The 63,099-nt window shown below is 46.6% G+C and overlaps 1 protein-coding gene and 1 long non-coding RNA gene across 2 annotated transcripts; one reads left to right on the forward strand and one right to left on the reverse strand.

Moving 5' to 3' along the window:
- Nucleotides 1–14,553: 14,553 nt before the first annotated feature.
- ASRGL1 (asparaginase and isoaspartyl peptidase 1) lies at nt 14,554–36,993 on the forward strand. The gene is made up of 7 exons (XM_006043191.4): nt 14,554–14,820; nt 15,407–15,607; nt 23,861–24,003; nt 24,677–24,834; nt 34,165–34,283; nt 35,227–35,337; nt 35,684–36,993. The coding sequence occupies exons 2-7, from the start codon at nt 15,418–15,420 to the stop codon at nt 35,887–35,889; spliced, it is 927 nt and encodes a 308-aa protein (XP_006043253.3). The 5' UTR covers nt 14,554–14,820; nt 15,407–15,417; the 3' UTR covers nt 35,890–36,993.
- Nucleotides 36,994–40,273: 3,280 nt separating this feature from the next.
- LOC123333812 lies at nt 40,274–45,954 on the reverse strand. Its single transcript, XR_006551397.2, has 2 exons — nt 41,412–45,954; nt 40,274–40,952 (listed from the first exon to the last, which is right to left on the reverse strand). It is a non-coding gene; the product is annotated as an uncharacterized LOC123333812 (long non-coding RNA).
- Between the last annotated feature and the right edge of the window lie 17,145 nt (nt 45,955–63,099).

The following is a 63,099-nucleotide window of genomic DNA, read 5'->3' on the forward strand; positions in this document are numbered from 1 at the left end:
TTTTTCACCTTTCCAATTTTCTTCAAATGCTGAACAACAGTAGAATGGTTGACACTGAGTTTTTTAGCAAGTTCTCGAGCAGTTGTGAGAAAATCAGCTTCGATGATCCTCTCGAATGGTCATTGTCAACTTCTGATGGCCAGCCACTGTGCTCCTCATCTTCAAGGCTCTTGTCTCCTTTACAAAACTTCTTGAACCACCACCGTACTGTCCATTTGTTACCAGTTCCTGGGCCAAATGCGTTGTTGATGTTGCAAGTTATCTCTGCTGCTTTATAACCCATTTTGAATTCGAATAAGAAAATTGCCCAAATTTGCTTTTTGTCTAACATCATTTCCCTAGTCTAAAATAAATATGATATAAACACCAAGTGATGTCATTAGCAAAAAAATAAAGTGAGAAATGCGCATTAAAATGGTGTATAATATAACCATATTTATTTCAGAATGTAGTCCAATATCAAACAACAAAGTTCAACAATGCAATAGTGCGATGACTTTTGCACCAACCTAATCAATAAATATGTAGTTTTTAAAAAAGAAAGAAATTATTACATGTAGGACTGGGTCTTGCTGACCCACACGCTTTGATTCACACTGCATTTTCGGCCAAAATGTACTCACCATTTGAACCATCTACCCTCCATGGAAGGGGAAGAAAAGCAACTATAGAGCTAGGTTGTTCTATCATACTGAAGCCTTAACTTCTTTTCTCAAGAAGTGAATTTAGGCAAATTACAATTGTAGCAGGAAGAACTGAAGGTTTCCTAGTCGAGGTTATGGCATAGCACACTTATGGCTGAAGCAGGCTTCCTTTCCACATCCTTGGCCTTTATCTGATATTGAATTCATCCCCTGGCTTGTGCTGGCAAACTGGAGGTACCCCAGTGATAGAGCGATGTAGGCTGGGATTCAACGTAGCTGCAGATCAGCCACAGTTGAGTATGACACATATTCTACTACCCAGAGAAGAGACAGGAAAATGCTTCTGGAGTGCCTTGTGTGTAAAACAGCAGGGTAGTGAGAAAACTCTCACAGCTTAATAGCTGCCTAGGGGGAATTGCATAAATAACAGTTGCCAGATGTGGGGTTGTGTTAGCCACAGAGGTCAGAAAGTCAACAATATAACTTTGGTTGTTGACACCTTCTGGCCTGGTCTGAGAAAAACCAGCACTTAGAAAAGAACTGAGTTCTCTCTGCACAATGCCGCCACCCCCTCTTCCCCACTCCCCCATATTTCTTTCTCTAATTCAAAGCTTCAGGCCCTGTGAGCTTTTGCCACTATTTTACACAATAATATACTGGTTCATGGCACTAATCTATCAGTATCTTGCAGTTGTTTTGCTGCATAGAAACGTAAACATTTTTTTGAAGGTCACTAATGTTCTGAAAGATATGGGAATACCAGACCACCTGACCTGCCTCTTGAGAAATTTGTACACAGGTCAGGAAGCAACAGTTAGAACTGGACATGGAACAACAGACTGGTTCCAAATAGGAAAAGGAGTACATCAAGGCTGTATATTGTCACCCTGCTAATTTAACTTCTATGCAGAGTACATCATGAGAAATGCTGGACTGGAAGAAACGCAAGCTGGAATCAAGATTGCCAGGAGAAATATCAATCACCTCAGATATGCAGATGACACCACCCTTATGGCAGAAAGTGAAGAGGAACTCAAAAGTCTCTTGATGAAGGTGAAAGAGGAGAGTGAAAAAGTTGGCTTAAAGCTCAACATTCAGAAAACTAAGATCATGGCATCCCGTCCCATCACTTCATGGGAAATAGATGGGGAAACAGTGGAAACAGTGTCAGACTTTATTTTTCTGGGCTCCAAAATCACTGCAGATGGTGACTGCAGCTATGAAATTAAAAGACACTTACTCCTTGGAAGGAAAGTTATGACCAACCTAGATAGCATATTCAAGCGCAGAGACATGACTTTGCCACCAAAGGTCCGGCTAGTCAAGGCTATGGTTTTTCCTGTGGTCATGTATGGATGTGAGAGTTGGACTGTGAAGAAGGCTGAGCCCCGAAGAATTGATGCTTTTGAACTGTGGTGTTGGAGAAGACTCTTGAGAGTCCCTTAGACTGCAAGGAGATCCAACCAGTCCATTCTGAAGGAGATCAGCCCTGGGATTTCTTTGGAAGGAATGATGCTAAAGCTGAAACTCCAGTACTTTGGCCCCCTCATGCAAAGAGTTGACTCATTGGAAAAGACTCTGATGCTGGGAGGGATTGGGGGCAGGAGGAGAAGGGGATGACAGAGGATGAGATGGCTGGATGGCATCACCGACTCGATGGACGTGAGTCTGGGTGAACTCCGGGAGTTGGTGATGGACAGAGAGGCCTGGCGTGCTGCGATTCATGGGGTTGCAAAGAGTTGGACACGACTGAGCGACTGAAGTGAACTGAACTGAACTGAACTGAATATCTAATTCATGACTAAACTTAGAAAATGAAGCTAGATCTTGCACTGTGTCTGTCTAAATATGTCTTGGTATGTCTTTATCTCTGGGTAATATTTTTGAGGTTATTTGTAAATGAGCTCTATTTAACTGGCTTAAAAAAGGTAAGTGCTATGTTATTTGTATTTCACCTGTTTTACAAAATTGCTGTTTCTTACACTGTCAAATGTGTGTCTGAGGCCTCTGATAGAATAATATACAGTCCCATATAAGATCGATGATGATAACAGTGTAACTCTGGATATGGGAAGAAGCAACAAGAGGGAATATTTTCCTGGACCAAGAGGCTAGCAAGACAGGTGGTCCAGAGAATTTTGGATACTGTTTTATGGCCTAGTCCAGTAACAGCACATTAAGCGGCCTGTCAACAAAATCTTTGCCAAACCTGAGAATGGACATTCTCAGCACCATGGGATAAAATGGTCATGAAATGCCCCCCTCAAAATCATGGTCAAGTTTATGAGCAAAAAGGGGCTGTGCCAACTGAAGACTGACACTTGCCATCTACATCTACAAAGATTAAACCATGGCTGCTGCAACTGCTGACTTTCAACGCCCCTGAAAGGAGTTCAGGGTGAAAATCAGGAATGAGGCACTCTGTGCTCTGGGAAAAACTGGCAGAACAGGCCTTCAGATAGTTAGATCTTTTCAGGAGAAGATTTTATGAGTCCCAATTCTTGCACCTTCTCATACCTAGAGAAACACTGACGTCATTAATGGTGAAATCTGCTTTGGCTATTAGAGTAGCTATGGTTCAGGTATCCCGGGAAATAACTAGGTGATGCTATGGGTGTACTTTCAGATTAGACCTTGTATTGCTAAACACTTGAGTTTTCTGAGTCGTGTCAGGCTTGGATGCCACCATTCTCAAAACAGTGTCTGCTGGAAGCTAGTAACTGCAACCTTCCTTTTTATAAAACTAGGCAACTGGCTACCTGTCTCCCTGAAGTGCCAGGTCCAGACTGGGTTTTAGGCCTATTCTTCTAAAAAGAAATGAGATTTATTTTGTCTTCCAAATTCCAGTCATCAGTCCTCCAACTACTTCTAATGGGGTCTGTTACACCAAAATGGCAGACCAAGGGATTGAGATTTTAATCATACAAGCCTCAGATCTAGAACTTGGAACTCAGAAATACTTCCAATTCAGTGTCTATACTCCAAGCTGAGGCAGTCCTATGCTCCATTTTGACAGGGAGTTATCAGAGTCATAGCTGCCTAGTTCCCTAAATTAAAACTGAGTAGAACTCTGTGGGGCTCTGGAGTAGAGATCAGTTCTGTGTTCTCCATTTCTTGTCTGTAGGATATAGGCTTCATTCAGCCTCCTTGACCTTCCCTGAGTTGCAAAGGGTGGATTCAAACAATTGCTAATCAGGGAAGGGAGGGGATACAGAAACAGGAGAAACAATCAAAGGTTGGTACAGCCTCCAGAGTCCTGGTTCCTACTCAAACAAATATGCACAGCAATGTCTTTGCGCCCCCACCCAGGTGGAGGATGGTGACTTCAGACTGAACACAAGATTCCTGGAGCACAGCTCTGTTGCCTCACCACCAACCAATCAAAAAGGGTCACAAACCCTGCAACCCTCACCTCAAATGTTGCCTTCTGTTTCCGGGGACCAGAGATGACCATCCTGTTAGGTCTCCTGTTTGGCCCTTGTCTATTTCATCTCTGAGAGGGGCCAACAGTTTCCAATTAAATTGCTGTTACTAAAAGGGTGGAAGCTGTTTTCAGATGTGGAACACCCCAACTCAGCAGGGAGAGAGAGAGCCTTCTGCTCTGCTAGGCAGGCCTACGCCCATGCACAGCAGGAAGAAGTTACAGAAGGAAAAGACTTCCTCCCTAATTCCCAAGAAGTCTCTCAGGGGCGAGTTGTTAGGGGAAGCACACTGATTGAAACCGCCCACCCTGGCCAGGCACCATAGTAACCATTTGCATGAGTTGCTTTATGGCAGGAGATCCTGATAAGGAATAGGGAACTAATAAGCCACCACCAACCAGAAGAGTTCAGGAAAGGTCTAAAGGAGACACCGTGTGTCCGTCCACTTCCCAGAATCCCTCTCGCCAGCATCCATCTTGGCTGAGCGATGCGTGCACCACCAGGAAAAACTCTGAATTAGAATGACTGGCCAAAGACCACCCGGAAACTAATCCCATCACCATAAAACCCGAGACTGTGAGCCACGTAGCAGAGCAGTTCTCCTGGGTTCCCTTACCCTACTGCTCTCCACCCAGGTGCCCTTTCCCAGTAAAATCTCTTGCTTTGTCAGCACATGTGTCTCCTCAGACAATTCATTTCCTAGTGTTGGACAAGAGCCCAGTTTCGGGTCCTGGAAGGAGTCCGCCTTCCTGCAACAAATAGCGACTCTGGTGGGACTCTTCTTCACTGAGACTGACAACCTGACCACTCGGGGTACTCAGGGGCTAGCTTGCCTGCCAATGGACCAGACCCAGCAGCCGCAACTGGGACCCTTTTGTCCCTGGTCTCCTCCTGACACGGACAACTGGCCAGAGTGCCCCGACCGGTAAGGAACAAGAGACTTTATTGACCTCTCTCCCCTTCCCTCTCTCTTTCCTCTCCTTAACCCTTCCTATCCTTCCCCGTTTTTCTAGTCCCCCGGTCCTGGACACAGGAATCTGGTCAAAGAGCCCTCAGCCTGAGCTGAGGATTGGAGACTGATCACCTCCTCTTGGCAGAGAACTCAAATTCTGGTTCTGGTCTGGTCTGATTTCTGGTAGGGCCGAGTTCCAGTCCTCCCTTCTCTGGAGGCCCAGGGGAAAGTCCCATAACGCCTGGGTATCTGTGAGTGGCAGGAGACGTCTGTAAGGCCACCCCTTTTGCCCCCCTCTCCCACCTCCTCCCCTTCTTCTTTCAACCTGGCTTCCTTTCCTCCCTTGAAATCTTTGATGTTAGTACTTGGATCTGAAGTTCTGTGTCTCTATAGGAGGTTTTCTGAGAGACTGTATTCTTGTATTTAAGGGCTTCCCTGGTGGCACACAGGTTAAAGCGTCTGCCTGTAATGTGGGAGACCTGGGTTCGATCCCTGGGTCAGGAAGATCCCCTGCAGAGGAAAATGGCAACCCACTCCAGTATTCTTGCCTGCAGAATCCCATGGACAGAGGAGCTTGGTGGGCTACAGTCCACGGGTCGCAAAGAGTCGGATGCGACTGAGCGACTTCACTTTCACTTTCACTTAGATGAGGACTGCCAGGTTTATATGTGTGTGTTTTAACTCTGTGTTCTGTGTTGTGATTTTTGATGGCCATTTTGCTTTGTCTGGCCCCGATTTGGTTTAGACCTGCCGCCATTTTGTTAGAACTTGATTTTCTTTCCCTGTGCCTTGAGACCAGGGCTCTCAGGAACACTTATCTAGACCATCTCTAACTCCTGAGACTGAGGGAAAAGGGGAAAAAGACTTTAAATTTTTTATTTATTTCAACTGTTTTTTTATAAACTAGTAAATTTTATATTGTAATATCTAATTCATGACTAAACTTAGAAAATGAAGCTAGATCTTGCACTGTGTCTGCCTAAATATGTCTTGGTATGTCTTTGTCTCTGGGTAATATTTTTGAGGTTATTTGTAAATGAGCTCTATTTAACTGGCTTAAAAAAGGTAAGCGCTTACAAATCAAATAATTCTAAATTAAACAATAAATTCCAGGTTCATGTGAACTGGGAAATATTCAGTATTAAATACCTAATATTAATGTTTGTTTGTTGACCTATCTAATATAGACATGTCTTAGAGTAGTTAACATTAAGTAGAATATTTTCATTGTACCTAGGTTTAATATAAGTTAAATATTAGATCTGTTACAAGTCTCTCAACAAGGAAATTACCTCTAGTGAAGAAACTTCTAAAAAATGTAAATGAGATATGAGCTTTTATATACACACTAATAAGAATAATTATTCTTTAGGAATATCTGTCTAAAATAGTCTCTCCAGATTGGCGTAACTTGAATTTCTAAGGGTTGTGCTAAGTGTGCTAAGTGTTGGAAGTCTATTGAATAGTTAGGTCATTTCCAAGTAAAATAAGATTTTGAAACATTTACTGCTAAACACTAATTTCCTTTTACAGAGAAACTAAAGAGATTTGGGACTATAAATGAAAAATGTTTGGTGCCATCCTAAAATGTTCTAAGAAAGCAAGGGTTTTAGAAATTATCACTGGTATTTATGCTCGCCAATCTATAAAATGCTAATATAAAAGTTAGTTCTTGGTTGCTAAATGAAAGTAGGAAGTGTGTTTTCAGTATAAAAAACAAAAAAAAAAAAAAGAAAGAAAAAGGTGTGAAAAATACAAGAGTTATGCATGATCAGGATTTTCTAAAATTGGATTACAATTAGTTAGATAAATGGATTTTGTTAGAAATGACACAGCCATAAGAAAACTGGTTAGAGTCAACTAGGTCCAAGATGGCAGAGCTGTCTTTCACTAGACCTTCAGATCAGATCAGATCAGTTGCTCAGTCCTGTCCAACTCTTTGCGACCCCATGAATCGCAACAGTGGAGGCCTCCCTGTCCATCACCAACTCCCGGAGTTCACTCAGACTCACGTCCATCGAGTCAGTGATGCCATCCAGCCATCTCATCCTCTGTCATCCCCTTCTCCTCCTGCCCCCCATCCCTCCCAGCATCAGAGTCTTTTCCAATGAGTCAACTCTTTGCATGAGGTGGCCAAAGTACTGGAGTTTCAGCTTTAGCATCATTCCTTCCAAAGAAATCCCAGGACTGATCTCCTTCAGAATGGACTGGTTGGATCTCCTTGCAGTCCAAGGGACTCTCAAGAGTCTTCTCCAACACCACAGTTCAAAAGCATCAATTCTTCGGGGCTCAGCCTTCTTCACAGTCCAATTCTCACATCCATACATGACCACAGGAAAAACCATAGCCTTGACTAGCCAGACCTTTGTTGGCAAAGTCATGTCTCTGCGCTTGAATATGCTATCTAGGTTGGTCATAACTTTCCTTCCAAGGAGTAAGCGTCTTTTAATTTCATGGCTGCAGTCACAATCTGTAGTGATTTTGGAGCCCAGAAAAATAAAGTCTGACACTGTTTCCACTGTTTCCCCATCTATTTCCCATGAAGTGGTGGGACGGGATGCCATGATGTTCGTTTTCTGAATGTTGAGCTTTAAGCCAACTTTTTCACTCTCCACTTTCACTTTCATCAAGAGGCTTTTGAGTTCCTCTTCACTTTCTGCCATAAGGGTGGTGTTATCTGCATATCTGAGGTGATTGATATTTCTCCCAGCAATCTTGATTCCAGCTTGCGTTTCTTCCAGTCCAGCGTTTCTCATGATGTACTCTGCATATAAGTTAAATAAACAGGGTGACAATATACAGCCTTGATGAACTCTTTTTCCTATTTGGAACCAGTCTGTTGTTCCATGTCCAGTTCTAACTGTTGCTTCCTGACCTGCATACAAATTTCTCAAGAGGCAGATCAGGTGGTCTGGTATTCCTATCTCTTTCAGAATTTTCCACAGTTTATTGTGATCCACACAGTCAAAGGCTTTGGCATAGTCAATAAAGCAGAAATAGATGTTTTTCTGGAACTCTCTTGCTTTTTCCATGATCCAGCGAATGTTGGCAATTTGATCTCTGGTTCCTCTGCCTTTTCTAAAACCAGCTTGAACATCAGGAAGTTCATGGTTCACATATTGCTGAAGCCTGGCTTGGAGAATTTTGAGCATTACTTTACTAGCGTGTGAGATGAGTGCAATTGTGCGGTAGTTTGAGCATTCTTTGGGATTGCCTTTCTTTGGGATTGGAATGAAAACTGACCGTTTCCAGTCCTTCGGCCACTGCTGAGTTTTCCAAATTTGCTGGCATATTGAGTGCAGCACTTTCACAGCATCATCTTTCAGGATTTGGAATAGCTCAACTGGAATTCCATCACCTCCACTAGCTTTGTTTGTAGTGATGCTTTCTAAGGCCCACTTGACTTCACATTCCAGGATGTCTGGCTCTAGGTCAGTGACCACACCATCGTGATTATCTGGGTCATGATGATCTTTTTTGTACAGTTCTTCTGTGTATTCTTGCCATCTCTTCTTAATATCTTCTGCTTCTATTAGGACCATACCATTTCTGTCCTTTATCGAGCCTATCTTTGCATGAAATGTTCCTTTGGTATCTCTGATTTTCTTGAAGAGATCCCTAGTCTTTCCCATTCTGTTGTTTTCCTCTATTTCTTTGCATTGATCGCTGAAGAAGGCTTTCTTATCTCTTCTTGCTATTCTTTGGAACTCTGCATTCAGATGTTTATATCTTTCTTTTTCTCTATTGTGACATATCAACAAGCTAAATGATACACCCATCAACATTGACTAAATCTGACCAAATGCTCTAAACCCTTTTAATTGATCTTTTCGATAAAACTTCCTAAATAGAATTCTTCTGAAGTTCTTTTGGCCTCTAGCTAACTTTGGGGTGCTTCAGAGGGCCCCTGAAACATCCTAAAGAGAGATATTAAACTGTGTTTATTTGGTTGGTTAAATGACATGAAAAAGATTATCAAATGAGTAATAGATCGACTCATGTTATAATGTATGGTAAAATTCCTAATAAGATATCCTAGAAATTATATGGAGTTCTGAACATTCTGATATGTCCTGGTATTCTAATAGAAAACCTGATGACTTCACAAAAGTTAACAAAAGGACTGAATGAAGCAGCGAATATGCTTATAACTTCTATGGTTTCTATCTGAAAAATTACGGGTTTTCAGGGAGTAGGGAAAACCTTCCTCTCAAACGAATTATGACAATACTTTGGTAAAATTAAACATTATAAACATAACAATTATATTTTCTCTCTATCTGACTCCTCCAAAAATTGGAAATTCTTAGGTTTCCAGTAAGTTTATCAAATGAGTTAGGAAAGTTACCTCATGGGACAAAAATCTCAAGAAATTTTTGAGACCTTAGAAAGGGAAGAATTCACCTAGATTTGTTAGGCAAAATCTGTGATAAGCCTTTGGTGTGAGTTTCCCAGCCCTGTTTTATTTTAAAAGTTCAGTCTGAGGCTCTATAAATGTTTCAGCAAAATAAAAAGTCTATGATCAATTGTGGTTATATAAACCATCAGACCAAAATTAGTGAAAACAGACCTATTTTGCAAACAAGCTAGGCTTAATTTGTTTATATTTGATAAAAATGAGGGTAACTTTAGGGAGAAAAAGATATTTCAAAAAATATTAAATCCCAGTTTGTTAATGGAGGTCTGCATCTAGTAAGACTTATCTCTCAGATAGTTTTTTGCTGTTATGTGATATTAATGTAAAACTTAATTGAATTCTTAAAGAATGCCCCAAGTTTGTTTCTGAAGCTTATCTCAGTAATCTATCTTTGGATGAAGAGCAAATGCCTCATGACCTGCAACCAGGACTGGAAAAAGACATAACTTAAGGGACTGGCTCCAACCTGGATGGAAGGACTTTTGTACCAGGTACTCTTAACTAGCTCATGCACAATGAAACTGAAGGGAAATTAACTCTTAGATTAATTCCCACTTCCAAAGGCCCCTACAGTGGATTGGTCTATAGAGAAGACAGCTGACCTGATCTTACCTTAAAATGATGCTCAAGCAGGAGAAACTACACTACACCAGGATGAGAAGATGATGACATCGGAGGTAGACAGCTTGCCCAAGATGCTTGACCTGATTCGTATGGTCATTTATGTTTTCTTGACCTCTTAGACTTTTGTATATAAATCAAATGCTTTTCTATCATAGGCCTGATTCTATGCTAGTTTTAGAAATCAATTCAATTGTTGGGTTTGTGGCCAATTACCTGTGTCTAGTTCTGGGTTACCTTGTTAAATTTCTCTACTACAAGACTCTAACTGGTTGGCCCTGAGAAAATTTACTTTAAAAAAAAAATTATAGTCATATTCAGGTTACTGTGATATTACTAGATGGGATCCCCTCACCAGGCCAATTAATAATGCCTGCTCTGACTCTGGCCATAAATTTGAGCTATTTTCTATTACTCAAGCTCAATCAGAGCAACAAGAAAAGTTTCAGCAAAGGAGGAAAAAATCTCCCACAATTATGGGATGCATTTATATAGATAACACCAGGCTCTGGTAATTTAGGTTTAAAGTCTCCTCTGTGTTGAAAACAATTAAATCATACTAAGGACAGTCAGTCTAGTAACACTAGAAAACGGGGCTATGTGCCTTATAGATGGTTGCTGCTGCTTCTAAGTCACTTCAGTCTTGTCCGACTCTGTGCGACCCCATAGACGGCAGCCCATCAGGCTCCCCCGTCCCTGGGATTCTCCAGGCAAGAACACTGGAGTGGGTTGCCATTTCCTTCTCCAATGCATGAAAGTGAAACGTGAAAGTGAAATCGCTCAGTCGTGTCCGACTCTTAGCGACCCCATGGACTGCAGCCTACTAGGCCCCTTGTCCATGGGATTTTCCAGGCAAGAGTACTGGAGTGGGGTGCCATTGCCGTGCCAATATATAATTTGCCTGGAAGATAAAGATTCTACAGAACAGACTAAGTCGGATGACCTGAGATATACTGGGCTACATCTAATGGAAGCTCTTAAGTCTCACTTGTTTACTAATACTGCTGGCTATGTTATTTGTATTTCACCTGTTTTATAAAATTGCTGTTTCTTACACTGTCAAATGTGTGTCTGAGGCCTCTAATAGAATAATATATAGTCCCATATGAGATCGATGATGGTAGCAGTGTAACTCTGGATATGGGAAGAAGCAACAAGAGGGAATATTTTCCTGGACCAAGAGGCTAGCAAGACAGGTGGTCCAGAGAATTTTGGATACTGTTTTATGGCCTAGTCCAGTAACAGCACATTAAGTGGCCTGTCAACAAAATCTTTGCCAAACCTGAGAATGGACATTCTCAGCACCATGGGATAAAATGGTCATGAAATGCCCCCCTCAAAATCATGGTCAAGTTTATGAGCAAAAAGGGGCTGTGCCAACTGAAGACTGACACTTGCCATCTACATCTACAAAGATTAAACCATGGCCGCTGCAACTGCTGACTTTCAACGCCCCTGAAAGGAGTTCAGGGTGAAAATCAGGAATGAGGCACTCTGTGCTCTGGGAAAAACTGGCAGAACAGGCCTTCAGATAGTTAGATCTTTTCAGGAGAAGATTTTATGAGTCCCAATTCTTGCACCTTCTCATACCTAGAGAAACACTGACGTCATTAATGGTGAAATCTGCTTTGGCTATTAGAGTAGCTATGGTTCAGGTATCCCGGGAAATAACTAGGTGATGCTATGGGTGTACTTTCAGATTAGACCTTGTATTGCTAAACACTTGAGTTTTCTGAGTCGTGTCAGGCTTGGATGCCACCATTCTCAAAACAGTGTCTGCTAGAAGCTAGTAACTGCAACCTTCCTTTTTATAAAACTAGGCAACTGGCTACCTGTCTCCCTGAAGTGCCAGGTCCAGACTGGGTTTTAGGCCTATTCTTCTAAAAAGAAATGAGATTTATTTTGTCTTCCAAATTCCAGTCATCAGTCCTCCAACTACTTCTAATTGGGTCTGTTACACCAAAATGGCAGACCAAGGGATTGAGATTTTAATCATACAAGCCTCAGATCTAGAACTTGGAACTCAGAAATACTTCCAATTCAGTGTCTATACTCCAAGCTGAGGCAGTCCTATGCTCCATTTTGACAGGGAGTTATCACAGTCATAGCTGCCTAGTTCCCTAAATTAAAACTGAGTAGAACTCTGTGGGGCTCTGGAGTAGAGATCAGTTCTGTGTTCTCCATTTCTTGTCTGTAGGATATAGGCTTCATTCAGCCTCCTTGACCTTCCCTGAGTTGCAAAGGGTGGATTCAAACAATTGCTAATCAGGGAAGCGAGGGGATACAGAAACAGGAGAAACAATCAAAGGTTGGTACAGCCTCCAGAGTCCTGGTTCCTACTCAAACAAATATGCACAGCAATGTCTTTGCGGCCCCACCCAGGTGGAGGATGGTGACTTCAGACTGAACACAAGATTCCTGGAGCACAGCTCTGTTGCCTCACCACCAACCAATCAAAAAGGGTCACAAACCCTGCAACCCTCACCTCAAATGTTGCCTTCTGTTTCCGGGGACCAGAGATGACCATCCTGTTAGGTCTCCTGTTTGGCCCTTGTCTATTTCATCTCTGAGAGGGGCCAACAGTTTCCAATTAAATTGCTGTTACTAAAAGGGTGGAAGCTGTTTTCAGATGTGGAACACCCCAACTTATCAGGGACAGAGAGAGCCTTCTGCTCTGCTAGGCAGGCCTACGCCCATGCCAGGAAGAAGTTACAGGAGGAAGAGACCTCCTCCCTAATTCCCAAGAAGTCTCTCAGGGGGGAGTTGTTAGGGGAAGCACACTGATTGAAACCACCCACCCTGGCCAGGCACCATAGTAACCACTTGCATGAGTTGCTTTATGGCAGGAGATCCTGATAAGGAATAGGGAACTAATAAGCCACCACCAACCGGAAGAGTTCAGGAAAGGTAAAGGAGACACCGTGTGTCCATCCACTTCCCAGAATCCCTCTCGCCAGCATCCATCTTGGCTGAGGGATGGTGTGGGCCACCAGGAAAAAGTCTGAATTAGAATGATTGGCCAAAGACCACCCAGAAACTAATCCCATCACCATAAAACCCGAGACTGCGAGCCACGCGGCAGAGCAGTTCTCCTGGGTTCCCTTACCCTACTGCTCTCCAGCCGGGTGCCCTTTCCCAGTAAAATCTCTTGCTTTGTCAGCACATGTGTCTCCTCAGACAATTCATTTCCGAGTGTTAGACAAGAGCCCAGTTTCGGGCCCTGGAAGGGGTCCGCCTTTCTGCAACATTTGCAACAAATGGCCAAAGTATTGGAGCTTCAGCATCAGTCCTTCCAATGAATATTCGGGGTTTATTTCCTTTATGATTGACTGGTTTGATCTTGCTTTCCAAGGAACTCTCAAGAGTCTTCTCCAGCACCACAGCTCAAAAGCATCAAATTTTTGGAGCTCAGCCTTCTTTATTGCCCAACTTTCACATTCATACTTCACAATTGGGAAAACCATAGCTTTGACTATACAGATCTTTGTAGGCAAAGTAGGTGTGTCATAGCTTTTCTTCCCAGGAGCAAGCATCTCTTAATTTCATGGCTGCAGTCACCTTCCGCAGTGATTTTGGCGCCCAAGAAAATAAAATCTGTCACTGTTTCCACTTTTTCCCCTTCCGTAAAGTGATGGGACAGGATGCCATGATCTTAGTTTCTATTTGGATAAAATGTAAACTTCTATTTGAAGGTGGCTATGGTAACAGTATGGAGAAGGCAATGGCAACCCACTCCAGTACTCTTGCCTGGAAAATCCCATGGACGAAGGAACCTGGTGGGCTGCAGTCCATGTGGTCGCTAAGAGTCGGACAGGACTCAGCGACTTCACTCTCACTTTTCACTTTCCTGAATTGGAGAAGGAAATGGCAACCCACTCCAGTGTTCTTGCTTGGAGAATCCCAGGGACGGGGGAGCCTCGTGGGCTGACGTCTCTGGGGTCACACAAAGTCAGACACGACGGAAGTGACTTAGCAGCAGCAGCAGCATGGTAACAGTAATCTAGGGAGGCTGGGTAGTGGGGAACATTGGTGAATGGTTCAATCATCTGGATGGCGGTGGGGGTGTCAGAGCCTTTATGGGACAAAGAGGAGTGTCAGTGTCACACACACACACACACACACAAAATTGTACTTATGGTTGAAGGAATTTAATAGCTGGGATCCTGAGGCTCAGAGGAAGGGTTTCAGACTCTTCAGTGAACTGCAGGCAGAGAACCAGACCAATTACAGAGGTTATCTTTCTGATCTCTATCAAATGTTAAGGGGTGAGACAATTAAAGGGAAGAAAATAACTAGCAAGTCTGCGAAACATCCCAGGCAGAGGAAGGACTTCAGTGCGTGGACTGGGGCTTTTTAATTTTCAATTACAAAACCTTGACGCATCACTTCTCGCCACCCACCCCACCAGCGGGCCTCACACCGAGGAGGAGGAGGAGTTTCCCGCATCCCAATAGGAAGCTCGCGTGGGCGGGGAGGCCAGCATAACTCCAGCCCCAGGAGCCGGGAGGCGGGAGTCGAGCCCGCGGTGGCTACGAGGGCAGGAGTGCTTGCTCCCCCGCCGCGCGTTGAGGCCTTACGGTAATTCTGCGGGGCTCGGTGCCCCGCCCTCGTGCGCAGGCGCAGAGCCGTTGCCCGCCGAGCGGTTGCCGGCGGAGCAGTTTCCAGAGCGGCTTTGCGGCGAAACCCGCTTGTGCAGGATCCGAGACCGCCAGGGCGGCTCGCCCGAGCCTGAATCCTCGGCGTCCGCCTCCTGCGGCGTCCTCGGTAAGTCGACGGGCCCTGCGGGAAGCCGCCTCCCCAGACCTGGGAAGGCACCTCGTGGGTGCCGGGGCCGATAGTGGGAGGGCGCTGGCGAGTTCTAGCCCCCAGGCCTCCCCCTGGCCCCGCGGCGCGGCTGGGAGCGCGGACAGGCCCCCGGGAAACCGAGGCTCGACAGGGGGCCCGGGAGGAAGGCTGGAGCTGCGGCCCCGGGGCGGGGTAGGTGTGGGTGGCTGGAGAGGCGCCATCTCCGCCCCTTCCCGGCCCGGGCCTTGAGCCGGGGTTCCCCGGGGAAACTGAGGCCGGATGTCAGCGGGCAAGGAGGGGGCGCGGAGCATCGCACTGCTGCTGCGAGGCGGGCAGGTGCCCCGGGCCGGGCAAGGAAGGGCACCCTGGGCTTTTCGTGCAAAGTTCACACCCAGCCGCCTCTTCTGCTCGCCGGACTCCCTGGGTCTCGGGAATTCGCCTGAGGTTGTAAAATCTGCCCCCGACCAGCAGTGGAAACCAGACCTTGTCCCCAGCGGGAGACGTAAGCCCCATGCGGTTCTCTTGGACCTGTCTGAAAGAACGCTTTCGTCTTCCTAACCCCTAGGGTCCACCGCCATGAACCCCGTCGTCGTGGTCCACGGTGGCGGAGCCAGCAATATCTCCAAAGACCGGAAAGAGCGGGTGCGCCAGGGCATCCTCAGAGCCGCCACCGTGGGTTACAACATCCTCAAGCAGGGAGGGAGCGCCGTTGACGCGGTGGAAGGAGCCGTGACAGTGCTGGAAGACGATCCCGACTTCAACGCAGGTAAATGTGCACGGCGGCTAGTGACCAGCGCCACACCGGGTTCAGCTTCCCACGCCAGACAAACAGAACCTTTCTAAAGTGTCGCTGGATCTCTTACCTAATATGCTGAAAAGGCTTAGTTTTTCTACCTGTTGACCAAGTTGCTTTGGGGCTTGCCTGGTGACTCAGGGGTAAGAAATCCACCTGCCAATGCAGAAGACTCCGGTTCCATCCCTGGGTGGGGAAGATCCCCCGGAGAAGAAAATGACAACCCTCTCCAGTACTCTCGCCTGGGAAGTCCCACGGACAGAGGAGCCTGCTGGGCTCCTCTGGGGAGTCCATGGGGTCGCAAGAGAGTCAGACAAGACTTAGTGACTGAACAAGTTGCTTTAAAGAATTTTAAAATTCATTATTCACCCTTTCTTCTTTAATCTGCTTTCTGGATTTCACATACCAAGAGGCTGTTTTATTACATCTTTTTATGGGGTAAGGGAATAGACTGCTTACCCCACAAAACATGGCAACCTTGGAGCTTCAGGGTGTCATTTGAATGGAGGGAGTGAGGCCATGGAGAGACTGCAGGAAAAGACAAATCACTCCACATTGGTAGGTGGCAGATCTAATAAGCATGGGAACATACACTAGAGGCTTGTCTTGCTGGATAAGTAGCCCTCTGTTTGTGCCCACCAGAATCTGAAAAGTTTATTTAGAGGCCTTATCTAGGTTCAGCCATGCATACCATCCAGATGATCTCAATACCACATCTCAAGTCTTTGGACAGTTTCTGGTGCAGGAAGGCAAATGGAAGGCGCCTTCCAAGGAAAGAGGAAGGGGTAAGGGCCTCTGATTGCCCCATCACTCCACCCGTCGTGACCGGCTCTTACAGTCCCACACACTTTCTCTTCTGCAATGTCCCTTGAGCAATTGTTTGGGTGGCTAATTTTGGCGGCTGTCTACCTGCGTTGGAGGCAGATGCCACAGCAAGAGTATAGGCACATACAAAAGAAAACACAGGTTAAGACAGTTTATCAGATCCCAGATACCTTTTTCCACCAAGAGTCTCATGATTCAAACCATTGTTCCTAAGTCTTATAGGCTGAGAGCCAAACCACTCAGAGCATTCACCTGTGTCCTGTTATTTAATAAAAGTGACACGTTTTATTATCAGGTATGAGCACACAGCATTCTGTTTGGATAACGGCAGAGCTGCCTCCTTGCAAGGCAGTAATAATGGCCAAGGCTATTCTGTTTTGGAGGAGAGCTTGTCTCACTGGAGACTTTTCAATGTGCAGGAAGGACAGGCTTTGTTGGCCATCATTCCCGGCTTGATGAGGGAAGCCCTGCGTGTGCCGTCATGTCCTCCAGCCCAGGGCACAGAGATGGCAGCGGAATGATCGTTCCAGTGGGAAACAGAACATGCCCACCTGGCCTTGAGGAGAGGGAGGTCGGCAGCCTTAGGAACTTAATCTGGTTGTAAATACCATACATGTTAGCCAGGGGAGGCGGTGCTGTCAGGCTTGAGACGGCCTGGGGGCAGGATACCCCAGACCAGAGCCCTCCCCTTCTCCTTTTTCAGCCCGGCACCTTCCCTTGCAGGTTTGATGCATCTCAACAAGCCCAGCTTGCGGCAGGATAGCGGGAGTGGAGATTGAGTGGTCCCTCCTCCCCCATCCGGGTAGAATGTTCAATTGCAAATCCCAGTAGCTGATCCCCTCGCCCAGGTGTGACGGGGCTTGGTGTCCTCAGAACCATAGCACATTGATCCATGGTGAGAGGGCAGTGGCTGTTTCCCGAAGCCCCTTTTTGGTATCAGGCGCTTCCTTGGGGGCCCCCAGTCTGGCATATGAGACAGCAGTTCTACTGGTTGATCATTCAGATGCATTAAAACCTTGGACAGTACTTGTGTCGACGCAGCCACGGTGGTTTTATCTGTTAGTAATTTAAGGTACTGCCTTACTGTTCCATTTTTCCTTTCTCTCAGCCCTGCTGCTTGTGAGGGTTATATAGGAGATGGAACGTCTTTTGTCCAGTTTTGCATATCACAGTCCACAACCTTTGAAATGTGACCTCAGTCACTGTCTGTGTGATGAAGGTACTCCTGCTTGGTACTCAGCTTCTCTAATCTCCTAACAGTGGTACCTGGTTTGCATGGGGACAAGGGAGAGTTTGAGTTATGCCAGATGCGGAGTCCACACAAACCAGGATATGTTAGAACCCTCTCTCAGAGAACGGAGGCCAGTATAATCCGTTTGCCAGTCCCTCACCAGTTAGGAGCTCTGGTGGGTGGCCTCAGACTCCTTTGGCAGTTGCCATAGGCATTGCAGAGAACACACAGGACATGCCATTACTGCATTAACCAAGTCACTGTGTTTTGAGGACAATCCGGCATCCGCGATATAGTGGCCATTCTTTCCATGCCTCACATTCTTGCAGGCAAACCCAGATGACCCCTCCATACATCCTGACCCCACAGAGGCCCACTTCTGTTGTTTCACATAAATGCATTCACAAAGAGTGATTCTTTTGTGTTTGGCTTCTTTCACTCAGATCAATCCTTTTTTAGAGTAATAATCATCATAACTACTATAAGTGTCTACTGTGTACCAAACCATGGTCTAAGAAACTTGCCTGATTAACTCACTTAATCTGCACTTCTGTCCTGTGGTTGAGAGAGAGAGAGTGAAGTCACTCAGTCGTGTCCGACTCTTAGCGACCCCATGGACTGCAGCCCACCAGGCTCCTCCGTCCATGGGATTTTCCAGGCAAGAGTACTGGAGTCCTGTGGTTAGGTGTAATTATTGTGCTCATTTTTCAGATGAGGAAGCTAAGGCACAAAGAGATTAAGTAACTTGCTAGAGATTAAGTAACTTGTCAGATTAAGTAACTTTCTAGAGATTAAGGAACTTGTCAGATTAAGTAACTTGCTAGAGATTAAGGAACTTGCTAGAGATTAAGTAACTTGTCAGTGTCTTCTACTGACATAGAAAACCTAAAATCTCGGGATTAGAATACTTCTTAGAATTGTGCCACCCATACACCTGACATCTGTCACAGAAAAGAATTTCAGGAAATCTAACCAGTCATCAGATACTGAGTAATGGTTCTGTCCCCTAGCCTCTGCCCTGCACTCTTTAACCCATAGAATGAGACATAACTGCCTCCGTGGCTGTTTGTTGAGCCAGAGTTTACTAGATGCCCTTCCACCCCTTGCCAGCAGCAGCCTATGGGGGACTCATTAAGCTCTATACCTGTTAGCAGTCAGGACCCGGTTGGCTGACAGTGCCCACTTCTTCACAGGAGACCTTCATTTGGAGCATGGCATTCTGGCCTCCCACCCTCTCTAAACCAACGGGGTGCATTTGGCGAGCTAGGGACTAGGGAGCTGCAGCTGCTGGTTCTCGTTTCTCTGCTCTGAATCCAGAGCCTGCATTCTGAGTGGCTCCCTTCTCATTTCCCACTTGTCCACTCTGCACATTGAGGAGAAAGAGAGCTGGCTGAAAAGAAGGAAATCAAAGATCTGGGGGTAAAGGTGGAACTTTTAATAGCATACTCTCCACCTCGAGCTCTGTTTTCTGTTTGTCTTTCCCAGCTCTTTTCAGCAACCTCTACTGTAATCCTCTAGAGGGACTATGTGGGAACTGCATACAAAGAGCTGAGCCCTGGCAGTTACTGAGTTAGGTGGCAATAATTTGCATTCCTGACAAAGCTTATCTGAATGTCTGTTAAAGCATTGTTTACATTGTATTGATCTTTCAATATAGGTTTCATTTTATGTTTGAAGCTTGTTTCATAACAGTTTGTTTATTAAAAAGTAGTTTATTTATTAGACAACAGCAGTTTAAATTTGAATGTTAGGAATATTCTTTAGAGACTCAGATTGGCACCCAAACAGGGACCCTTTGCTTTCACTGGAATTGAGCAGTTTTTACACAAACTTTAGTTAATTTATTTTCCCTACAGTTTTCTCTACAGACTTTTCCCTACAGACTCTGTCTGGTTGCCACGAGTAGGGACTACTGTTCATCTCAGTGTGCAGGCTTCTCGTCTCCGGGGCTTCTCTTGTTGCGGAGCACACGCTCTCGGCGCACGGGCTTCAGCAGTTGCAGCCCATGGGCTCAGTAGTTGCGGCCCACGGGCTTAGTTGCTCTGAAGCATGTGGGATCTTCTCAGACTAGGGATCGAACCCGTGTTCCTTTCATTGCAAAGTGGATTCTTAACCACTGGACCACCAGGGAAGTCCCACCTTATTCTTAGTTTTTTGAGATTTTTTAATCATGTATGGATGTTGAATTTTATCCAGTCCTTTTTCTGCATCTGTTGAGATGATCATATGGCTTTTGTTTTGTCTATTGACATGGTAAAGATTGACTGATTGATTTTTGAATTTTGAACCAAGTTTTCTTCTCTGGGATTAACACCACTTTGTTGTGATATATGTACATATATATGTGTGTGTCAGTCAGTCAGTTCAGTCGCTCAGTCGTGTCCGACTCTTTGCGACCCCATGAATCGCAGTATGCCAGGCCTCCCTGTCCATCACCAACTCCCGGAGTTCACTCAAACTCATGTCCATCGAGTTGGTGATGCCATCCAGCCATCTCATCCTCTGTCATCCCCTTCTCCTCCTGCCCCCAATCCCTCCCACCATCAGGGTCTTTTCCAGTGAGTCAACTCTTCACATGAAGTGGCCAAAGTACTGGAGTTTCAGCTTTAGCATCATTCCTTCTAAAGAAAAATGACATATATGTAATATATTCATAAAATGCTGGGTTTGATTTAATGGTGTTTTCTTAAGATTTTGCATCTATGTTCATGAGAGATACTGGTCTATAGTTTGATTTTCTTATAACATCTGTCTGGTTTTGAAATGAGGATGATGCTGGCTTCATATGATGAATTGAAAAGTGTTCCCTTCTCAACAGTTTTTCTCGAAGAATTTATATAAAGTTGGCATTATTTCTTTGTAATATTTTGTAGATTGGTTTTTGGTAGATTGGTAGGTTGATTTTTGTTTGTTTTGATGGAAAGTTTTTATCTAAAATCAAATTCCTTAATAGGCATGGCACTGTTCAGGTTATCTATTTCTTCTTTGAGAGAGTTTTGTCAGTTGTCTTTCAAGAAATGTTTATATTTTATATAAGTTGCTGAATTTGCAACATTTCTGTGTTATGCTTTTGATATCTGTATGGTCTGTAGAGAGGTTCCTTCTCTCCTTCCTGATATTTGTAATTATGTCTTTTTTTTTCTTTGTCAGTCTGGAGTTTATCAAGTTTATTGTTCTTTTCAAAGAACTAGCTTTTTGGGGGGATGGATTTTGTGAATTTTTCTGTTGTTTTTTTCTTTTGCTCTTTTTCTGTTCTGAATTTCATTGATTTATCTTTGTTATTTCCTTTGTTCATTCAGCTTGCATTGGAAATAATTTACTTTTCTTTTTCTTTTTAGATCATTAATTTGAGACTATTCTTTGCTGATATATGCATTTAATGTTTTAAATTTTACCCTAGAACTGCTTTGATTTTTTTTTACCTGTTTTTATATGTTGTCTTGATTTTCATTCCACTCAAAATGTGTTCTAATTTTCCTTGTGACTTCCTCATTATATCATGAATTATTTAGAAATATAATACTTAATTTCCAAATATTTGTGGATTTTCCAAATATCTGTTACTGATTTTTAGTTTAATTGTTACAGTCAGAGGATATGCTTTACGTGATTTGCATTCTTATTAAACTTCCTAAGGTTTGGTTTTTGGCTCAGAATGTGTTCTACCGTGCCCATTTGCACTTGAAAAGAATGTACTCTGCTGTTGTTGTATATAACAATAAGGTCAAGTTCATTGGTAATGTTGTTCATACCTTCTGTATCTTGATTTTTTATTTCTACTGATTACTGAGACAGGAGTATTGAAATCTTTAATTGTAATGGTGGTTTTGTCTTTTTCTCCTTTGAGTTCTATCAGTGTTTTTACTTCACGTATTTTGAAACTGTTAGCTGGTGTATAGATGGTTGTCTTCTCAGTGACCTGACCCCCTATATCATTGCTTGGTGTCCTTATTATTATTTAATGCTCCTTACTGTGAAGTATGCTTTGCCTGATGTTAGTATAGTTGCTCCAATTTTCATTTGATTCATTTTGGCATGGTATATAATTTGTCCATTCTTTCACTTTTAAACTATTTGCATCTTTATATTTAAAGTAGATGTTTCATTGGCAGCATATAATTATGTCCTATCTTTTCATACAATTTGACAATCTCTGCTTTTTATTGGGGCTTCCTTGGTGGCTCGGATGGTAAAGAATTCACCTGCAAAGCGGGAGACCTGGGTTCGATCCCTGGGTTGGGAAGATCCCCTGGAGGAAGGCATGACAACCCACTCCAGTATTCTTGCCTGGAGATTCCCCATAGACAGAGGAGCCTGGCAGGCTTTTAATAGAGATGCTTAGATCATTTCCATTTAATGTGATCACTGATAACGGTTAGGCACAAGTTTGTCATCTTGCTATTTGTCTTCTCTTTATCCAGTCTATTCAGTGTTCCCCTTGTCCTCTTTTTCTACTTTTTTCTGCCTCCTTTGGAATAATTGAATGTTTATAATTCCATGTTACCTCCTTTGTGGGCCTAGTAACTAAACTTCTTTTTTAAAGGTTGTTTTAGAGTTTATAGTATACATCTCTCACTTACCACAGTCTGCCTTAAGTAATATCAAACTTCATGCATAATAGAAGAACTTTATGCAGCACATGCCTGTTTCTCCTTTCCTAGCCTTTGTGCTACTGCTTTCAAATGTTTTATAAGTGATAAGTTACCCAATGCGTTGTTATGATTTTTACTTTGAACAATGATATTTTAAAGATACTATAAAAGTAAAGGGAAAAGGGATTTCTGCTTATCCACACGTTAGCCATCTGCAGTGTTCTTCATGCTTTGGGGAATCCTGATTGCCGTCTGCGGTCATTTTGCTTCTGCTTGAAAGACTTCCTTTAACGGTTCTTGTGTTTCACAACTGCTGTTGATGACTTTTTTTTGTCGTTAGCTTTTGTATGTGTATAAAAGTCTTTGTTTTGGGTTTTTTTAAGATACTTTCACTGTGTGTAGAATTCCAACTTGACTTTTTTTTTCCTTTCAGAGCTTTAAAGATGTTGCTCCTCTGTCTTCTGGTTTGCATTGTTTCTGGCAAGAAATAGACTATCATTTTTCTTTTTCCTTCTATGCCTAATGTGTCTTTCTCTGGCTGCTTTTAACATTTTCTCTTCTCATTGGCACTAAGCTGTTTGATCATGGTGTGCCTGAGTGTAGTTCCCTTCGTGTTTCTCTTCCTTGGACTTTGTTGTGCTTCTCTGATCTGTGGATTTATAGTAATCACCAAATTTGAAAATTCACCATTTCCTTAAACATTTTTTGTCCCTGTCTCACCTCTCCTTTGGGGATTCCAATTATACGTGTGCTGGACTGCTTGAAACTGCCCCTGAGCTCAGTGATAAACTCTGTTAAGTTTTTTTTTCCATCTTTTGCTGTGTCTTAAGTTCATTCTTCTTTTCTGTAGTGTCTAATTTGGTATTAATCCTATCCAGTGTATTTATCATCTCAAACTTTTTCATTTCTAGAAGTTCTCTTTGGGTCCTTTTCACATTTTCTTCCACATTCTGGTACATATGGAATAGTTACAACAGCTGTTTTAATGTTCTTGTCTAATAATGCTATGATTTATGCCATTTCTGAGTCTGTTGATATTGACTGATTTTGTTGTTGTTGTTCTTCATTATGGGTCATAATTCCCTGTTTCTTTTTGTGCCTGGTGATTTCTTATCAGATACCAAACACTTCTTAGGTGCTGGATATTTTTGTACTCCTTTAAATATTCTTGAGCTTTGTTCTTATCCCTCTGAGGAAACAGAGCCACATAGAGGTTAAGAACAACTACCCTTACAGGTATTATCTAGGTAGAGAACATTGGAGAAAAGCTGCTAGTGGTAAAGAAAACAAAGTAATGAGACCTGATGGTTTTAATATGTTCAAGGAAACCTAATGTTGCAGTAAAATGTTGCCATGGAGAGGAGATGAAGCTGGAAAAGGAAGTCAAGAGGCCAGATCAGGAAGGGCTTCATACCTTTTATTTTGTAGGTCATGGGGTACCGAGTCAGATTTGTGTTTTTAGAAATGTTCCTTTGACAGAGAAGTAGAGGATGAATTAAAGTAGACAGCTTAGAGAGCAAGCTCTGAAGCCATTTCTAAATTCTTAACTCTTGCTTTTCGACTTCTCTTTGGTTTTAGGTTGTGGATCTGTCTTGAACGAAAACGGGGAGGTTGAAATGGATGCCAGTATCATGAATGGGAAAGACCTGTCTGCAGGGGCGGTGTCTGCAGTCCGCTGTATCGCAAATCCCATTAAACTTGCACGACTTGTTATGGACAAGGTATGTGGGACCAAACCACCCTTTCCTAAGGAATTGTCACTGCTGCACTTCAGCAACCAAAAGGGGTCTAAATGTGGGGAAACACTTGAGATCACTGTTCTCCTAAAAGTGTATGAAAGAACAAAAGCAATGTTATTATTTAAGTTTCTCAAGGAAACCAAGATTCTGACTCATGATCACTTGACCAGGTGTTACATGTTATCTTCCTGTATTTTCTTCAGCCTGTTCTCAACACGTGGTAACATAACATATTCAAACTGAAGAGACCAGCTGTGTAAATAGCATGTATGGGAGAATTCCCCAGTGGTCCAGTGGTTAGGACACTACATTTCCACTGCCAGGAGCTGGGGTCAGTCCTTGGTCAGGGAACTAAGACCTCAGAAACTGTGCAGCATAGTAAATAGATAAATAGCATACATAAAATAAAAATGGATTAAAGTTTAAGATCATATGTAAGTTGAATTCCTGATATTCCATCATTTGGTGGTTTTTGAAAATACAAAAACTCAGAGAGGTAGGCTTTTTTCAACATTCAGAAAATTAATGCCAGTGGAATTTGCATTCTTGAGGCTTTTACCCAGAAAGAACAATTATTTCCACACAGTTGGAACAATTAAAAAGAGTTTAACTTTTTCAAGAAACTAACTATTTTCCCATTTCTTTCTGGCTCCAGACACCTCACTGCTTTCTGACTGACCAAGGTGCAGCAAGATTTGCAGCAGCCAATGGGATTCCAACAATTCCTGGACAACAGCTGGTAACAGAAAGAAGCAGAAAACGCCTGGAAAAAGAAAAGCTTGAAAAAGATGCTCAGAAACCAGACTGTCAGAAGTAAGTGTCATCTGTGGCTCACATTTGGGGGAGTTATCCAGATGTGGAAGTTTGACACATGTCTGATTATCCACATTTCTTAAAAAAGTCTAATATCACAAGGTAGTTTCAGTTTTTGTATAGAATAGTTCACACTAAATAATGAAAAAGCTGCTTTTTTGATTCTGAAATTTAACCTCATTTTTTATTCCTATGAATAGTTTATTCATAGTCAGCTGAGAGTTCCTTTTCCAACATGATTTGACAGATGAATGCTGGGTGTTGATGTATTAATTACGTGCAAGCTTCTTGAGCAGTTTGTTGTCTTCAGTACACTGCCCGGGTCCTCTGTGATCTACACCACCCTGAACTCAGGCACCTTCCACGGGGCAGAGAAGCCCTGGAAAGTGAATTAATCATGTGTTCTGAATTATTGTTTTCTGTGTTACCCATTCAGAAGTGCCAAATAAAAGCCCCCCTGTTTAAAGCAAAACTTGAAAAATACAATTTGAATGTGGCCCAGAATAAGGAATATAATGGAATATAATCTATTAGTTCTACCCACCCTTTTAGATTTGTAATGTTTAATCAGAGATATACTTTAGTATCACCTTAAGAGCTTTTTCAAAATATCCATGTCTGAGCTCCTTTCCTACAGGATCTGATTTAGTGGAGCTGAGGTGGAGAGACCACGCAGATCCATTAGAAAAAAAAGTTTTCCAGGTGATTATGACATGTCCCCAGGTTAAGCATCTGCTTCACAAGATTGGCCATATGTTGGTAGCTGTTGATAATCTCGACCAAAGGTGCTATTGTGTCTGGGGCTGCTTTATCAGTGGCTCATGTCCATTTTAATAGAGATTGACACATTGTTTCCAAAAATTCTGCAACAACACCGTCTCTGCCAGCCTGCACTGTTCTTCCATATAAGCAAGAGGGGCTCCTGCCCTGGGCCTTGCACTTTAGAAGACCCTCACATCACAAATGGGCTTCCCCGATGGCCCAGTGGGTAAAGAAACCACCTACCACCTACAATGCAAGAGACATGGAGATGCAGCTTTGATCCCTGGGTTGGGAAGATCCCCTGGAGGAGGAAAATGGCAGCCCACTCCAGTGTTCTTGCCTGGAGAATCCCATGGACAGAGAAGCCTGGCGGGCTGCAGTCCATGGAGTTGGAAAGAGTAAGACACAATTAAGCAATTTAGCACACAAGCAACAGTGTAGCGCAAATACACAAAACAGTTGGTTTATTGCAGGCCCATGGGGCACCTCTGTCACTCAGCCTTGGCACAGTGTTGCCCGTCACCTTCAACATCCGCTCTTGGGACTGATACCATTCAGCCCCCAGGGAAGTGCTTCTCTCCGTCTCTTGCTCTGTGTCTTGGAAGTAAAGGCCAACTGAGTCTAAAAGCTTGTGGATTATACCACTGCTGACATCAGAAATAGACCCTGTTTGGGGTGTGGGGGAAGAACTGAACAGCAGAAGGACTTAGGTAAGAAAAAAAGACAATGTTTTTTGAAACAAATTCTCGTATAACGAAGTGTTGTTTCCCAGTAGTGCCAAGTGTCCTTTTCCCTTCTACATGGTTCAGTTTGCAATTCTGGAGTTATCCACAAATTAATATAATATCTGCAAGATTTGCACTGAGGGCTATAGGTCTAGACCTGCACTGTCTAATAGAAAAAATGAGAGCCATATATGTAATTTAACCTTTTCTAATAGCCACACTAAAAAGGCAAAAAAAAAAAAGTGAAATTAATCATATTTTTATATTATTGAAAAGCAAGAGAGTTCCAGAAAAACATCTATTTCTGCTTTATTGACTATGCCAAAGCCTTTGACTGTGTGGATCACAATAAACTGTGGAAAATTCTGAAAGTGATGGGAATACCAGACCACCTGATCTGCCTCTTGCAAAACCTATATGCAGGTCAGGAAGCAACAGTTAGAACTGGATATGGAACAACAGACCGGTTCCAAATAGGAAAAGGAGGACGTCAAGGCTGTATATTGTCACCCTGCTTATTTAACTTACATGCAGAGTACATCATGAGAAACACTAGGCTGGAAGAAGCACAAGCTGGAATCAAGATTGCCAGGAGAAATATCAATAACCTCAGATATGCAGATGGCACCACCCTTATGGCAGAAAGTGAAGAGGAACTAAAAAGCCTTTTGATGAAAGTGAAAGAGAAGAGTGAAAAAGTTGGCTTAAAGCTCAACATTCAGAAAACGAAGATCATGGCATCTGGTCCCATCACTTCATGGCAAATAAATGGGGAAACAGTGGAAACAGTGTCAGACTTTATTTTTTTGGGCTCCAAAATCACTACAGATGGTGATTGCAGCCATGAAATTAAAAGACGCTTACTCCTTGGAAGGAAAGTTATAACCAACCTAGATAGCATATTCAAAAGAGACATTACTTTGCCAATAAAGGTCCGCCTAGTCAAGGCTATGGTTTTTCCAGTGGTCATGTATGGATGTGAGAGTTGGACTGTGAAGAAAGCTGAAGGCCGAAGAATTGATGCTTTTGAACTGTGGTGTTGGAGAAGACTCTTGAGAGTCCCTTGGACTGCAAGGAGATCCAACTAGTCCATTCTAAAGGAGATCAGCCCTGGGATTTCTTTGGAAGGACTGATGCTAAAGCTGAAACTCCAATACTTTGGCCACCTCATGCGAAGAGTTGACTCATTAGAAAAGACTCTGATGCTGGGAGGGATGGAGGCAGGAGGAGAAGGGGACGACAGAGGATGAGATGGCTGGATGGCATCACCGACCTGATGGACATGAGTTTGGGTGAACTCTGGGAGTTGGTGATGGACAGGGAGGCCTGGCGTGCTGCAATTCATGGGGTTGCAAAGAGTCGGACATGACTGAGCGACTGAACTGAACTGAAAGTTAACTCATTATACCCCAAATATTATTTCAACATGTAATCCAAACCAATATTGTAAAGCAATTATCCTTCAATTAAAGATAAATGAGTTTTTTGAAAAACATGTAATCAACATAAGAAATTATTTCTGAGATATTTTACACGCTTTCGTGCTACATCTTTCAAATCTGCCATGCATTGTGCACTGACAGCATGTCTTACCGGGGAGCGCCCGCATCCCTGGTGCTCCGCAGCCAGCGGTGCTGTGTTGGGCATTGCAGGTCTAGACAGAACCTGCACAAGGAACCAACTCTATGCTGGCAGCTAAATGGATGCTGAATATTAGAATTATGAATGGTTTTATTCTTATAAACATACTTAAGATTGAGGGACTTCCTTGGTGGTCCAGTGGTTAAGATTCTGTGCTCCCAATGCAGGGGGCCTAGGTATGATCCCTGGTCACGGAACTAGATCCCACACACAGCAAATAAGACCCAGGGCAGCCCCCCCCCCCAAAAAAAGACAATAATACATAAGGTTGAATTAAATTTTTTAAAATGTTGAAATGTTCAACTTTTAGGTAATTTTTATTTTAAATGGTTCTATTCATTAATTATAATAAATGTTTGCTGCTGCTAAGTCACTTCAGTCTTGTCCGACTCCATGCGACCCCATAAAGGGCAGCCCACCAGGCTCCGCCATCCCTGGGATTCTCCAGGCAAGAACACTGGAGTAGGTCGCCATTTCCTTCTCCAATGCATGAAAATGAAAAGTGAAAGTGAAGTCGCTCAGTCATGTCTGACTCTTTGCAAGCCCATGGACTGCAACCTTCCAGGCTCCTCCGTCCATAGGATTTTCCAGGCACGAGTACTGGCGTGGGTTGCCATTGCCTTCTCCAATAATAAATGTTTAGACCTTAATAATTTTGTGAATTTTAGAAAAAACTAAATTTTGAAATTATATCTACAAATTACTTTTATTCTCTTTTTTTGGATTTGCCCTTAATTTTGATGAAAATATATGCTGATGTACACTATAAGTATAGTTACATTTCAGTTTCTAATTCCTAGACTACTGAAAACGTGTACAAGTCAAGATTTTGATAGAAAAAGAATACTAAAATGGAGCTCATGAAAGAAAACTAAAAGAAAAAAAGGAGTAAAAAAATCTTCAAAGAAACGGTCTGCTTTAAAAGTAAGCAGTCTTCTTCCAGGATGACCCACATAAAATTCACAAAGAGAACATTACAGATTCTTTGTTCAGTGAAGATTTAATTATGTATCAAAGCAATGAAAATTAGAAATATTCTTGCCAAATCCACAACTTGAACAGTTCAGATAAATCCTGACAACTTCATGTTCTTTACTAAAGGAAGATTTAATTGCTAATCACAAAGAATCATAACACCAGAAGACATGTGCAGTTATTGGAATTGCAGGGGAAAGGCTGAATAAACAGCAGACAGTTGTTAACCAGAAAAGGCAAAGATAAAAAACATAGATGTAATGTTCTTGAAAGAATAATATAATATTTGGGACTTCCCTGGTGGTCCAGTGGTTAAGACTTCGCCTTCCAATGCAGCCAAAAAGCCAAAGCGTAAAGCAGAAAGTGTTGTGATAAATTCAATAAAGACTTCAAAAACGGTCCACATCAAGAAAAATCTTTAGAAAACTAATAATATTTGGCCAAGTGTAATGGTGCTTTTTATGACCTCATCACATAGTGTTTATAAAAAACCACGCAAGGGCTTCCCAAGCGGCTCAGTGGTGATGAAGCCGCCTGCCCGTGCAGGAGACATGAGTTCGATCCCTGATCTGGGACAGTCGCACATACCATGGAACAACTTAGACCGTGCCCCACAACTATTGAGCTTGTACTCTAGAACCTGAGAGCCACAACTGTTCAACCCATGTGCCACAGCTGCTGAAGCCTGCCTGAAGCCCATGCTCCGCAACAAGAGAAGTCACCGCAGTGAAAAGCCCTCGCACCACAAGAAAAAGAGCATCCCCCCGCCCCACACCCCGCCAGTCCACAACTGGAGAAAAGCCTATGCAGCAACACAGACCCAGCACGGCTGAAATAAATAAATAAATAAATTTTTTTTAATGGGACATTTCTAAGCTTAGTAAAGCATTATTTCAAAAGTTGATAAAATGCCAAACATAATTAGGGGGAAAAAACTAATGATGAGTATCTAGGAGAGAGAATTCAGATAGGTTCGTTTAATGGGTAATAAAGCGAGAGATGAAATCATGTATGAAGTTTAAAAAAACTCAGTTCCATTAGAATGTACGATGATCAGAAGACACGTTGAAAAAACAAGGCATGCCTGTAACAATGGGGCTAACATGGTAGGTGCATGAAAGGTGTGTAAGTGCGAGGTTTGGCCAAGAGTCCAGAAGTGCTCTGTGTGGCACGTCCAGCTTACAGTGAGTTTGCTTCTAGGAGACGAGCCGTCAGCTGCTCCAATGCTGAAAGTGATGTGGGACCGTGGAGGGTCCGCTGCGAGATAGTCTAGATGTGGCCGAAGCTGGAATGGCTTGATTAGGCTCACGTCTGACCTTACAACAGACTTTTATACCAACTAAATGCCATTAAAGTAATCAAATTAAGTAAGAAGAGTTAAGCAAAAATTACAGAAGTTCCTCAAAGAACAAATCATGGACTTTAACAGAATATGAGATGAATTTTGAATTTTCATGATCCTAGTTATTTAGTCCGAACTGTTCCTCTCTGTTGATAAGCTTAACAGAAGCTTAAAAAATTTTTTTGTTTGGCTTTTACACTTATTAAAGGATTTGAAATCTTTTTTAAAGTTTAGAGAAACAAAGCCAAAAGTGCATGTGAGATATGCAAGAAAAATGACAGCCTCATAAAATATAATGAAATTGAAATAAGGGAAAATAGTTGCCTAACTTGAAGGAGAAGATGCATGTACAAATGATCCTGAAACCAGTTTCTATGGAGACTGTTATTCTGTTCATTGTAAACTGAAGTGTAAGTATCACTTGCAGAGAGGCTTGAAGAAAATTAAGCAGCGTACTGTGATTTTCAATTTTCTTTATACCAGCATTGAAATTTGAAAGAATTTAAGATAGTCTGCATGGATTGAGACACTGCTGAAGAGATGACAAAGTGACTGTAATAAAGTGACTATGATTTAAATGTTCAAATTAAAATATTTAGTGAAATCGCCTTGTTAACAGCTTATCATTCGCAGCCTCATATAGCATTTGAGTGCAGTAATGTAAAAAATCAGGATTCATTTCCAAAGCTAAGTATTGCTTTAGGAGTTTTGTATATAATTCCAATGCTACTGCCTCAGCAGAGTGAAGCTTCTCCAAGTTAAAATTAATTAAAAACTTGTTAAAGAATTATTAATGCATTGAGTCAAGAGGAGTTGTGTTATTTGGGGCTTTGTCAACAGAATACATGTTACGTGAAAATGTTGATCATAGGAACATGGTCCATGCCCCCTGAGATGAAAGCAAGGAAAGTCAATTTTACGGAATAGATGCATTATAGTGTATGATTGCGTACGTGCCTGTGGGTTTTTCCCCCTCATCCAGCCATCACCGCTGATCAGAGTATGTCATGACAGTAGTTAGATTCTCATCATCGGTAGTTTGTCAGCTTTCAGGCAAATGAAAACCGTAGCTTTACAATATTGCTCAAGATACATTTATCATGGTAAGAGGATAGAACATACTTATTATTTCTAAGTGTTAAACGTGTGTGGGCCTCCTTTTGCCTTTGCATTTTTGCCTCGACCCCTTGCACATGTTGGGGGGCTGCCACCAGCTGTGACAGGTCCAGCCTCCTTCCCACCCTCTCCTCCTGAAGCACCCCGACACAAACCACTCCCTCTACGCCTCCCAAGAGGTCTGTTTCCTCTCTGGTCTCCCTCAGTCCACGCACCGTAGCCAGAGCGGTTCTCCTAAGATGACTTTTATAGAAGAATAGCACACAGTCTTGAGCGCGTAGATCGTCTACAGAGCGCTGGACGAGTTTTCACAGGGTGGACAGTGTGATCAGCGCCCAGAGCCAGATGGAGCCCAGCGGCCCCCCTGCGTCACCACCCCCTCGGCTCCCAACTCCGGGGACTCTGGTGCCCGTGTCTGGTTTGGTCTTCTGTTGGGCGCCTTCTTGCCTCAGGTTCCCGAGACCTGTCCCCTCGTCGCGTACAGCAGGGTCCGCCCTTGCTGTGGCAGTGTGCAGTCTCCTGTCTGTGTCACAGGTTACTTACCAGGGCGGGCGCTTGTGTTATTTGCAATTTGCCGATATTACAAACGGTGCTGCTCTGGACCTTCTGTCTGCTTTCTTGGTGAACTTACTCCACATTTCTGTTGGATAGAAATGTAGGGATAGAATGACTGAGTCAGGGACTTCCCTGGTGGTCCAGTGGTTAAGACTTGGCGCTTACACTGCAGGGGTTGTGGGTTCAATCCCTGCTTAGGGAATTAAGATCCCACATGCCGTGAGGCGCAGTCAAAACATAGGGAAAAAAAGGAAGGGCTCCTTTCCTCCCAAAATGCCGTGTCAGTCCATGTCCTTGGCAGCGGTAATTGAGGTTTCCAGTCCCTGCTGTCTGTGCCCAGACTTGATGCCGCATCTCTTTTCATTTTAGCCATGCCAGTGTATAGGTTGGGGTTCCCTCATAGTTCAGTTGGTAAAGAATCTACCTGCAATGCAGGAGAGCTTGGTTTGGTTGCTGGGTCGGAAAGATCCACTGGAGAAGGGATAGGCTACCCACTCTAGTATTCTTGGGCTTCTCTTGTGGCTCAACTGGTAAAGAATCCGCCTGCAATGTGGGAGACCTGGGTTGGATCCCTGGGTTGGGAAGATCCCCTGGAGAAGGGAAAAGCTACCCACTCCAGTATTCTGGCCTAGAGAATTCCATGGACTGTGTAGTCCATGGGGTCACAAAGAGTCGGATACGACTGAGCGACTTTCACTTTCAGTGGAAAACTTAATGGGTGCGGTAGTAAGAACAGTTATTTTTAAAACTTAACTTGTATAATATCATATATGAAACGAGTCGCCAGTCCAGGTTCGATGCACGAGACTGGATGCTTGGGGCTGGTGCACTGGGATGACCCAGAGGGATGGTATGGGGAGGGAGGAGGGTTCAGGATGGGGAACACATGTATACCTGTGGCGGATTCATTTTGATATATGGCAAAACCAATACAATATGGCAAAGTTAAAAAATAAAATAAAAATAAATAAATAAAACTTAACTTATATCATGACACCTCTCAGCTCAAACTCTCCAGCGTCTTCTCACCTCGCTCGAACTGAAAGCCCTTCCTATGGCCTGTAAACAGGATGACCATGTGACTCAGTGTTCACACTGGCTCTTAGTTTTGAGAGTGAAAGGGAGGGGCAGTATTGATTAAGCCAGGACAACAGGCATAAGCAGGACGGACCTGGGAAACCCAGATGTACCGTCACCCCTCCGTCAGAGCCTCATGGTCTGCCTGCTGGCCGTCCCTCCAGCCACAGTGGCCTCCTTGAATTTCCATGAACTTAGAAAGCATGTCCTGCTTCAGGAATGTTCTTCACCAGCAATCAGCATGACTTACCCTCACTTGCTTGAGAGAGGCCTTTATAAAACCACCTCTGCACCATCACGTGCCCCACGTGCTGCTATAGGCTATAGTTTATTTCTGTTGAGTAAAACCTGACATAGTTCATTGCTGTCGTCCCGTGCCCCAAATGCAAACGTTCTGGGAGAAGGGACTTTGTCCACTTGGTTTTCTGCTGTGTCCCAGCACTTAGAAGGCTGCCTCCAATATAGTTCACTATAGAATCAGGGTGGTGGGTATGTGTCTGTTAGTATATAATTTCCTTCAACTTTTGTACTTCAAGATTTATAATAAAATGTTAGAGTATATGGCTAATTCATGTTGATGTATGGCAGAAACCAACACAATATTGAAAGCAATTATCCTCCAATTAAAAATAAATATAAATTTTTAAAAAAGAAATGTTAGAGTAAAACCAGCTTATTTCATCTTCATAGCAAACCCCATGACACAGGTGGAGTGAGGTGTGTGGACAGTTAGTATCACCTGGGCGGTCATCCCATCTCATACCTGCAAACTCAGGGCCTCTGGACTGGGATGGGGAGCTGAGGATCCAAAGGATGCTGGTGCACCCAGAAGTTTAAGTAGTGCTCAATTATTTATATCCCCGTTTTATAGGTGGGGAAAATGAGACTCGGTCACCCAGCTAGAAAGTGATGGTGCCAGGACTGCACGGACCCTTTAAAGTTGAGATCTAAAGGTGCATCCAGCAGTCTGACTGATGTGTGGAATGTAAACCAAACAGGCTTTCTTCGCTGTCACCATGAGTGGGGAATGCTGGAGTCAAAGCATGTCCCGTGCGCCATTAACATAGAAGTGTATTAAGCCATGTAGTCACCTGTGGAAGTGTCTCATGTCCAGCCTGTCACTCTGTTTTTTGGCAGAAACTTGGGGACTGTGGGTGCTGTTGCCTTGGACTGCCAAGGAAACCTGGCTTACGCAACCTCAACGGGGGGCATCGTCAACAAGATGCCGGGCCGCGTCGGGGACACGCCGTGTGTAGGTGAGCTGGATGGGTGACCCCTGCCCCTGCCCTCCTCCGGTCGTCTTGTCCTCATTCTCCGGTCTCTGTCCCCTGCCTCATTTCTTTCTTCCTTCATCTCTTCCTCTTCCTGTGGCAGCTGTAGAATTTCTGGGGGTGGCCTGAGTTGGGGACGGTTGCCCAGGGACAATGTGGAGAAGGTGGCCTGTACAGTAGGTACCTGATTCCTAAATGCTGTGTTTGGGAATAACTTGGGAGGGAGGTGGAGAGGGGGTGCTGAAGTCACCCCAGCACCCCCGATGGCTCTTTCTTCTCTGTAACCCGCTTCATGATCTACAGACTAATTATGCCCAAAGGCTTAAGTACGTGAAATGTCTTCCTAGGAATGGGCTCAAATGAGCAAACTAAGAAAGCTGACAGTTTAAGTCTGCAGTTATTAGACTGGAGTGGCGTAAGAGCAGCACAGTACCACTCGGTATTACAGGGAATTCCCTAGTGGCCCAGTGGTTAAGACTACGCACGCCCAGTGCGGGGGGCACAGGTTTGATCCCTGGTCAGGGAGGATTCTGTATGCTGCACAGCCAAAAAAAAAGGATATTACACATCGAAGTGTTCTTTGCATTAACCCTGGAGCACATTATCTAATTCCCAGGAGTGTGTGTGTTTGGGAGAGGGTGCATAGAGGGTGTATATATGTTTCATCCTGTGAGGGCTGTGTAGATTTGCCCGAGGGCAAAGGAGGAGCTACCCTGGTGTAGCTGCTCCAGGAAAGGTCAGGCCTGCCTCCCCGAGGCTCCCCCTGTCCCCTGATTTCAGAGTATTCGCATAGTGGTCACTAGCGCACCTTGGCATGACACCCTGGCACTCTTGGGATTTAATTTTCATGTAGCTTTAGACCTGTAATATGTGTTTGACTTTCCTGACTGTTGCTGCTCAGTTAGAACCAATCCCCTTCCTTGAGCAGGATCTGGAGGTTACGCTGACAATGACATCGGAGCTGTCTCAACGACGGGACACGGTGAGAGCATCCTGAAGGTGAATCTGGCCAGACTCGCGCTCTTCCACGTTGAACAGGGTATGTGGAACCAGGAAGCTGCTTATAAATAGATGGAGAAGGATGGGAAACCCTTGCTTTGCTTTCAGGTTGAGTCCCTATCTGTTAGGGTGCAGAAAGAGAATTTGGAATACCATTTGCCTTCTGCCTCCAGGGGGCAGAAGAGAGACTCTGAGCCTGGGTTCATATCAATGGAGTAGAGGGGCCTTGTAGAGAGAGTTAAGAGTCGTTGTTTGAGACATTCAAGTAGAAATCACTTACCAATAATCTTTGTTAACACGCTTTGTTTTTTTCATACTGTAAATAATTTCCCCATCAGATTCCTTTCAGTAACTTGTGCTGTTCTCAACCTCTCATTGTTTTTCAGGAAAATCACTAGAAGAAGCTGCCAACGCATCACTGGGTCATATGAAGTCAAAGGTCAAAGGCGTAGGTGGTATCATCATGGTCAACAAAGCAGGAGAGTGGGCGGTGAAGTGGACCTCCACATCCATGCCCTGGGCAGCTGCAAAGGACGGCAAGCTGCACTCGGGAATTGACTTCGGCGACACGAGCATCATTGACCTGTCCTAAGCCCCCAGAAGCTGTATTCTAGAAACTAGCTTGGAGGTGACACACGGTCTCCTGGTGTGGAGACTTAGCTTCATCAATTAGATCTAGAAATAGAAAAATTCTGCAGCCTGTCACTTGTTTTGTTGCCTTGATCAGTGTCTGGTTGGGGGCGGATTCCAAAGTGTGTGAGAAATGCCCATGTTAAGATAAAAATAAGACCAGTGAAGATGACCAACTCCACGGAGCCTCCCTCATGAATAGTCCCCATTGTCTGAGGTTAGAAAGAAGAAACAGCAAGATCTTAACAGTACAGAAAGGGCCTCAATGCAGGGAATGGTTTTGGAGTTGGGGGACCTACAGCAGTAACAGGCTGTAGGTTCAAGGGTATGGGGGGTTCGGAGGAGAGGGCTCTGGGGCAGGACCCAGTGCAGGGCGTGGCAGGCAGGAAGGAGCCAGTGGATGCGGTGAAGGGGACACGGCAGCAGAGTTAATGGAACACTGGATGTTGCAGAGCTCATTCAGAGTCAGAAGAACATTAGGCAAAAGAAACAGAAAAACTGGTTTTGTTAGGAAAGTGCAGGTCTTCTCTGACTTACCAATACAGACGTGTTTCCAGATGCTGTAAAAGGACCCTCTGCTGACCCCTGGCTCTCAGCTGCAGGTGAAGGGTCGTCATGGGCACCCTGGAGCCCCTCCCAAGATTAAGAGCTTTCTCAGGCTCACTCCCGAGCGCGCTCACTTTGTTTCCACGCCCCCAGCCAGCTTCTGCCTCCCAGACCCCCGGTTCTTCACAGTGAACTGTGGGGCTTGTGACCTCTCTGCCTCTCCTACAACAGGAAGGGCCAGTCAGTGTCCAGATGACCCCGACTTAACAGCATCCATGACTATCCAGTGCTGTGGGTTCCCCCAGCTGAACTGGGTGTCCACTGTGGTCAGCATGGTAGAGAAAGTCATTTCCTTGGTGGAGAGTATTCCTATTAACCTCTTTACACTGGAGACAGTACTTTTGCTATGACATATCTGCTCATTTTTTTATAACCTGTCAGGGCTTACTTTCTCTCTGGAAAGAAATTGCTTCACTTTAAATTCCATATGCCACTAATAAAATATATTTTGAAAGAATAACAGTGTGGTCAGGAGTCACTGTTGACGAAGACCAGAATGTACATGACCTCCCTTGGTCTGTCAGTTCAGACAGGTGAACTTGTTAGACCTCTCAGCCTAAGGGTGGTGTGTGGAAGTGATAAGACCACCTGCCTTGAGGAGACTATTTGAGTTTCCAGAAGAATGGAGTTTTGGGGGGATGGGCTAAGGAAGAGGCCCAGCCACACTGCAGTAATTAGCAGGGCTTACGGATCCGTCTTCTTGCCAGTTGCCGACCTTCAAGCCAGATGGTCTCACAGGCCAAGCCCCTGTCCCCTGACCTTCCCTGCACCCATGTCCTCTGCTCTGAGCCCGAGAGAGAGAGAGAGAGAGATGGACGCCGGCCGAGTTTGAATCTTGCTTATCCCCACGACCTGGGTGACCCTGGGGCAGGATAACTTCTGAGAATGTGGTCATCTATAAAGTAGGTCACTCTGACGATTAAATGAAACAGAGGCCAGCTGCTCAGTGTTTTATCTCCAGAGCCTCTGGACAAACAAAGTGGCTAGGCCCCAGGGGAGTCCATGCGGTTGTGTCCTTTAAGCCTCAGATGCAACCTCCGCCCTTTAGAGATGGCACTCTCAGCAGGCATGTTCATTCACTGGGGCTGCCGGCACCCAAACACCGCAGGCGATGGCTCACGACAGACGTTCCGGAGGCGGGAAGGCCCAGGTCCAGGCGTCAGCAGGGTGGCTCCTCCAGAGGCCCTGTCCTTGGCCTTATCTCCTCCTCGTCCAAGGACACCAGTCAGATGGGGTCAGGGCCACCTAACAGCCTGCTTTCCACCTCTTCACAGACCCTGTCTCCAAAACCCTGAGTGGCAGGGCTTCAGCACGAGGATTCTGAGCATCCTGGTTCAGCCCCAGCAGGAGGCAGAGCAGGACCATTCAGGAGTTGGGAAGGGAGAAACTTCTGCAGAAGTAACATCGCTGAGTAGAGAAGGAAGGAGCAGGGAGCGAGGACTGGTTTCACACGTCTCATTTTTGTTCACAAGGGACATGGCTCTGGTCACGGGGGCCCCTGGGGGCTCAGCTCTGGCCGCCCAGTCAGGGAAGGGTCCCCCAGCTCCTCTGTGGCGGCCAAGGTGTGTGTTGTTGGCCTCAGACCTCGCTTCTGTGAACAGTCACTGGACTAGTCCAGAATCTCGTATGCAGAGACCAGGGGGGAGGTCTCTCCTGCCCCACAGGCTGCCCAGCGGCAGCTCCCCAACTGTCCCAACAAATGCGGGCTCAAGGCCATGTCTCGGGGGAACACCAGCCCCGGATCCCTTCTCTGCCACAAGAGGGCAGCAAACCACACTGTCCACAGACTTCAGCCCTAAAGGAACATAACTCACCTCCACTCAGCAAAACAATGTACTCAGAAATTTTGGAACCAAAAGAGGTTTTCCTGTTCCTGACCTTCATCTAAATACTATGATTTGTTTTAGAGCACAGTTGTGGGGAGAAAAAAAAGTGGTAGCAAATGCCCCACAAAATCAAAATCAGCCACGTCTCTGTCTGAATCACTGAAGCCTGCTCTGCACCGACTGCCGCAGCCCAGGGGTGAGCTCGGCCAGGCAGTCCCTTCCAGCCAGGAAGAGGCTCACCCCACATTTGGCCCAAATGTGGGGACCCAGAGGCCAGTGAGGGCGGGTGTCTGCCGGGTGCGGCTCGACCCACCTGCTGATCTGGACAAACAGTCCCAGGAAGGAAGGGCCGTAACCTTGTAGCTGTTGGACAATAAGTGTTTTTTGTCCCACCCCCCCTCCCCCCACCAAATAATGTCCTTTTTAGACATGTTCCTCTCTTGCAGGAGAAATTACAGACTCTGAGGGCAGAGGAGGGAATGGTTTCCCCGCTCATCAGAAGTGGAAGTGTGGGGAAGCCCGGGGGAACACCGTGCCGCAGGCCGCACCTCTGCTTTCGCCCCCCCACACCCGGGAATCAGGGAGTGTGCCTGAAGAGTGTCTGGCTCCTCCTGGGCAGTGTAGGAGAGACCCAGGAAGGAATGGGGCTGGGCAGAAGGGCAGAGGCAGAGCCAGGTCCAGGAATGGGGCCGGGAGGGGGCCAGGCCGGTGGTGGGTGTGGGTGCCCAGCGGTGGCTCCATTCAGGGCACAGGTGCCATTAGATGGGCAGACCGCCTGTCCACTCACCTGCCCCACACACAAGACCCAGAGGAGCTGAGCCACAGCCTTGTGAGAGGTGAGCTTGCCAGGGGAGGCCCAGGATGATACAGCCCTTCTGAAAGATGAAATAAGGCCCAGAGAAGTGGGTTTTCCAGGGCACTCATTGCATTCCGGTTAAGCTGTGGTTTATCTCGGCCTCCCTGGTCCCAAACCCTCTGTCTGAGTGATGGTCTTATCACATCACGCTTGGTACCCAGTCTGGCATCACTAGTGGTGCCCAGACGTACACTGGACAGTCCCGCAAGTGCTGCAGGTGACTAGCAGGGAAGTACAGGACATTTAGCAACTTTATCCTTCACATTCTGCTTTTTTATTTCCCCAACCCAGTATTAAAATGGAGTTGGATTTTCATACAAAGAGAAGTTTGGGGCAAGCCTGGCCTGGGTTGGTTGAGGAGGCCAGGCTGAGTTATCTTTTTTTTTTAATCACTCACTAATCACTCAGCATCTTCGAGTCAAGTCTGTTTTTTGCTCTGCAATAATTAGCTCTCTCTGGACCTTGTGCCAAACTCAGGGCTTCCCAGATTGCGCTAGTGGTAAAGAAACGGCCTGCCAATGCAGGAGACATAAGCGATGTAGGTTCAATTCCTGGATCAGGAACATCCCCTGGAGGAGGAAATGGCAACCCACTGCAGTATTCCTGCCTGGGAAATCCCATGGACAGCGGAGCCTGGTGGGCTACAGTCCATGGGGTCCCAAAGAGTTGGACACAACTGAAGCAACTCAGCATCGGTCAAACTCAGGTGAAGTTTGCGTTCTAAGCTGTGGCTGGGAGCAAAGGAGCAGAGAGGTTAGTTCTTCCTGTCCCATAGGACCATGGCTCCATCCACGACTCAAGCTGTTCTCCTGCAGAGGAGCAATTTTTAGCAAATGTTTTTTAGTTAAAAACAACCTTTTAACATAATAAAAGAGGTATATGTTCATTGTAGCAGTTGAAGACAATGACCAAAAAAACTTAAGTGTGAGAAAACATAGAGCCACAAAAATAAGAAAAAATAAGGGGAAAAGGTTTTTAGCACCCAATCAATATCACTGTTAACACCTATGGTACATATTCATTATTATTTTGTCCAAAATGAGATCACACCATATATGCATTTTTAAACTTTTTTCAGTTAACAATCCAGCTTTCCATGTCAGTCAAGTTTCACCTTTTGTAACACTTGGTCAACATTCAGATTTCTCCAATGTTCTCAAGAGAAACGTCACCGACAACAGGTTTGTGCAGATCCTCGACCTTGCGGGGATGGGTGAGCGATCATGCATCTCAATCCCCCCTCTCGGGTCCTGCCCTGCTTTAACGGCTCTGACCTGTTGGGTGGTCAGGCCAGGGCCCCGCAGCACCGCGCCTGCCCAGCCAATCAAGCTGCCTCCTCTGGTTTCACAGCACAAGCCTGCCGAGCTGGGCTGTGGGAACAGCACCGGGCTTAAGGTTTGGAAAGGGAAACATGGGTTGTGCCAGAGCACACGGCCTCACCCAGAAGCTTGGCAAGGCCCGAGCTAGAGTGGGACGAGCAGGTGGGGAGCGGGTTCGCCTTGTGCACTGTCCAGGAAAGACCTCAAACCGCCCTTCCTGCTGGGCCTCCTCGTCACCTCTCCCCGGGGTCACTCACTGCCTTCCCAGCTCCACTCACCTTCAACCTCTCCTACGGCTGGCTGGCCACACAGTAAGCAAGAGGTTTCGCCAAGTGCCTCCTGGGAAAAGGGCATTTCCAAAAGTATTTACAAATTGGCATAGGCGGATGCCAATCTCACAGCAAATCCAGGACTGTTTCTGTGGGATGAGAACAAAGGCTGGGCTTCTCTCGCCTTCCAGAACAACATTCCCCTGTCCACGGGCGCCAGATCCCTGGGGCTTTGAACTCCTGAACTCTCTCCCCCAGTGCTCTATTCAGACACCAAGTATTTAAATCTTTCAAAAAGAAAGTCCAAGGCCAGTTTCTCCCTCCCTCCCACCCCTCCCCTGCCTTCCCCCAGGCTGCCTCAACCCCCGACCTCTCCCCTGCCTTCCCCTGGGCCCCCTCAGCCCCCCACCTCTCCCCTGCCTTCCCCTGGGCCCCCTCAGCCCCCCACCTCTCCCCTGCCTTCCCCTGGGCCCCCTCAGCCCCCCACCTCTCCCCTGCCTTCCCCTGGGCCCCCTCAGCCCCCCACCTCTCCCCTGCCTTCCCCTGGGCCCCCTCAGCCCCCTGTGCTGCGTGGCTCACTGTGGCCCCTGCTTCTCCGGTGACCTCACCCCGGATCCGGCCTGTCTGCCTCGTGCTTCCCAATCACCCCAGCCATCTCTGCGCATCTTATCTCTGTCTCTTGCACAGACATCACACCCTGGATGCCTCATGACTCAAAACTCCACCACTGCCCCTCCAGGCCCTTTTCCCACCCCATCCCTGTCTTTGTTGGAAATTCCTGCCTGTTTGTCGGTGATGGAGGCTCAAGCAGAAATGGTCAGGATGCAGGGTGGGTCACCCTGCACAGTCAACTCTCCCCCGCAAGCTCCCCAGTCCCAGCCCCAAGGCCTTGCTCAGCAGTGAACCACGGCAGTCCTGGGAAGGGATGCGCCTGCCTGCTTGCACACCAGGTCTCAGACCAGGGCCTGCCACCGTGCTGCTCCAGGGTGGCCTCCCTGGGAAAGGGTTTCATTGTCTTTGAGAGGAAAGGGTCCAGGGCTGTTTCCTCTCTCTGGTCGCTGGGGCCATGGTGCGATCACCCCTGCCCCAGCTGGGCCAGTCCCCTGATCACGCTGCACAGCAGGATGGCCCAGAGCAGGAAGAATGTCCCTGGCTGCTCTAAAACTCAGCAGGCGGGCTGCCCTGCCCTTCTGGGAGTCCGCTTCCCAGGATGGGGTGCGGCCTGGCGCCCGCAGTCCCCTTGGCCCCCAAACTAGCCCACCCAGCTCTGAGACCTCGGCCCTCCGCACCGACACCGCCCAGCTCCTCGGCGCTTCTCGGAGTCGAGGATTCCCGGAGGGCCACCTGGGTGGCAGCTGGGCCTGTGCTCAAGTTTGAAGACAGAGGAATGAGGAAGCCCGACGGCCAGTCCTCCCAGGAGCCCATCCTGCCCACCCTCAAGGTTAGGTCCCCCAAGAACCTCCGAGGGTTCCCGCTGCTGCCGCGTGAGACCCCCAAGCCCTGGGCCAGCTCCTCCCGCTGCACCCCTAAGCGAGGGGCTCCCCAGGCCTCTGCACACCCCATGCCCTCTCCCGTAATGCCTTTCCACCTCTGAAGGGTTGGCAGGGGGAGTAATGGGAACCTCTCTCAGAAGGGAGTTGTGAGGATCAGTCAAGACACAGAAAATTCTTAGAAGTGTGTCGGGCACATAGTGAGTGCGGACGAAGCGTTAGCTCTCATTAGTGTGTTGTTTTGTCCCCAGGCCACACCAACCAGAGCGAACTCTTCCTTTTCTGAGCCCCTGCCACTCTCAGGGTCCCCAGCCAGAGATCTAACATGGGCCTCCATCCCATGGACCACGAAGTTGCTTTACCCATATGGACATGCAGACTTCAGGGCTTGGCCAACAGGCCTGGCTACCCCCATGTGGGGCAAGGTCCTTGGGCAGGACCCCATCCACGATGACGCCAGCACAAAGGGAAAGTGTCTTCTTTTTGCAGGTTACAAAGCACGTTCCCATCTTTCTCTACTTTAGAGAACAGACAGGGCAGAAATCATTATTCCCATTTTCCAAATGGGGCCCTTGATACAGAGAGGCAGTGAACACCTCGCTCACCCAGACTACGCTCCAGTGAGTGGCCCAGTTAGGCCCTGGATCCAGCTTTGTTTGCTGGAAGCCCAGTGCTTCCTCAGCACCACACTGGGTCACAATCAGTTAAGTGCATCTTCCTCCTTCTGAAAAGCAGCTCAGATGCCAAAGGAATTAGAGATGGCCGCCCGATGAGAACCAGACGCCCTGCCCCTTGTCTCTGGGCCGGCTCCCAGGAAAGAGAGGACAGCGAACGTGTGGCCCCCGAGGCCCGGCCCGCCCTGTGAGCTCAGCTCCTGGCAGAGGGAGCCTCCCTAAGAAAGGCCAGAAGCCCCCCGAGCCTGGAAAAGCCTCTCCCCAGAGCTGGACCAGACCACCAGGCTGCTCAACTCCAGGGTCAGAACAAGGAGTGTCCAAGGCCAACTGTGCAGTCATTCACCCTCCCTAAACCCAACAACCCAGCTAACTTGGTGCTGTACCCATTTTTCAGATGGGAAAAGTGAGGCCCAAGGAGATGTGACTCCCTGAGCAAGCAAAGAAAGCTGGATGACAGCCCATGCCTTAGCCCTGCTCACAACAGGGCTCAGCGGGGGCAAACTCACCCAAGACCTGGGGCAACACAGTCAGCCCTGCCCAGCACCCCCTCTAACCCCTGCCCAGAGGCTGGGCCCACTAGGAGGCCCCAGGCCCCACTGTCCACTGGGTCGCTGGTAGGGGAGCAAAGTCAGCTCCCAGTTGAGGTGAAGGCCCACTCAGCAGAGGTTCCAGCAGGTCAGAGCCTTGGGTGGGGAAGGGAGGCTGGGCTCCCTAAGAACATGAGTGGATCAGGGAACAGGCAGAACTCGAGTCCACAGCCAGGGCGCCCAAGGTCACTGGCCAGGAATCGCTCTTGGGGGCCGTTTCTACCACCAGCTCCCCACCTGGATGCTAGGAGAGCTGGTGGGGCCGAGGACACAGCCAGGCCCAGCCCCAGGCCTGGTGGGTGTGCATGTGTGGGCGGCGTCCCCGCCTGAGCCCAAGTCAGGAGCCCAGCCAGGGGGATTGTTCACATTCGTTTAACAAACAGAACAGCCTTGACCACAAGGTCAAAATAACAATGAATTCAAACTCCACTCCAGTCCCAGCCCACCCTCCAGCGCGGTGCTGCTAGAGGACTCAGGGAATTGAGCGGTGCCCACCTCCCGTCCCCACCCCAGCAAGCCCCTTTTTCCTGCATCCACCAGATATGTGTCCCCCTCCCTTGCCCCTTGCCCCCACTGCCCCTGCTCCAGCCTGCCCTCCACCCCACTTTAGTACCTTTCAAGGGGTCCTAATTTAAAGCCAAATGCCCCTTTGTCATTCAAGGCTCTGTGTGGACGGAGCACCCGGGCCTCGTCCAGCTCATGGGCCTCGGCCACGTCGGCTTCTCACGGGGCCCTGCTCCCTCCGGCTCCAAGCTTCACACACTCCTCTCTGCCCAGAGGCCCCCTCTGCTACCCAGCACTGGACGGCGCCTGCTGATCTCAGAGCCCACCCAAGGGACGCTTCCTCCAACACCCAGGCCCGGTAAGCCCTCTAACACCCCCAAATCTCTTCTTCATGGAAACCATCACCATTGCAATTAGCATGTGTCTCCCACCCTAAACGATGTCCCCAGTACCAGCCCCAGGCCTGGCACATGGCAGAACCTGAACTACTGAGTCCTGAACAGCCAGTGGAGGGGCCAGACACTCCTAGCTCTGACCTCGCTTCCTTCCAGCTTCCTCCCTGCCACCCTCAATTCAGAGACACCTCCTCCAGGAAGGCTTTCTGTCTTTCCCTTCCGTGAGTAGCTCCTAGTAGACAACTCGTGAACCATGATCACCTTGTCCGTCTGCCTCCCCATATGCTTGTGAGACCCTTGAGGGAGCACGAAGCCCCAGGCTCCGGCCAACCACAGTCTCTTCCCCACCCACTCCCCTTGCCCCGCTCAAGCTGAGGTCCCTGAAAAGCATGGACTTCCTCCCATCAGTCCCTGAACTCTGACAGCCCCTCTGAGAGGGACAGCCTCCACTAGTCCCAGTTTACAGATGACATCCCTGAGGCTAGGAGGAAAAAGGCTCAAAGTTCTGCATTGCTCCGAACATCCTCATGATGGGTACTGTGTCGCCTGTTAGGAAGGTGGCCAGCCTCTGGTCTCGGGCCTTTTCTCGGAGAGGCCCAGCCTTCCAGAGGGGGAGAGACAGACAGACAAAGAGAGAAAGAAAGGGAGGGAGAGAGAGAGAATTTAGTTACTCCGGTCAGGGTTGTGTTTTAAAACTGACTCTTGAGCAGTTTGGACCACAGAGAAGTATGTAATTACACAAAAATGTTAAGACACGATTTACAGTAAGTTAATTTAAGTAAATTTACAGTAAGTAATTGTCTTCTATTTGCCAAGTTCTGTCAGTCCCTTCCCAACACATGCTCATCTTGTCCTTCAAAATTTTCTATGGAAAAAAAAAATTCTATGGAATTTCTCGACAACAGTAAGTTTTTAAAAAGCAGGCACGTGGGATGGGGGATGAAGGGCCAGAATTAGGTTCAATCCCTGCCCATCCCTGCCCTCAGCGATGGCCCAGGTTCCAAGAGCAGCGAGGAGGACACAGGGCTGGAGACAGGATGGCCAAAGGGCTCTGAGCTCCCTGGGCAGCAGAGACCACAAGGACCAGAGGTGCGAGGGGTGGGGGGCGGTTAGGGGGCCAGGCGGGCTCAGCGTAGGGCCTGTAACTATAGACCCTGTGGATGGATTGCAGATCAATCGCAGCTGGGTCAGCCTTCCGGGGTTTAGATGCTCCTTCTTCTACTTATTTGGGTTTTTTTTTTTTGGTTTGTTTGTTTATTTTGATTTTTTCCTTTAATTTTATTGGAGCATAGTTGATATGCCATATTGTGTTAACTTTCAGATGTACAGCAAACTAAGTCATTTACACATATATCCACGCTTTTTTAGATTATATTTCCGTAGAGGTCATTACAAAGTATTGAGCAGAGTTCTCTGTAGTATACTGCTGCTGTTAAGTTGCTTCAGTCGTGTCCGACTCTGTGCGACCCCATAGGCGGCAGCCCACCAGGCTCCTCCGTCCCTAGGATTCTCCAGGCAAGAACACTGGAGTGGGTTGCCATTTCCTTCTCCAATGCATAAAAGTGAAGTCGCTCAGTCGTGCCAACTCTTGGCGACCCCACGGACTGCAGCCCACCAGGCTCCTCCATCCATGGGATTTTCCAGGCAAGAGTACTGGAGTGGGGTGCCATTGCCTTCTCCATCTGTAGTATACAGTAGTTTCTTATTAATCATCTATTTTTTATGTATAGTTGTGTGTATATGTCAATCCCAATTTTCCAGTTTATCCCCACCCCACCCTCTGGTAACTATAAGTTTATTTTCTACCTCTGTAACTCTATTTCTGTCTTGTAGATAAGTTCAGTTGTACACTGTTTTTTAGATTTCATATAGCGATACCAAACGATATTTGTCTTTCTCTGTCTGACCTACTCCCTCCTCTACCTGTGACTGTGAGACCTTGGGCAACTTCCTGAGCCTCAGTGTCCCCACCTGTGAAATGGGGTCAGGAGCAGAACCTCCCTCTCAGGACAGTCAAAAGGCCTGAATGAGCATAACCTCCCTCACAGGACTGCTGAAAGGCCTGAATGAGAGATCTGGTGGTGTGCAGCGCCGGGCAGAGGGTGGGTGGCCACGGCTGAGGCCATACTCTCCCTGAAGAGGTGACGGAGTCTTAATGGAAAGTTGGCTCTGATCCGAGTCTCGAAGGTGAGAAGGGTTTCAACAAGTGTAGATGGGAGTAGAAGGTTGGTGCACTCAGGGAGATTTCAATAACTGATGATAAGGAAGGACAGGTAAGTGCATCTCAAGAAACGGAAGAATTACTGAGGATAAGCCCCAGGGCCTGGGGGCAATAATTGTCACAGAAAACACTGAGTTTGGGGGGTTGGTTTGGGCTGCTCTGGGTCTTCGTTGCAGCATGTGGGGTCTAATTTCCTGACCAGGGATCAAACCCCGGCCCTTTGAGTTAGGAGTGTGGAGTCTTAGCCACTGGACCACCAAGGAAGTCCCAACACTGAGCATTTTATGCTAAGTCACTTCAGTCGTGTCCGACTCTGTGCGACCCCATAGACGACAGCCCACCTGGCTCCCCCGTCCCTGGGATTCTCCAGGCAAGAACACTGGAGTGGGTTGCCATGTCCTTCTCCAATGCATGAAAGTGAAAAGTGAAAGTGAAGTCGCTCAGTCATGTCTGACTCTTAGCGACCCCATGGATTGCAGCCTAACAGGCTCCTCCATCCATGGGATTTTCCAGGCAAGAGTACTGGAATGGGGTGCCATTGCCTTCTCCTCACTGAGTATTTTAGTATTTAGTATCTGCCAGGGGCTTCCCTGGTGGCTCAATGGTAAAGAATCCACCTGCAAATGGATTCTATCCCTGAGTCAGGAAGATCCCCTGGAGAAGGAAGTGGCAACCCACTCCAGTATTCTTGCCTGGGAAATCTCATGGACAGAGCAGCCTGGTGGGCTACAGTCCATGGGGTCACAAAAGAGTCGGACACGACTAAGCGACTGAACACAGGCACATGGCATGCTCTGCGTGCCATCCATGTTCCCCTCCCTCCCCACCCAAGATCACAGAACACCGGGCAGTGAGGGTGGGGGATAAAATGCTCCACGCTCCATCCGTTCATTCAGCAAATATTTAATAAGCATCTACTATGTGCAGGGCCCGGGCTTCTCAGGTGGTGCTGGTGTAAGGAGCCCACCTGCCAATGTAGGAGACATAGAGATTCGGGTTCAATCCCTGGGTCGAGAAAATCCCCTTGAGGAGGGTACAACAACCCGCTCCAGTATTCTTGCCTGGTGAATCCCATGGACAGAGCAGCCTGTCCAGCTACAGTCCATGGAGTCACAAAGAGTTGGACAATCTGAAGAGACTTAGCATGCATACGCCCATGTGCAGGGCCCTGGAGAATTATAGGTGAGCAAGGAGCTTAGTTCTAGGGGGGAGATAGATAAGAGACAAACATGCAAAGGAGATCATTTCAGGCGGTGATAAAGGCTCTAAAGGAAAGAAAGCTGAATTCTGAAGTCCAGAGTGACTGGGGAAAGGGGACGCGGTGATCAAGGAAGGCTTATCCACAGAGGGGCTGTTAGAGTTGCAATCAGAAAATAATTTGGGACGAGCATCCAGGCAGAGGGAGGTGAGCTGGCCCTCCGTATGCCCTGCAGGGGGGACGGCCACCATGGCCACAGGGTACTGAGTCAGGGGGAGGGTGGGATGACCCAACATGGGACTGGAGAGACAGCTGAGGATAGGTCACACCAAGTGTGGACCAGGTGAGACTTGGGATTTTATTCTGAGTGTTGTGGGAATGGCTTATACAGAGAAGTGACAAGACCAGATTTATTTTTCAAAGATCTCAACAGCTGCTCTGGAGCAAACAGACCTCAAGAGACATGACATGGGATCCATGCTCCACCAGGGCCTCAAGCAGGAGCCCCCACACTGTCCTCCCAGGCCAGGCCTCTCCAGGGCCACCGTGGAACAGGCTGCTCCCAGCTGGCCCCCGCCTGACCAGTGGGTCTGTCTCCAGCCTCTGAGACCCAGGAACGCCTGCTCTCTAGTTATCACATCTTGTGGCATTCTGAATCCACTGGGGAAAGACCACCAGAGAGTTTAGAGGAAAGTAAATGACAGCAGCAGAGGTTGTTTTTCAGCATTTTTCCAGACCCCAAGGGCCCATGAGGCTCAGAGCATCATTGAACTGTTTGTCCCTGAGACGCTGGCTGTGGTCTCGGCAGGCAGCGGTGAGCAGTGGTGTGAAGCGAGATCTTAGTTCCCTGCCCAGGAATTGAACCTGGGTGGCCTGGATGAGAACCAGGAGTCCCAGCCATCAGACCAGCAAGGGCTAGAGGCTAGAAACTATTTTTCCCTGGATCTTTGCCACCAGTGAAAAAATACATTAATCATGGAAGCCAAAACTGTAAATGCAGGTACAAAGTTTATTATTAGAGGCACAGCATAACAACAAGTGGGGGAGCACACAGAGAAACAATTTGTCAATTTGTTTAGTTAAGATGGAAGCAAGGCAGAGATGCATAATCAGAAAGAGTGTGGGTGTCCCCATTAGTAAGAAGGAGCTCAGAAAAGAGCCACTGAAGTCATTTATATAGGGCAGTTCTTCCCCATCTTTGTTTACCTTTCGCCAATTTTCTGGTTTTTTCCTCCACATCTGACCTGCCCTAAGACTCCCCCCAACATTCAGGTGCAACTTTTTGCAAAGATGGATTTCAGTGCAAAGGTGTCTGGAAGAAGCAAGACTCAATATGGCCTGGCGTCCCTGACTTTTGACCCCCAAGGAGGCTTTCTGCACTTGGGTAGTGTCTCCCTTGCCCCAAGGAGGGGAAATATGTGACCTCTTAATCCTTTACTCAAACAAGTTTCAGCCCCTCTTTGTTCCTGACATGACTTAAGGCGTCCACAAGAGACAAAGCCTGGCTAGTGCCCTGTTTCAGTTGTTACTTCCATTGATGAGAGCAAACAGGAGGTTGATTTTTAAGCACTTAACCTGGAGCCTGGGCTTCCGTGGTGGCTCAGGAGTAAAGAATACCCCTGCAGTGCAGGAGACTCGGGTTCAATCCCCGAGTCAGGAAGATCCCCTGGAGGAGAACATGGCATCCCACTCCAGTATTCTAGCCTGGAGAATCCCAGGGACAGAGGAGCCTGGCAGGATATAGTCCAGAGGGGCACAAGGACTCGGACGAGACTAAAGTGACTTAACATGCCCACCTATCTCCTGTCTCAGGAAATGCAAACAGGAAGCTAGTGTAAGTGTCTGACCTGAAGTCCATCTTTTTCTCACCCCAAGAAGTGTAAACAGAAGGCTGGTTGTAAATGCCTAGGCTGGAGCCCATCTATCTCCTGCCTCAGTTGCAGCTCGAGCTGAGCAATAAGCAGCCAGCTGAGCTGTGCTCTGCAGATCAGACCTGCAGGAAGACGCTCAGTTCAAGTACTGTTTCTGCCCCAACTCTGTGTGCAACCTCTCATGACTTATGGCATCTCGCTGGGCCTGAGACCCCTTCTCCAGAACAAAGAGTAGAGCTGATGTTCGCTTCAGCCCTTTCAGACTGCAGAGGCAGAACCTCCCAGAGTTCGAGCCTGAGGCAAGCCATCTGCAGACAGCCATGCAGTCATCTGGAGGCCGGGACCTGGGCAGTCTGACCTCTTCCATGCTGTCTTGGCTAGAGAGACCGCAAGGATGTCACTGGGGTCTCACCACCTTGAGGGATGGGGTGAGCAGCAGCCCTGTGCCCGCGGCTCCCAAGCTATTCACTCACGCTGGGAAGTTCTTGAAACATGAACCTATGTTATTTTTCCTCTTATTTATTTTCCTCTCTTGGCTCTTGCCCTGATCCAGGTGGCCCAAGGGCTGTCACAGAGGAAGGCAGAGAAAGGGGCAGTCTTTTCCTGGCTTCTGCAGTTCAAAAGCCTCCCCTTTCAGAGGCATGGAAAGACCTCCAGGCACTTGTTTGTGTAAGAGCCGGTTTTCCTGAGCCCCCACCACACCCCCAGACTAGAAAAGGACTCCCAGGGCAGCTGGGAGGCACAGAGTAAGTATAGACACACCTCGGAGATACATGTGGGTTCAGTTCCAGGCCACCACAATGAAGTGAGTCACATGAATTTTTTGGTTTCCTGATGCATATGAAAGTTATGTGTACACTTACACTGTAGCCTATTAAGTGTGCAATAGCATTATGGTAAAAAAAATGTACAACTATACACCTGTAAGTGAGACAACAGTGTAAATCAACTATACTTCAGTTTAAAGAAAATAAACAAGCAGAAAATCTACACATCTTAATCAAGAAATACTTTATTGGTTAAAAATACTAACCACCAGAGAGCCTTCAGCGAGTCATAAACTTTTTGTAATAGTGATACCAAAGACCACTGATCAGAGATCACCATAACAAATGATAATGAAAAAGCTTGAAATACTGCAAGAATTGCCAACATGTGACACAGAAACATGAAGGGAGCAAATGCGGTTGGAAAAATTGGTACCAAGAGATTTGCTCAACACAGGGCTGCCACAAATCTTCAATTTCCAGAAAACACCATCTCGTGAAGCACGTCTGGACTACCACAGATCGGTGGTCTCTGCTGAAACAAGTCCAGGCAGTAAGAGGGTTTAAAACCTCTAATAAGACTCACTAGATGCCTATATGCTTTTTAATATCACCACGCACCAGCAATTCTCAACAATGTCAGTGATAAAATACTCCTACCTGGAATATTCTCCTAAGTCCAAGTTGAAAGCTTCTGATATGGGTAACGTTGAGTTTTCATAGTACATATGTAAGCTCCAAATTAGCACACGTTTACTGCTTATCTTTCAACAGACATTATATTCTACACGGAAATTATTTCTAAGAACTCTCAGTCTCCAGCAGGTTCATGTCAAGAATAAGTTTGTCATGAAGACAAAAACACAAAGCTACTAATAACAACCTTCGCAAACCCATGCAGGAAATTAGGAGGACTACAGGACTAGAAGGTGGGAAAAATGGATATTAAAAAGTTTATACAAGGACTTCCCTGGCGGTTCGGTGGTTAAGAATCCACCTGCCAATGCAGGGGACACAAGTTCAATCCCTGATCGGGGAAGATCCCACATGCTGCAGAGCTACTAAGCCCATGCGCCACAGCCCCTGAGCCTGTGCTCTGGGACTTGCGCTGCACAACAGAGGAGCCACCGCCGTGAAAAGCCCGAGCAACACGGCTGCAGAGTAGCCCCACTCGCTGCAACCAGAGAAAGCCCTCTCACCGCATCGAAGACCCAGAGCAGCCAAAGATTAATAATTATTTTTTTTAAGTTTTTACAAAACCTTTCTTTTGTTTTCCAGTCACTCCGCGTGGCATGCAGGATCTTAGTTCCCCAACCAGGGACCCAAACTGTACCCCCTGCAGTGGAGCCACAGAGTCCCAACCACTGCACCACCAGGGCAGTCCCTGGACAGACTTAAATGAAGTCTCCTAAGGTAGAGAAAGCAGATATGATAATGGCTTTCCAGCATATAAAGGGTGGCCACACGAAAGAAGAGTTTCCTTTATGTCATATTGCTCAGAAAGGCAGAACTAGCACTAACAGGTATATATTTGCACATAGGTAAATAGAAAATGGATGGCTAAAGCTATTTAACGAAAGAACAGACTAAGCAGAATGATGATCTAGAGGAGTGGGATGGCGAGATAGGAGAGTGGCAAGAGGGAGAGGATATATGTATACATATAGCTGATCACTTCACTGCGCAGCAGAAACTACCACCACATTGTAAAGCAGCTATATCCCAATAAAGGAAATAAAGAAATATAAACAAAAATGTTTAATAAATAGATAAAAACAATAGGCTAAGTACAAAGTAGAAAGCTTGCCATCCTGAAAGGTTTCATATAGAAGCTACTGACTATCCACTTAAATTGCTGTGAAAATTAAATTTGTTCACTATAGAAAGCCTTTCGTACTGTCTGGAACAGAGAAACAGCTCACTACTTATTACCTATTATAACTATTTACTATTATTATTACCTGAAAGTTTAGTAAAACTTCTCTGTAAAACCAACTAAACCTTCTGATTCTTAGTTACTGTGCTACTCAGATTGTTAAGTTTACTTGGGCCCAGTTTTACAGTTTGTTTTCTTCCATTTATCTGTGGTTTTTGAAATACTGTTCTGTTATAAACCTGTATGCTATATTTTGTTGTAATGAAGAACGTTATTTTATCGGTGGCTTACAAAAAAGAGTGAGTTCTTTCAAAGGTGCAGAATGCTTGGAGCGGACTTCAGATTCAGTTCTAGCCTCCAGCTCCTGTTTGCTACACAGCCCTGTGCTCAAACAGCAAGTCTAAAGTGATCCATCAACATGTTGGGCTCGTAAGGAGCAAGGAAGAGAACTTGAGTTCATTTCAGACCACTTGGAGCTTCTCTTTGGGCTTAAAATTTTAAACAGTAAAAGAGTGTAAGGCATAATATTTTTGTTTCAGATAAACATTTTAGTTCATACATGAAACATTGGACTGAATTTTAATATCTTTAAAGTTGAAATGTATTTTTTCAATTGCTGGTTGTTTGAAAACTAAAGAACAAATCAAATAAATAAAATAGTGCATCAGTGGTACAATTAAGCAGTTGCTTAAATTTACCTTTTGCATGTATGTAATTCAGTTTTATAAAAATTCACTTCTGGGTAAATTTTAATTGAATAATTATTTATGTAAGATGTTAATATAGCAGACTGTAACCAAAGAATCAGAGTTCATTAGGTAAATATACAAGCTCTTGAATAAATAGCTGTGTGTTGTGTTTGTGTATGTTTTATTGAAGTGCAACTGATTTACGATGTTGTATTAGTTTCAGGTGTATAGCAAAGTGATTCAGTTGTACATATGTGTATATTTTTAGACTCTTTCCTTTGTGAAAGTGAAAGCTGCTCAGTCGTGTCCGACTCTTTGCGACCCCATGGACTATACAGTTCATGGAATTCTCCAGGCCAGGATACTGGAGTGGGTAGCCTTTCCCCTCTCCAGGGCATCTTCCCAACCCAGGGATCAAACCCAGGTCTCCCGTGTCGCAGGCGGACTTTAGCAGCTAAGCCACAAGGATAGTCCCTGTGCTATACTGTCAGCCCTTGTTGGTTATCTACTTCATATCTATAGTAGTATGTACGTATTGACCCCAAACTCCTAATATATCCCCATTGACCCAAACTCCTAACATATCCCCACACTCTCTTTCCCTTTGGTAACCATAAGCTTGTTTTCTATGTTTGTGGATCTATTTCTGTTTTGTATATAAGTCCATTTGTATCATTTTCTTTTTAGATTTCACATCTTAGTAATACCACATGACATTTGCCCAGTTTACTTACTTCACTAGATTATTTCAGTTCAGTTCAGTTCAGTAGCTCAGTCGTGTCCGACTAGTATGATAATCTCTAGGTCCATCCTTGCCGGGAGCCATCTCCCGGCATATTGCATATTGAGTGCAGCACTTTCACAGCATCATCTTTCAGGATCTGGAATAGCTCAACTGGAATTCTATCACTTCTGGGAGCCAGCGTGAGGAACTCCGCCCCTGGCAAAGGTCATGAGGAAGGAGGCTCGGCATACGCAAAGGCAGGATCGAGCCTCAGGAGTCCTCCTGGAAATTTTCGAGCATCTACCCCCTAAAACCAGAGTCTGCCTACTTTCTGCTTTGTGCTCTCACCTACACCTCTGGCTTTACGGGGGGCTGTCCCCCACTACCTCTCTCTGAAAAAAGAATTAACTTACAGCTCCAGTTAATAATTCCTGGGTGTGACAGTGTTTCAACCTACAAACTCCTTTGGGAGTCCTCTAGCCTGCCTGAATAGGTTTTTCCGGCCACATGTGATTGTTCAGAGCCTCCCAACTGTGAGAGGCATGAGATGTTCTAAACTGTCTGAATACAGATTCCTTTGAGCAGTTAAAAGATTGATTAGAAATTGTATTGGTGAAGGGTTTTTCACTTGTTGGGCCAATGTTTGCTGCTAAGTTTCCATATCCCTTACCTGCTGTGTCCCTGGCAGTGTATTGATTAATATAATTGGTGTAAGTAGTAGCTTTAATGTTTGTAACCTGGGACCCTTGAGTTAATTCTTTTTCTTGTTGTAGCCCACCACACCTTTGCTCTGTAGGAATGCAACTTTATCTAATGCTTTTGAGGGTGGCGCTTGACTAATCACCTTTAGAGAAAAATAAGTTTTCTGAAGAAAGGGTCTTAAAATGTTAACAGGCCTCCGGGCCAGAAGATGATGCAAATCACCTAAACTTTTGCGTATGGTAAGTTTGCAGGAAGAAAGCCTGGCTTACTGCATGACTCTACCCCTTCCCCCATTATCCTCTATGCATAGCTTAAGGAATAAAAACTACTTTGGAAAATAAAGTGCGGGCCTTGTTCACCGAAACTTGGTCTCCCCATGTCGTTCTTTCTCTTACCTTCTGGCTGAATTATTCAGCCTCTTTTCTCCACTGAATTTCCTCACTGAGCTATCCTTATTCTATTACTCTTTATATCCTTAATTAACGTTTAATTAAGCAGTTGTTTCCTGATCTTCACCGACGTCGTCCCCGCTTCGAATTCCCTGGATCCACCGGGGCTGGACCCCGGCACATGATTGTTGCTGCAAGCGGCATTATTTCATTCTTTTCATGATTGAGTAGTATTTCTTTGTAGATATATACACATCTTCTTTACCCAGTCATCTGTCAATGAACGTTTAGGTTGCTTCCATGTCTTGGCTAGTGTAAATAGTACTAAATAGCTGTGAGAAAATGGTGTGCTCTGATATTTATTTTTGCCAGCAGGGTGTGTGTGTTTCAATAAAAGAAAATGATCTTGATGGATAATTAAATCAGTGGTCACTGTCTGCCTTTCTTTTCTGACCTTTATTCTTCATTTCATTTCACAGTTGTACTGAGAGTAAGTTTTGTTGTCTAGAGTAGGGAGGCATTAAAAAAGGATCCTCTCTGGGTATCAAATCCACCAGGGAAGCCATGGAAAGATCAAGCCTTAGTGAGGTGGCAGAGCCTCCAGATGGGTCTGAAGAATCTGAGAGCAGACAGCAGAAGCCCCCCAAAGCAAAAATGGGTGAATGACAACATCTTAGGTGGGATCACAGCAGAATCTCCCAGCCTCAGCAGCATTTGGGAGCAGCAGCAGGATTCCTGGGCACCCAGAAGTGGCTCCAAGGTGGCAGAGAAAGCCAGTGAGCCTGAGGCCTGCACAGGCTGATGACCAACAGCAAGAGCTGAGCTGGTGACGGGTGGCACCAACCAGCACCGATGCCCCCACTGCACAAAGTCCACCGACGTCTTGGTTCTGAGCAAGGCCCCTGGAAGTTAGTACAGCTCTGGACAGGGAGGGGCCCAGGAGGACTGAGGCTAAATTCCCATCCCCTTAGCAGAGTAAAGGCTTGAGACTGAAATTTCATTTTATTTTGGTTATCATAGAAACGTTATATACTATTTTTAAATGTATTGCTCAGTCATGTCTGACTGTCTGTGACCCCATGGACTGTAGCCATCAAGCTCCTCTGTCCATGGGGTTTTTCAGGCAAGAATACTGGAGTGGGTTGCCATTTCCTCTTCCAGGAGATCTTCCCAGCTCAGGGATCAAATCCATATCTCCTGCGTCTCCTGCATTACAGGTGGATTCTTTACCACTGAGCCACGGGGAAGCCCATTATATGTGTTATGTATGTTTATATATGTATATGAGACAAAATACATTACATAGTATATTACATATAAAATATATAAATAAACTATAACTATTTTAGTTATAAAAATAGAGATAGATGATAAAGTTCTCGTTCAAGTTTGAGGATACTGCATCACCCTGATAGATAGAGTGACGTGGTACCCAGGAGAGATGACGCAGGCCATGGGAGGGGCATGCAGGGCCAGGGGCTCACCCGGCTCCTCTGTGTGAGACATCGGTGGGTCTCAGACTAACAGCCTGAAAGCCCGTGGTGGTCTTCCCTCCTGCTCCCTGTTCATGTGGGACCACCTCAGTTCCACAGAGCCCCTCGGCCAGCCAGCAACAGAGCTGAGCCCTGGCCCATGTCTGCTGACCCCAAGGGCTCACGTCCCCTGTGATGGCCACAGGCAGAGCCGTACCATCCACCCGAGGCACCAGGCAGAGGGGCCTCGGTGGTGACCTGCCAAGTCCACAGCAGGAGGAAGCTCAGGGCAGGGGAGACGGGAGAGGACCGACGAGGAGGGCAAAACCTGGTGACTCACGGCAGAACAAAAAGGCTGCAGGATTCAGCGGGCAAGTGAAAGCTCCCTGGGAAAGGTCAGGAAGTGAATTGTCACGCGCTGTCAACCCATATCTGCTGCCCAAATCCCCAGAGCCGCCAGTAAGACGGAGGGAACCAGTTTCCACCCTGCAGGACGGGGCCTTCCATCACCCTCACAGTCCCCACCCTCAGAGGAAGCTTCCCCCAGAGCCAAGAACCTTCTGGTTCTGCCAGGCGTCCAGGTCTCAGGGAAAGCCCAACCCCGGCTCCCAGCTTGTCCCCACCCTCCCACCTTGCCCCCAAGTTTCAGCTCCAGCAGCAGAGAGGGCTCAGATCCTCAGTGGGTTGAAGCCTGCCGCAGCCCCATCCCTCCCCGAAACTCCAGAAAGAGCAAAAGCCGAGTCGCTTTGTACTTGGGTCCAACCCACAGCAGGGAGTGGGTGAAGCGTGTCCACAGGATGCCACTAGGGAGCCCATGTGAGCATCTTGGCTGGTCACTCCCCTTACTCTGAGAGCTAAGGGACGTCTTGCCCTGGGAAGGTGAGATCCCCGTGGAAATCAGAACCATGGACACCCACCCCAACACCCTCCCCGCTCCCGCCTCCCCAGCCCTCCCATTCCCCACCATCAACCCCTCCACAAAGAATGTTAACACCAGTGAGGAGGAAAGCGCATCCAAACCCAGGCGTCTGGGCAGGAGGTGTGTCGTCACCGTGTGGCTGGTAATGGCAGAAAAGCTGGAAACAACGTTAAGGTCCATCAAAAAGGTACTGGTAAAGGAAATTATACTACATCCTGCAAATACATAGTCTACAGCATGAGAAAAGTCAAAATCTGTAAGTGCCAAGGTTTGAAAGATACCCAGATGTAATATTAAGTGGGAAAAGCAAGCTCCAGAGCTGTGTAAGTAGAATGATACTCTCATGGGCTGGTTTTCCTATATCTGACACTCACTCCCTTCCCGGTGGCTCAGGCAGTAAAGAATCTGCCTGCAGTGTAGGAGACATGGGTTTGATCCCAGGGTCAGGGAGATCCCCTGGAGAAGGGAATGGCAACCCACTCCAGTATTCTTACCTGGAGAATCCCATGGACAGAGGAGCCTGGCCGGGCATCAGTCCATGGGGTCTTGAAGAGTCGGACACAACTGAATGACTAACACTTTTCACTTTCCCCTCCCATTCATTCTCTGATCTTTCTATGGTCTGCTCTGTGTCCCTGGAGGCTGACCTCTAAGGACCACAAAACCCAGGCTTCCTTGCTTCTGAATACCAGTTGGGTAGGCCAAGGAAAGGCTCTGGCTATAAATCAGAGGATGGGAAGAAACAGAAGCTGAGGTATTCCCTCTGGTCCCTCCTTGCCTGCTCTGATGATGGCTTTGTTCTGCTATGGCCACTCCTACAGATATTGTGAAATCCTACTGGTTTTGATGTTTCTACCCCATATCATATCAGACACATTACAATATATATTCTTCTCACAATAAGTATAATTTTGCCTATCAAGTTTCAAAAGGAGCTTGTATAAATTTAATAATTCTGCTCCTAAGACTAGATTATGCATTTGGTTCATACAACTTAAAGTTTATTGCACCTGGTAGTTGGTGGTTTAGTCACGAAGTCGTGTCCAACTCTTGAGACCCCATGTACTGTAGCCCACCAGGCTCTTCTGTCCATGGGGTTTCCCAGGCAAGGAGTGGGTAGCCATCTTCCTGATCCAGGGTTCGAACTTGGGTCTTCTGCATTGCAAGCGGTCTCCTGCATTGCAGGCGGATTCTTTACTGACTGAGACACCAGGGAAGCCCTATATATAACTATATCATGGTTGAACTGAGTCCCATCAAGCTAGTGGAAATATTGTTACCTAGATAAATATTCATTGATTACAATTTTAAAATTTTCTTTTTATACTTGGAAGCCAAGACATACAACAAGACAATTTTTTAGGCCCTCTGAAAGCTCACAGACCATAGGCATTACAGCTAGTGGACAGTTTTATCTATTCTGGCTGGAATGTCCAGACTCCTCCTGCGAGAGCTGGGTCAATGTAGGAGTCGTTCTCAGGAGCCATTGAGACAGACTAGAATGGACCCAAACCACAAGCAAAATTCTGCTCTCTCAGGGACTATTTCCTGAATGAACCCAGAGTTGGAAACCTGGAGTGGAGGGAGGAGGCTGAAGTCTACAGCTTGCCCCATGAGCTGACCCCACAAGCCTGTAGCCTGACCAGCCCTGTTCTAGCAGCCAGGCCGGATGGATAGGATCAGAATGGCCCTCCCACAGCCTTCAACCTATTTTCTGGGCCAGGCTGGGACTTGCCATAGGCCAGATGCCAGCCCAGGCTGCACCCCAGCTTCCAGTTCAGAAGATACAGCAAGCATCAAGCCCAGGAAGGAACAGTTGGTCTCAGTCAATGCCTTCGCTGGGCTGCTGCTCGGCTGGGCCCTCCCACCCCCATCAGACCTCTAAGTGGGCACCTGGGCAGACTCCCCAAGGGGCACTGATCAGAGCTCACCAAACTGGCAGCCACATGTGCACACACACAGTCCGCATACAGAGCGGAGGGACTGGCAGACCTTAAAATCCAGATCCCCAAACAAGCTTTCCAGACCTCCTGGGTCCCTCACACCCTCGGGCCCCAGTGTAAGCTGGAGCCAGGCACAAGGTGCCCTCAGCCTCCGAGATGGAGCCCAGGGAAAGGTGGACCCAGGGCAGGCTCCTTGGCCACTGCCCTAGCTGTGGCCAGGCGTCATCTCTGTAGGTCCAGAGCCAAGCCCAGCCCACACGGGATAAGGTTTTGGTTGGGGAGACCCAGCAGGAACTGTGCCAACACACCGCCACACCCATGGTGCTGATAACCAAGAGCCTTGTCTTCCTGCAGGTGCTTGTCCTCTCGGCACAGTGACCAGGCAACTGCCTATATGTGGCCAGAAATGCTGGTTCCCGGCCGTCACCATGTGCTAGGGCGGGCTGCAGGCTCTGGTCTGGAATTCACTGTGTTGTGTGTGTGTGTGTGCGTTACTCACTCAGTTGTGTCCAACTCTTTGCGACCCCACGGACTGTAGCCTGCCAGGCTCCTCTGTCCATGGGACTCTCCAGGCAAGATTACCGGAGTGGGTTGCCATTTCCTTTTCCAGAGGATCTTCCCGACCCAGGAATTGAACCAGGGTCTTGTGCATTGCAGGTGGATTCTTTACCAAGTCAGCTATCAGGGAAGCCCCTTAAAGTGTTAGCCACTCAGTCGTGTCTGACTCTTTGTGACACCATGGACTGTAGCCCATCAGGCTCTTCTGTCCATGGAATTCTCCAGGTAAGACTACTGGAGTGGGTTGCCATTTCCTTCTCCAGTGATTACGAATTTGAGGAACAGTTATGAGAATCTAAGACACTGTGGGGTCTGAGCCTTGACTGGCGCTTTCTGCCTAACAGCCCAAAGACAAGGCAGAGAAGCTGCAATTCGGTGGACTTCTGGGCAGAGAAGAGAGATGCCCCTCCCTCACCATCCCACCAAAGGCCAGGATGGAAGAGTCTTGGGACCCGCGGATCCAGGGAAGGAGGATCCAGAGAGAGATGCAGGGGCAAGAACAGGACATGCACGCTTCCCCACAACACAGCCTTGGAGACCAGCACACAGACCACTCGAGGGAACAGGCCAAATTCTTTCACAAAGGCTGCATTTTTAAGGTTCTTGACCAGATGAGCTGTCTTGATGACACTCATGGGGCCCTCCTCTGCACAGACGCTGGGCAGTGTCACTAAGTGGACAGGCCAAGAGCCCAGAAGACCCTCCCTGTTGGACAGGCAGTTTAGGGGAGGCAACATGGAGACACCTTTGCTCTGTGGCTCAAAGCTGGGGATATAGAAATACTCCTGAGGGGACTTCCCTGGTGGTCCAGTGGGTTAAGACACTGTGCTTGCAATGCAGGGGACATGGGTTTGATCCCCGGCCAAGGAGCATAACCCGCCAGGCTCTCCTGTCCATGGAATTTTCCAGGCAAGAATACTGGAGTGGGTAGCCATTCCCTTCTCCAGGGGATCTTCCCAACCCAGGAATCGAACCCGGGTCTTCTACATGGGCAGACAGATTCTTTACTGTCTGAGCCACCAGGAAAGCCCAAAGTCAAAGTGCTAGCTGCTTAGTCATGTCCTACTCTTTACAACCCAAAGGACTCTAGCCTGCCAGGCTTCTCTGTCCATGGAATTCTCCAGGCAAGAATACTGGAGTGGGTAGCCATTCTCTTCTCCAGGGGATCTTCCCAACTCAGGAATCGAACCCAAATCTCCCACACTGCAAGCAGATCCTTTACCATCTGAGCTACTAAGCTTCTTTACATGGCTTACCTATAGGGGGATCTCAGAACTTCTCTTTATTCATCACATAACCTTGCCTATCAACCCTTGCCCTGGGGCCAGGTCAGGAAGGTGGGCAGCATGCTTTACCCAAGGTCTTCTGCGTCCCCCAGAGTCATGTGTGTAGACTTGAACAAGGAAACTCAAACTGATGGACTTCTTCTTGTGCCTTCAACATGGAGACAGGCCAGTATAATACTTGCCAATATTCACAGAGCATTTTCTCCATGCTGCTGCTAAGTCACTTCGGTCGTGTCCGACTCTGTGCGACCCCATAGACGGCAGCCCACCAGGCTCCCCCATCCCTGGGATTCTCCAGGCAAGAACACTGGAGTGAGTTGCCATTTTCTTCTCCAATGAGTGAAAGTGAAGTCGCTCAGTCGTGTCCGACTCTTAGCGACCCCACAGACGGCAGCCCGCCAGGCTCCCCTGTCCCTGGGATTCTCCAGGTAAGAGTACTGGAGTGGGGTGCCATTGCCTTCTCCTTTCTCCATGCTAGGCAGCCCTTAATGTGAATTGCGCGTGTGTGCTCAGTTGCTTCAGTCGTGTCTGACTCTTTTGAGACCCCAGGGACTACAGCCCACCAGGCTTCTCTGTCCATGGGATTCTCCTGGCAAGAATACTGGAGTGGGTTGCCGTGCCCTTCTCCAGCGGATCTTCCCACCCAGGAATCAAACCAGGGTCTCCTGCATTGCAGGCAGATTCTTTACCATCTGAACTACCAAGGAATGTTCATCCTACAGACAAGGAAATGGAGGCAGAGAGGAGTGAGATATGTTGCCCAAGATAATAAAGTTGGTAAGCCATGTGTCTGGGAGTCAACTCAGACAGGTTCATTGTGGATCCTGTTCTCTCCCTTTTAAATTATTTTTAATTGTGGCAAAACATATATAACATGAACTTTGCTATCTTAACCATTTGTAAGCATAGAGTTCAGTAGAATTAGACACACGTTGCTGTGTATTCATTACCCCACCCACCTCCAGTTCATCATCCCAAACTGAGACTCTGTCCCCATCAGACAAAATTAGCTCTCAGTCCCCCTCCCCGAGCCCCTGGCACCCAGCGTTCTTCTTTCTGTCTCTGTGTATCTGACGATTCTCTGTACCTTGTGTAAGTGGACTCACATAGTATGTATCTTCCTGTAACTGACTTATTTCACTTGGCGTCACATCCTCAAGGTTCATCCACGTGGTAGCAAGTGTCAGACCTAGTTGTCCCTTTTTCAAAAATTGTTTTGAATTAATAATATCTTTATGTAATTCCAGATTCAAAGGGCACCAAAATGCTTATAAATGAAGCCTCATTCTCTGGGTTCCCTCATCCACTTTGTGGAAACAGCCAGCACCACCCACGTGCACAGACGTCCTCTGCGTATACAAGCAATGACCTATATGAATTGTTTTGCTCTTATTTTGTTTTTTACTGTTCTGCCTTGTTTTTGGTTTTTGTTTGCCTCTTTGTTTTTCCCCTTTGTAGCCTGCCTCAGAGATCATTTCATGATTAGTTCAGAAAACCTTTCTCTCCTGATCTTTCAACTACACAGTAATTTACTCCACGAGTCCCCATGGTGGCTACTTCAGAACTTATGCTTATAACAGTATTAAGGCACCTCTGAGCCTCTACCTCTCACAAGCTGACTAGGACTCATTCATCAATTCATGCCACACGGATTCTTGTTTAGCAAACATTCTGTACGAGGTTAGAACAAGTAAAGAACTGCAAAGTTAAAGCCCTGGGCAGTGGGCACAAAGCAGAGGGCTGTAGAGGCTGAAAGCAAGAGTGATTGCTGACAGGCACCGCAGCTTCGAGAAGGCATCCACTGATCCCCTCCCGTATCCTATTCCTCCCAAGTCTCCTCTAGATCAGGAAATAGCCCCCAGGAACTCGGTGCCCCTGCCAGAAACCAGCCAGGCTCACCCAGATGCATCCCTCTCCCACCCATCTTAATCCACCCAGCATCAAGCCTGTCCCTGTGTCTCTCACATCCTCACCTCACTGCCATCAGCTGGTCCAAACTCACCATCCCTTTCACTGAGCTGCTCCATCACC

Source organism: Bubalus bubalis, chromosome 5 (assembly GCF_019923935.1).
Source record: "Bubalus bubalis isolate 160015118507 breed Murrah chromosome 5, NDDB_SH_1, whole genome shotgun sequence".
Lineage (NCBI taxonomy): Eukaryota > Metazoa > Chordata > Mammalia > Artiodactyla > Bovidae > Bubalus > Bubalus bubalis.

Coding starts and splice junctions, on each gene's coding strand:
- ASRGL1 (XM_006043191.4), top strand. CDS start 15,418: ATGAACCCCGTCGTCGTGGTCCACGGTGGCGGAGCCAGCAATATCTCC. Junction 24,004..24,676: donor CACGACTTGTTATGGACAAG/GTATGTGGGACC, acceptor TTCTGGCTCCAG/ACACCTCACTGCTTTCTGAC. Junction 24,835..34,164: donor CAGAAACCAGACTGTCAGAA/GTAAGTGTCATC, acceptor GTTTTTTGGCAG/AAACTTGGGGACTGTGGGTG.